At 48.7% G+C, this 72,089-nt stretch overlaps 1 long non-coding RNA gene across 1 annotated transcript; it reads right to left on the bottom strand.

Moving 5' to 3' along the window:
• Nucleotides 1-29,841: 29,841 nt before the first annotated feature.
• On the bottom strand, nucleotides 29,842-58,439 carry LOC109280988 (uncharacterized). The gene is made up of 2 exons (XR_002087498.2): nucleotides 50,294-58,439; nucleotides 29,842-29,999 (listed from the first exon to the last, which is right to left on the bottom strand). It is a non-coding gene; the product is annotated as an uncharacterized LOC109280988 (long non-coding RNA).
• Between the last annotated feature and the right edge of the window lie 13,650 nt (nucleotides 58,440-72,089).

Below are 72,089 nucleotides of genomic sequence, written 5' to 3'. Positions count from 1 at the left end.
TCTATTACTTTTGCTTACCCGCCTGATTGGCAATTGGGTGGCTGCTGAGTAAAGGCAGAGAACCCCCCACCCGCTCTAGGAGAAGCCATGCTCCAAGGTTTTCTTCTTGTAAGCCTGTTTCTCCTTCTTCTGATAGGTATTGCCTGCCGGTAGTGCTGGGATTAGGTGTGGAGGGAGCTTAGCATTCTCACTTTCCTTCACAAGTCCCAGAATATCCACAGCCTTTGTGCTCTGGGAAATGAAGAATTGCTCCCTGCGGCTCACTGTGCCCCAGCGGGGATAGCAAAGCGGCAGGACTAACTATACGTCTCCTATGCTCTGGTTGCATTACACACATCCTCTGCACATCCATGTGGTCTGGCTTTCTAGTGCAGATCCATGCTCATCCTTACAACCCACTGCACTTCAGCTGTGCAACCCAGCCATTTAATGTTGGGTTCATTAGGCTGGGAGAGAGATGACCACAGTGGGCACTTAACAATCTTAACAAAGCCTCACAGATTGAGAACAAAGGACTTTGCTATCAGGGAATCATTTAACAGTCTCTGACTCAATGCTGTGGAAACCATGACCCTGGGATGTGGCTCAGAGTAATTGTCCAGATCAGCTCAGCTAATTTTTGTTCGGGACAAGGGAGACTGTAAAACACTGCATGAAAAGAAAAAAAGCCTATTCCTGATAGATGCCACAAAGCATGAGGCAGACGGATCCTGGCTGAACAACTGCAGCTTGCCTGAGAAGCAGAACGTTAAAGCACCACGACCTTGTTAAGCTGAAATAGAATAAAAGTGTGTGTTAGTCGCAAGAGAGCATTTTGTTCTGAACAGTACATGTTCCCTCCCTTGCATCAACGATTTTATTTCCGTCCAGATATAGTTTCCCTGGCTCCAGATCTCCAGAATCAAATTGCCTCTGATCAATCTCAGGTCGATCATTTGCAGGCTCATATTAAGGGACAAATTCTAAGAATCCCAGCGCGGGTCAGGATTGAATGGGAAGTGGACTGAAGCCCCAGGCCTTTGGTTCTGTATGGAGGTGATCTAAGGGGGTAAGCTGTGCCTGACTAATGTGAGACCTGGCAAACATGGACATCTCGTGTCATTATCACTGTCCTCTTTGGGCACAGGCAGGCAAAGTCCAGCCTGCGGACCAGATCAGGCCTGTGGCAGACTCCATTTCCCAGAAGCCCCAGCCCATGTCACTGCAGCCAGTTTCCATGGAGACCCCCAGGAGCAGCAGCACCAGGACAGCGCTGGGCCAGGGTTTCCATAGAGATCAGCCCCAGCAGCACCAGCAAGGTGCGCAGCTGGGCAGGGAGCTGCTCCGGGGCTGGGACCTTGCGGCAGTGACAGCATGGTCCGGAGCCAGGGCAGAGCTGAGATCTATTCCCTGCATGCATCGGGCACGGGCCAGTCTCCATGGAAACCCTGATGGTCTGCTGCTGGGGCCAGTTTCCATGGAAACCCTGGTCCTGTGCTGTCATGGTACCACCACAACTTGGGTCTCCAGGGAAACTGGCCACAGGGATGCAGGCAGGGACTGCTCGGAAATGGCCACTGGCCAGATCCACCATTTTGCCCACCCCTGTCTTCGGGTATTATTGATATGTTGTCAGTGTTGAAGTCTCAAGGACTGCCGTGCTGGCAAAAAGTTGGAGCCAGGAGGTCTCAACTCCAGTGCTGTCTTAAAGCTGAGCCTTTACCAGTTCGGTGGTAAAGGCTCAGCTAGGTTTTTTGTCTACAAAGCATGGACCGAACACACTTGTGATCTGACAAACAAGGCCCATGACAAGGGACTGGCACAACACCAGGAAGCCTCCCCTGGGCCAGTCACAGTTCCCATAATTACCAGTTCTTCTTTCTGTGTGAGCAATGTGACAGATCTTGTAACATGAAAAGTTTTGTAAGAGTCCAGCTGCTAGATTAATTTGTGCACTAAGGACGGGTACACAGCTGCCCTACGTATCCTTATTCAGATGGACTTTAAGGCAATCATTAGGTGATTTATTAGCTGCAAACATAATTGTGGGTCAGTAGCTGGGGGCTTTTTGGCGCACTGCTACCTGTGGGAAAAAGAAAAAAATCAAGTATTTTCCAGTCAGAGATTTTCTGGGTGCGTTGGGTAAGGAGGGGAAGAGCATTAGCAGTCTGGAGTAGCCAGGGAGCATATATCAGCAACAGTGCCGAATTCATCTCAAAACACTTTTGTACTGTAACCCAGTTTCCATTGCCAGATCATAAGCAGTAAATCTGGAGCAACTCAAGTGGCTTTGTTGGAGCGGCTGTGAATTTCTACTATGATGGGGTATCCATGGTGTAAAGATCACTCTGCATGCAGTAAGGAGGTAAAGGGCTTATTACTGCTTGGTACCAATTCTGCCCTGCTCTTTGTTGTTCCAGGAAGGGTCAGAGGTGAACTCCAGGCTGCCACTTCCCAGTGTACAAAAGCGTGGTATCTCTATGCTTCCATGAGGACATGGCACTTTTTAAAAGGCTTTTCACAGAACAGCTAATCTGGTAACACTAGTACTAGAGTGTCAGATAGATAAGATACTCTTATTGTACCCAGAGTTGCAGTTTGAATCATAATTACTGCTTCATGCTGATTGAGTGCACATGCTCAGTGCAGCAACCCCACTTGGCGCCAGCTGAAGATCTGGCCTGTTGCTGCTCTGATGTGATGGCAGTGTGTTGATTTCCAAGGGATCCCCACACGCTTTGATTAATTCTGGTGAGTAATTTAAAACAACAGTCAACGGAGACAGTGCTATTGATATTGTTTCCATATGGTCATCTATACCTCTGCAATGCTAAACCTATGACAGCATTCAAGTGACCATTTTTTTCCAACAGGGTTTGCTATTTCTTTATCCATCCCCACTTGTCCTTTTTCGTATACCTTTCAAAACATTAACTGTGCCCAACTAATTTAAAACAAATATTTTCCTTTTTCCATCTGGCTCCTCCCTTTCCAAGACTGTCAGACCCTCTGCTCTTCACTAGTTTGCTCCGTTTTAATGTCATTGCTTTCTTTAACATTAGCACAACTATAATGTTATCATCCTCGGAAACGCTGATTAATGTGTTAAGAATCAACTGTATTTCACTGGCCTGGAAATCCAACACAAGATCTGAAAACAGCAATATTTAGTTGATAAGTATCAAGTGCTTTGAAGATATCAAACACTATGTAATCTAAACCTCAAACATCCATTTAAAGCAGGGGAGTATTATTATTTCAGCTGGGAAAATAAAGATACATAGAGGTTATGCAGGCTGTGGACAGATGAAACAATTTAGCAGATGATGGTTTGTCAGCTGATCCATTGTAAAAATGTTGTATATCCGTTCCAACCTCAAAGTAATTGAAGCTAAATTGAAGCTATACTTGAATGAAACTACTGCTAAACTACTGCAGTTTTGTTTCCACTTACTGTGAAATAGAGGGGACACCTCAAACAATTATAATGAAATACTAAATCCCCTTAGTATTTCATCAGTATGCCTGTTTAGTTTGCTCATACCTATAACTTCCTCATGGCCACACATTATAAGTGCTGGATTAGATATCAGAAGATCTAGGTTCTCACCGAGTGTGTCTACATGAGATGCTTTACTGCACAGTAGACTATTCTATGGCACAGTAAAGCATCACTGTCTACATGTGCATGCATTTACTGTGCAGTAAATTAGTCTACTGTGCAGTTAGTTACTACCCGTAAATACAGATAGTAAACTACCTGCACAATAGCTCGTGTGTAGATGCTGACTAGGAGCAAGTTTGCTCTCAATCAGCCCCTACACTAGGGGGCCACAGGGGATGGGGAACTCCCCCTGGTCCTGGTGCTGCTCAGCTCCCAGCTCCCTCCCCAGGAGCTGGAAGCCAAGCAGCACTGGGATGGGGTAGCTCTCTGCCGCACCCCTGTCCTAGTACTGCTCAGCTTCCAACTCCCCATAGGAGCTAGGAGCTGAGCAGCAATGGGACTCAGTAATTCCCTGCTTCCCCACCCAGCCTGGAGCTGACTGGGAACTGTCCTGTTCTGGGGCAGGTCCCAACCAGCTCCAGGTTGTCCCCAGAACAGGACAGTTCCCAGCCAGCCCCAGGCTGTGCGAGGAACTTCTTACATAGCCTAGAGCTAGCTGGGACCTTCCCCAGAATGGGACACTTCCTAGCCAGGGGACTTCTTGTGCAGCCTGGAGCTGGCTGGGACCTGTCCCAGATTAAGACAATTCCCAGCTGGCCCCAGGCTGTGCAGGGAACTCCTCATGCAGCCCAGAGCTGGCTGGGACCTGCCCTAGAACGGGACAGTTACTAGCCAGCCCTGGGCTTTGCAGGGAAGCCCCTCTGGGCATAGGGCTTGTTCCCATGTGCATGGGGCAGAAGAGCTCTGCAGTTGCAGCTGTCTTCCAGCTCCAAGCACATCAGGACCCCTCCTGATGTGTACAGGGCAAGGAGACAGCTGCTGCTGAAGCTGGCAGAGCTCTCCTGGGCCTGTGCACATGGGGACTGGCCCCATGCTCCCTGCGAGCCCCCAGCAGGGAACTGCTGCAGGTAGGTAGAGCAGGTTGGGAGCAAATCTGCTCCCAAGAGGGAGCATGTGTAGACGTGTGCCTGGGTAGGCTTATTGAGCAGTATTTTTACTGTGCAGTAAGCCTACTTTGAAGTAACACCATGTGTAGATGCACCTACTATATACAATTATGCACTCTATAAACAAACAGCATGCATGCAATTGTCAAAACAACCCATGATCCCTCTTTAGCTCTGTGAACTTCTTGCCTTCCTCCTCTGTCCATTTCCAGCTCTCTCATAAAAGAGGTCATCAACGCCTCAGTCCTAGGCCTTCTCCAGCTCTCTCCCTGTCCCCTGCCTAGTCCGGATATGTTTTTTTAGCTCAACATTAGTGCCTTGCTTTCTTTCTAGCACAGTGGTTCTCTATCAGAGGAGTGCATTGGGAGCTTGGTGAACAACTGTTCACTAGGGCATCCCTAGGGACAACCACGACCAATGGATATAAACTCCTGGAAGGTCGCTTCAGGCTTAATACTAGGAAAAACTCCTTCACAGTCAGGGTGGAATAAACTCTCTCCAGAGGTGGTGCAGTCACCTACCCTGGAGGTTTTCAAGAGGAGACTGGACAGTCACCTCACTGGGGTTGCTTGACCCCAGTTGTCATCCTGCCTAGAGCAGGGGGCTGGACCTGATGATCTGCAAGGTCCCTTCCAGCCCCTTACACTCAATGAATCTATGAATCTACCACTTTTGGACTCTAGGCACCCCTTCATAATTTTAACCGCATCCATTTAAAAAACTAATTTCACTTGTTTTTTGACTTTGGAAAAATAATCAAGCAATTCTTCTGTTGCAAAAAACTCAGACAGAGCACAGCAGGTCAGAATGTTTTTAACACTATGGATTTCTATTTGAAATTTCTGGGTTTATCTTGCGAAGCGTACCAGCGTTTGCACACCAAACAGTACTACCTCCGTTCCTTTACTACATTTTCACGCTGCCTCCTAGATTTAAGTCCTGGACTCTCTTAGCCACCAGCCCAGAATGCAGTCTCTTCTCTTTTGTGTATCAATATCTAAAACATTGACTCTTTTCTGTCTCGTCTCGTCTGGTCTCTTTTTCCAAGCCTGGAAATTTTGAGAGCTTTGGCTGGGATGGTTTAATCAGGGATGATCTTGCCCTGAGCAGGGGGTTGGACTAGATGACCTCATGAGTTCCCTTCCAACTGCACTTTCTTATGATCCTATGGTTTCCACTTCTGCACACCTGCTTCTGCAGATTCCTAATCTCTTATCATTTAACGACTGCTTGATCTGCTGCTCAATCCCATAGAGAAACCATAATACTTCATTTAGACTGTATATCTCTTGCTACAAAAAAAATTCCCCTTGATGAAATTTCAAATCAAGTGCAGGGCTGAGGTGAACTCAAGCCATGAAAGAGAAATCACTTGATTGTTCAAAAATAGTTCATTACTGACCAATGAGACATATCAATAAAACATGCTTGACAGAACAGGGTTCAACTGGATACATTATTTAACTGAACAGGAAACTCTGAAGTCCCTGTTGTGTGTCAGAATCTGCCCAGCCCTACTCCCATCCCTCTCTGCTCCTCATTCATTGGTAAGGTCATGATTTTGTCACAGCAGTCACAGAAAGCACGCATTTGAAGAAACTTTGACTCTCAAGTCAGAGGATGAAATACATAGGACTGTAGCCCGGGTGTACGTGGGTTTGTACTCCCCTCTCCAGTTGAGGGAATTATTGGCAGGGCAGTGTGTTGTGGAGAGAGACAGCAGCCCAGCAGCCACCTCTGTCCCCTATAGAGTCAGTCCCAGTCAATCAATTACTTAACTATATACACATTTATTATTACAACAAAACCATTAAAGGGTAAGGACATAGATTATATAAATGTACACATTTACAAAACAATAAACCCTATACCGTAGATCTCCAATTATTATTCAAAAATACAAGTGAACGACAGAACCCAGAACAAAGGATATTGATCAGGCAACCTTATACAAACTACGACTTCAGCTTATTCACATAAACTATAAGGCACAGTCTACAAATATAACAAGCAATCCTTAGACTACTTGGGTGCCCTCCAGGGCAGGGGCCTCACTTCCAAGGTACCACTACAGGAAAGGAGGTGGTGGGAAAGAAAAGAAGAGGGAGACCCAAAAGACCCCTAAGTCCCCCCACTATCACCCAGGAGTGGCCCATGTGGTGCCCCTTCACAACCCTGGGGGTCCCTTCCCTGTGGGGACCCTCTCTCCAGGGTTACTTACTACTCCACAGTCCTGGAGGGTGGCCTCCCATTCTCCAGGTCAAGCTCTGTTCCCCACCGGGCTTTCCTGCCGCCTGACTCTGCTGCCGCCAGCCCGGCTTAGGGCCACATGCACCACTGTGTGTAGCGGGTGCTTTGCCTTGTGCTAGAGGTTGGAGGCCCGGGCAGCTTTGTGCAACACTGGGGCTCAGTCTGCTCCCAGATCCTCTGTGCAGCGTCGTCTGCACTGAGCTGCTGCCCCGTGCCAGCAGCTGTAGATCTGAGACATCTCAAGTGGCTCCCAAGGTCTCTCACCCTCCATGCAGCGCCTCCTGCACTGAGCTCCTGGCCTCGTACAGAGGTTGGGGACCTGAATCGCCAAAGCGGCTCCAAAGATCCTGCTCCATGCACCGGCCTGTGCACTGTGTCTCTGGCCACATGCTAAGGTTGCAGACTGAGCCACCTCACACAGCTCCCAGGGTCCAGGCACCGTGCGCTGTGCTGCGCACTAAGAGCCTAACCGCTGGAGCCATCCGCCAATGGAAGTCTTCAGGGGCGCTTCCAGGCTACGGCTGAGCCACTCTCCTCAGCTCTTCTAAGCCCCTCTCTTCTCCATCCCTGATGCATCTCCCTCGTGCTGGGCACGCAGCTCCTTTTATGCCCTCCAGGGCTCCACCCCTGAAGTCTTCCAGACCTGACAGCGTTGCAGTCTACAATCAGGTCCGGGGGAGCTCTTCTCCCCCTGCCCTCAGAAAAAGGGTGTGACTTCACTTCTTTTGCTGCCTCCTGATTGGTGGATGGGCTCCACCAATCAAAACAGCAGAATCTCAAGCCTGGGACTCAACCCAAGCTCCAAATGGTAAGGCTGCTGCAGGACCATAGGGGATGTGGTTCAGTCAGCGACTGGCCTGGAAGAAAGAACACCACACTACAGGTCTCATGAGGCAATGCACCATTGCAGGGATGGAGGTGATGGGTTAATTCTTCCCAGGATTATTGCTTTTCTTTTCCCACATCTCTGCCATGAAATTTGCTAAAATTCGCCATGACAGAATTGTAGCCTTACCCATTACCACTGCATGTAGATTTATGGGACAGACAGAGATAGGCAAGCTTTTTCTCCTTGCAGAAATCCCTCTCTAGCCATTATAAATGATTGGCTCAGGGTCCTCTTTCCTTTTAAATCTTTTAAAGTTTTTAATGAAACATTTTCATCAACAAAAGAACAACCTGACAGCTGACTTCCCAGGTACTTATCTACTATTCATCTAAGTTGGTCTAATAAAAGATATCAGATTCACCCAAAGAACCTTGTCTGCCTATGTCCTTAGACCAACACGGCTACAACCTACACCCCTGTAACCTTTTGGACCAGGATTTGTATCAGAGCAGATTTATTCTCACTGTCAACATCCTCTTGTTAAGCTGTTTATTAACAACAAGTTCTACATTTTAAAACTAAAGCAAGGGGGCAATGAATGTATCTGAGAAACTTTAATCATTCAGAAACATAAAAAGAATTTTCTATCCATTAAAAAGGACCAAAACTTTCATTCTGCTGCCCACTGTGTAACTCCAAAGCAAGTGGGCAGCTGGAGTCCTCAAAGCTGAAGTGCAAGGCACAGGCTTCTGCAGCATTCTCAACACTTTGCTTGCGAATGGTTGCATCTATAAGTAGACAAGGGTCTGTCTCCATGGCACTGCCTTATGCAGTATAGTCATACCCCTTAGGTATGCTCCTCTGTAGGCTTCTTCGCCATTACACATCCTACTAGGCAGCAGGGCTCCCATCACAGACCTAATGCTGGTCTCCATCACCCCTACAATAAACAAGACAAAACTGCACTGAAGTCAATGCACTCGGGTGAAACAGAATCTGGCCCCTGACTGTTTTATTTCTATTGGTCCTTTTGATGTATAAGAGCCATTATTCCTTACAGAGGGGGACAGAATCCTAACAGAAGCATGCGTCCGAGTTCTGACCGACTGAGGCAGTGACATGGTCAGTACCCAAAGCCATGTGTAGACAAAACAAGGGACAGGTGTGCACGATACGTTAAAGCAGGCTAAATGCTTTTGCACCGCTTTAATGGTGTTGGTGTTTGCATGCTTTGGCGGCATATTGTGCATTAATTCCAGCCGCTGTAGGAAAGTCAGTGGTATAATGCGCCTTAAATGACTTGGGGCGCAGCAAACTAAAACTCCTCCTAGGAGTTTTAGTTTGCTGCCCTTACAGCCGCAGAGCGAAGCACCAGGCTCCGTGCAGCTCCACGGCTCTGCAGGAAGCCCTGCAGGCAGCCTGGCAGCAGCCCGGGAAAGCAGCTCAGCCCAAGAAAAGCGGCAAGCCTGATCTTTCCCCCCACCTGGAGCCTAACAGCCTGGGTTGCACAGGGGCGTGGTGCTTCCCTCCACAGCTGCAGTGCCCCCCAGGACTGCCCAAGCCAGGTGCCTGTGGGCAGGTGCAGCCTTGGGGGGGGACACTGCCGCTGCCAGGGAGGGAAGCACCAGCTCCCACAGCCCACAGACTCCACCACCCGCTGGCAGCTTGCCCTCCCCTCCCCGCCAGAGAGGCAGGTAAATCAGCGGGGGGTGTGCACAACACAGGGATTTAATCGGTCCTAAATTGAAGCAGTATTTTTTAAAATCCACCGCTTCAATTTAGGGCCCCTGTTTTGTCTACACCCCCCCAATATAACAAACAATGGACCATTTCAGTTCAGCAGAGGAGATAAGAGCTAACAACCCACTGCTCCTTGAAGTGAACAAGCTCCCCCACCCAACTTCCAAAACACCTGGGAGAAAAGACCAGGCTTGCAGAGTGATCTGGAGGCTGACGGACCGGGGCACCCAGCCAAGGGATGATGCAAGTCTAGAAATTCTCACAGGGATGCAGAGAAATCCTGCCAGCCTCTGCTTCACACCGCATCTAATCTGAGGAAAGACTTGCACTGACTTCAGCAATCCCAGATTGCAGGCATTAGGGAGGAACCTCGACAAGGATTGGATGAAGGATTGTGTCCCCCTGCTCATCACTGTTCCCCTGATTCCCAACACTGGACATAACCAAGTCCAATGGTAATAAATCAGAAACAGTGTGGTCAAGTGGAAAGAGGCTTAGACAGGAGGCAAGGAGCCCTGTACTCTGTTCTCAGCTGTTTGACCTTTGATGACTTTGGGTACTCGCTTCATCTGTTCCCTTCCCATCCTTTGTCCATCTTGACTATTTGGCTTGGATTTTTATGTTTTCTTCGTGCAACTTCCTGGAACTTGGATGCCTAAAACCTTAGTTCCTTTGAAAGGTCCCAGTGCCAGGTTATACATGTTCTAGGATAGGGATGGTCTCTTATTCAGTGTTTGTACAGCACCTAGCATAAAGGAAACCCATTTCAGGTATGGCCTTGCAATGCCATCACAATACATATCCACAATAATAATGAGCACGTCATCAAGCAGGAATGCAAGAACTGTAGTACTTGAGGGCTAAAGTTGCTTCTTTTCTTAAATGAATGGGAATATTTTTAGCTAGGTCAGTACCAAAATATCCAAAGAACCAATCTCATTAAAATATTCAAACCATCAAGAGGTGCACAACTTGATGTACCAAACTTATCAGTGTGTCACCCCTTCCCCCTCACATTGCCTGCTACACTCACTGCATCCTGGCTTTAGCGACTAAACCATTCAGTGCAGAGATGTCATCTTGCTATGCACGTGCTTTGCACCCAGCACAATATGCTCTTATTTGATCCTGACCGAGAGTCTTGCATATTACTGCAATATAAATAATGACTGTGGTATTACAGACAGCACTGCTTCTCCCAAAATCAATGTCCCCCCTTAATCTATGACCTCTTTCTCCTGTACAGCTAGAATAGCTTCACAAAAGCTCAGGAATCATTTGGAGAAAGAATGGCTGTATTATCAATCCGGTTTTTAAACCATTTAAACAGGGTCCAAATAAAGTACCACAGTGGTGGACCCTTAATTAATGTATGGCAGTGATGACATCCTCTTAGCACTGCACCGAGGAAGCTACACTCCTCTTTTTGAAAACAGCAAACTTAGCAATGTAAACCAAAATTAGAAGAGCAAAAAGCGGTAGTAAGACACTCAAGCCTCGTTGCAGTGTTATTTTGGTCATCATCAGAACGATGCTTTCATGGGTGTCTGCTTCACTATGAACAACTGTGTGTTCAGACTACCTGTCAAAATAAGTATGAGAAACATCAAGGAAGGGAACCCTAGTGGGAAATGCCAAAAGGTTTCATTTGTTAGAAAGTGAAGAAAGCTGTGGCTCATTTCTTCTTTATGAATAAGGGAGAATTTAGAATAAATTGAGCTAGAAATATCCTGAGTGTCACTCAGTTGCACAATATTCGCATTTAGTGGAATCTGTTAATATTTCTGAATGCAACAAACTGTAGCATTCCTTCTTCTTTGATTTGTTTCCTGATATGCTAATGCCCCTTAGAGAAGCAGGCCAGTCAGTTTGCCTCTGCCTTGGGAATTTACAATTCTGATTCTACTAAGCCTTCCCCTAGAAGCCAGCAAATATATTTGGAATGCTTGAAAGATAAGCTCCAATAATATTTTCCCCTGTTGCCTCTGAATGCTTATCATTAAAATACCATCAGTCTTCTGTCAAATGGCTAAGGAAAGGCTTACAAAATAGGTCTCTCCTCATAAGGCTGTTTTTTGAAGAGACTAGGTCTATAAATAGGTTGCTTCTTTAAAAGAAAATTTGGTAGATACGTGGGATACATGGGAAGCACAGCTTAGTGATTACAGCCCAGGCCTGAGTAACGGCAGAACTGGGTTATATTCCCAGCTGTGCCAGAGATTTCCCATGTAACCTGAGGGAAGGTGTATTTTCAAACCTAGACTGTAATTTCTGGGTGACTGTTTGGGTGCCTACCTGGAACCTAATTTTGAGCACTGACAGCTCCTATTGGCTTCCAGGAAGCTGTGGTTGCCTATGATCCCTGAAGATTGAGCTCCAAGGATATATTAAGGCTAAAAATCCATAGTATTAAAAAAAAGGACATAGAGAAGTCATCTTCTTTACCCCTCCCCTACAAGGCAGGATGGCATATAACCTAAACTGTTCCTGAGGCTGCTGATAGACACTCAGTTAAGGTATGATAGGATCTTCACTTCCAACAATTGCACCTCCTGCCATGCCACAGATGCATGGCAGGAGGCATGATTCGGGAATCAGGGATCAGTGCCAATCATGCCATACTGCCAGTGCAGAGGGAGCCTGGGATCACCGGCAAGCAGCAAATCTCTACAAATAGATTGTCTGATTATTTTTCCAGGAGCTTTCTAGGAAATTAAGTTAGGCTGACTGGTTTGTAATTCAGGATCTATGCTGAATAGTCTTGAATATCATCTGGATACCCCTTTCCCTTATTTCTAAAAAAAGATCAGCCCTATGTGTGCCCTTTTTCAGTCTTCTGAAACCTCATCTGTCCTCCCTGAGTTCTCTACTATAATTGATCACAGGGGCAGAAGCTCCCAGGGACCATCAGCTAGCTCTCTGAGGATGCTAGGGTAAAGTTCATCAGGCTCAGCTGCCTTGAAAACTTTTCTTAAGTGTCTCTAACTTGTTCCTTCCCTGTCCAAGTCTGAATTTTCACTCCCCCTTAGCACTGGTACTAATCATATATATATACCATCTGATAAAAGCTCACATTGGCAGTGAAGATCAAAGCAAAAAAGTATTTGAAATCATCAGGGGCCAATTCTATATATTTAATGCATTAGATACTGAGACATTTTCTGTGCACAAGTAGTTTTATTGGTCCTATGAAAGCCAGGATCCATGCTGCATGTTCTTGAGTGCCATCTATTGGCTCCATACCCACTATATGCACACATCTGTTTTACAGAGCGTTCGTGCAACATCCATCTTCTTATAAAGGAAACAGAATATTTTCAGTTAACTGCAATGGTTTTGAAATGACCTGAAAGCCTTCCTGCTTTCTGTGTCTTTTCTAGGCCCAATGGGGCTAGAACAGCTATACCTGTACAAAGACAGGGAAGGACTCAAACAGCAGAGTAATGGCAGAACATGGTCAGAGTTTACTTAGAGAACCTAGATGCTTTTAACTCAGCAGAAACAGATGAGAGACACCCTAGGGCAGGGGTGCTCAACCTCTGGCCTGCAGACCAAATGCAACTAGTGGAGCCACAGCATCTGGCCCCTGGGGCTCCCAAGGGTCTAGAAATTTGGCAGCAGGGAAGCTGTGGTCATTAATATACCACCCTCGTCCTTGCCAAATTCCCAAACTCCAAACCCCATATGGCTGGTTAGAGCCAGGACGTATCCCCTTCCTGCATGAGGCTGGGCCACAACCCTTTCCCTCTATGCGTTGGGACCAGGCCATGCCCCTCCCACCCCCAATGGGCCAGGGTGGGATTGGGCCACACCATGCCCTACCCCCGCATGGGCTTGGCGGCTAGACCACGCCTCCCCATGAAGACAAATTGGGGCCAGGCCATGCCTCCTTCCTTTGTGGGGCCATGATGGGGCCTGGCCAAGTCCCCTTCCCTCATGAGGCCAGGTTGGGGCTGGGTCCCCATATGGCCCAGTTAGGTATCTTTCCCTTGTGGGGCTGTGTTGGGCTGGCCTGCCCGCTCCATATGGCCAGATGGTGCCGCCTGGCCTGCCCTGGGTGCCAGGTGATTGGAAAAGGGCAAATATAGTATCTATCTTTAAGAAAGGAAAGAAGTAGGATCTAAGGAATTACAGACCAGTCAGCCTTACTTTGATACCTGGAAAGATCATGGAACAAGTGCCCAAGGAGATCAGGAACAAGGTGATCAGGGGACAGCCAGTCTGGATTCACCAAGAGTAGGTATTCCTGACTAACCAGATTTCCCTCTATTATAAGGTGACAGACTCTATGGATGGGGAGAGCACAGTGGATGTGATATACCTTGACTTTAGTGAGGCTGTTGACACTCTCTTGCACAATATTATCATTAAGAAGCTAAGGAAATACGGACTAAAGCACTGTATGGTGGTCACATAACTGATTAGATCATCATACCCAATGAGTAGTCCTCAATGTCTAGATAGGAGGAGGTCCTAAGCTGGGTTCCCAGGGATCTGTCCTAAGTCTGTTACTGTTTAACATCTTCATTAATACTTTGGATGATGGATTTGTGTGCATACTGTGGCGGTCGAGTGGTAGGCCGGGCTGTGGCCAGTAGCCCGAAATGGCAGGTGGGTATTCTTCCGCGATGGAGCAGAATTAGGCACAGAAGCGTATTGGTTAAACTAAAATTACTTTACTTATACTGTTGATGGATACAGCGTAGGCAGAAAGTTAACTTCAGTTACAGCTGCAAACCGAACGAGAGCTCTAGAAACCGAGGTGAGATGTCCGTGAACAATTCAATGAGCATGCAGGGCACGGGGTATGTCGGGAAGGTCAATGACGGGGAGTCGTTGGTGGGGGATCAGTCTGCCAAGTTCACTCCGAGATGGGCACGGAGTTGTCCGACTTGGGCGGAAACTGCTCTAACTTTTATACGGCTAGCGAGCCAATTGCTAGTCGCCATGTAGGAATAATTTAGAACCGGCCAATAATGGTGTGCGTATTTGCATAAGGATGGCGGGAACTTTTCTGCACCAGGGTTTTCCACCGTAGCGGAAAATTCCACCGTGCCGAGAAACTTCATTGTGCTGGAAAATTCCACTGTGCCGAGGCACTTAACTACTGGGTTCTGACACGCCCCCTTGCCGACGGCACAGCTGGAATTGGAGCACATGCACGTCATTTAAGTCGTCATCATCTCTCTCAGGGGGTTCATATGGTAAACGGGTATATACAAAAGCATACAGCGAAAAAAGTTCGTCCTCAATGGATCGAATTAAATAATAACCAATGCAAACACAAATACACGTAAGTATATTAGTTACAAAAAGTTCAATCATGAGGACTTCAGTAGGTGTCATGGTGAAGTCACACGTCAGGCCTCTGCGTCTCTGGTGATGTTCTTCTTCTCTATCTCTTTCCTTCTCTCTCTCTCTCAGGACTTCCCTCCGCCATGCACTTTGGGTTTCAGGCAAAAAAACTGTAAAGAAAAATTCCTTAAAACAGTTAATTAACTTATATTACAGTGTTTGTATGAAACCGCGCGCGTGACGGGACAGCCAATTAGATTTTCCGCTGCTTTCCGCTTTCTTTAAAGCACACGATACAGGTGCTTGGACACAGTTCCGCTCTGGACGATTCTCTCTCGCATGCTTGCGGATGCAACCGACGCGGAAATGGGATGATGATCCACACAAGCTCACTTGGCGTGAACTTCGGGCACCGCGTGGTTTTGTCCGCGCTCAGCAAGGTGAGAACATCGTGGACTCGTCATCTGGCTCTTTTGGATATTGGAAGCCTACTTCATATGCTAGTTGCCATTGGCCCGCATCTCCCAGGATTCGTAGCTGCCTTTTAGTGAGCCTAGAATGGTGTAGGAGGAATCCAAACTTGATCCTCTCCTCTGGCATTCTTTGTGGCAACGGTTGCAATGGTCGTCGAAGGTCAGATTTGCAATGTCTTGCGCTCTGAGCCTCGATCAGGCATGCAGTGGGTCGACGCTCTAAGTCGCTAGAAGTTCCTGTGTCCGACCTTATAAGGGCCTGTAATCGCGGGAGTTGACGTAAAAGGTTACCCGCAGGTTGGCCAGCTAGTGGGTTGAGGAGAATCCGAAGGATGATGGCATTCCTTCCTCCATAAACTTCAATGCAGGCTTCCATGCCGTTGAGAGTCACCAGAACAATTCCAGGGTTTCGCAGGTGGCGGTGAGGCCACGGTCCTCGCTGCTGGGGCAGTGTCAGTCCCAATGCATGTGCTCTGGATTTCCAGGAACAGTATGAGATTCCTATTATTGCTAGTAGAATTTGTTCTGCATTGGCCTTCGATGGGCGGCCATCGTGCCATGCATGGGATTTGTGGCCGACTTGGCCTGCAACAAGCGCCGGAAGTGGGATGGGCCAGTGAACGTTGCACGTCACTATGTCTATGTCGGTGGCGTGCCCCCCACTCCATGAGGCTTGCCGGGTCAGGAAGCTTGCCTCCTCTAAGTCTAGCAAGTCGGATCCAAACTCCACGACCAGGCGTCCTAGCCGCACGGCTAGAGTTTCTTCAGGCTTTATTTTTGATTCCTTGCATAACTCCTGTAACTCAGTCCAAGTACGAGCGCGATAGGTGGTGGTGCGGACTGCACCCTGCGCATTGATTACTCGATTGATTATCACTACAGGATGAGCTGCTGTCAAAGCTGTATCTGGTGGGAGGAGCGGATGCAATCCTCCGCTCGATGCCCCCTCCCTGTGGTAAGGAGGTGGGGCCGCAGGGAGCAACGTCACCTCAGTGGGCGGGGCAGCTGGGCGGATTCCCGCCCGGTTTTCTGAAACTCCGCCCTTCTTTTCTGGGTTCTCCGGGCGGCTCACTCCTTCCCCAGTGCCATCTTGGAATGGCGTCGACTCGGGGCTTTCTTTTACTGCCGCTTCTTTAGCCGCCTGAACGGCTGTGAGCAGTTGGGCTTCCAGATTCTCATTCTCCCACAGCAAAGTTGTTATGGTGCAGAACATTACATTCAACATTCTCCCCTTGTCGCACTTCGGACCTGCCCTCTCAGTTGTGGCGCGTCCTACTGCCTCTAGCTTTTCACGGAGCTCAGAAAGAAGATCCCGGCCCCTCAATCCAGACGCCAGGGCTGGGGGACTGAACCGGTCAATCAGCATCAGTTCTCCACCCTCCCGCACAAGTCGCATACAGCGGGTGTACTCTTGGCTAAGAGTCGGGTTTACTGCGCCCGCCGGTTTGACTCTGGTGAGGGACGCGGTGCCTACTTCCTCTCGGGGCTTAAATAGGACCCGCTCACTACTCATCACACACCCGAACGCCCTGGGGTGAAGATGTACTTCCCATTCTTTTGAAGCTCCCTCTTCCCCCTTCAGCGAAAGGTAGCTGCTGACGAGCCTTTCACCCGTTCCACCCGCCTGGTAATAGGAGATGTGTGTCCCTAGTTCCATGGCGTTCATCACGTGGCTCCTTTCACTGAGCCAGGGGCAGTTTATAACTAATTCTAACTCCATCGTGTCTTCCCTGGATCCTGTTTGTGACGCCATGTGGCGGTCGAGTGGTAGGCCGGGCTGTGGCCAGTAGCCCGAAACGGCAGGTGGGTATTTTTCTGCGATGGAGCAGAATTAGGCACAGAACCGTATTGGTTAAACTAAAATTACTTTACTTACACTGTCGATGGATACAGCATAGGCAGAAAGTTAACTTCAGTTACAGTTGCAAACCGAACAAGAGCTCTAGAAACCCAGGTGAGATGTCCGTGAACAATTCAACGAGCATGCAGGGCACGGGGTACGTCGGGAAGGTTGATGACGGGGAGTCGTTGGTGGGTGATCAGTCTGTCAAGTTCACTCCGAGATGGGCACGGAGTTCTCCGACTTGGGTGGAAACTGCTCTAACTTTTATACGGCTAGCGAGCCAATTGCTAGTCACCATGTAGGAATAATTTAGAACTGGCCAATAATGGTGTGCGTATTTGCATAAGGATGGCGGGAACTTTTCTGCACCGGGGTTCTCCACCGCAGCGGAAAATTCCACCATGCTGAGAAACTTCATTGTGCTGGAAAATTCCACTGTGCCGAGGCACTTAACTACTGGATTCTGACACATACTTAGCAAATTTGTGGATGAGACCAAGTTGGGTGGATTTGCAGCCACTCTGGAGCTTGGGGTTAGGTTACAAAATTACCCGGACAAACTAGAAAAATGGTCTGCAATCAACAAAGTGAAATTCAACAAGGACAAGTGGAAAGTCCTACACTTCGGATAGAATAATTAAATACCTGAATGCAGGCTGGGGAATGTCTGGCTAGGCTGCAGTACAGCAGAGAAGGACCTGGGGTTTATAGTGAAGCTGAATATACTGAATATGAACTGACAGTGTTCTCTTGTTGTAAGAAGGACAATAGTATAATGAGTTGTATTAACAGGAGTGTCACTTGCAAATCAAGGGAAGAGAGGAAGAGACTAAAAAGGATTAATCAAATGATTACTATATTGGAAGCCAGGGAAGCCTTATGAGGAAAAGCTGAAAGAACTAGGGTCATTAGTATAGAGAAGAGAAAACTGAGTGAAGATTTAATAACAGTCTCCAAATGCCTGAAGGGTCATTATAGAAAATGGCTTTTCTCTGTGGCTATAGGAGATGGGACTAGGAGTAATAGCCTCAAGCTGCAGCACAGGAAATGTAGGTTGGCGATTCGGTTGAAATGTCTAACTAAGAGGGTCGTTAAGCACTGGAACAGGCTGCCTAGGGAAGCTGTGGAACCTCCATCTTTGGGACTTCTCAAGGGCAGGTTGGACAGACACTTGGCTGGGATGGTTTAGCCAGGGATGATCCTCCCCTGAACAAGGGGATGGACTAGATGACCTCATGAGGTCCCTTCCAGCCCTCCTCGCCTATGATCCTATGAACTCCTGAGGGTCATTAATAGCTGAACCCCTTTCAGTGGCATTGCCAGTTTGCCCTGGAAGACCATCCACGTGGAGGGACTCAGCTGGCTAATCCCATAACATCAGCTCTTTCTTAGTTCATTCTTACCCCATAGGGTCACTTCCTTCTCAGCAGTAGGCTGGAGGAGAAGGAATGGGAGGAAGGGGGTGGGAATGTGCAGTTGTTCACAGAGGGGCTGTATAGAGAGGGAAAGGGAGGGTGGGGGAGAGATTCATATCTGCTTGAGGGACCTAAAATAAGCCCCCAGTCCTGCTCTTGCAGCAAGTCTGCCCACCCTAATGCAGGGTAGGGAGGCTGGGAGCTGTGGGGCAGCCACCCCTGCAGAGTATGTCACCGCTCCCAAACCCCCATTTTTGAAATCCTATATCTGCCCATGGGCAGCAGTGCACCTTTTAGATTCTCCCCTTGTACTCGGCCTTGGTGAGGCCACAGCTGGAGTACTGCATCCAGTTTTGGGCCCCACAATTAAAAAAGGATGTGGAGAAGCTTGAGAGAGCCCAGAAAAGAGCCACAAGCATGATCAGAGGTCAGGAAAACAGACCTTATGACAAGAGGCTGAGAGCCATGGGACTCTTCAGTCTGGAAAAGCGCAGGCTCAGGGGCGATCTGATGGCCACCTATAAGTTTATCAGGGGTGACCACCACTATCTGGGGGAACGTTTGTTCATCAGAGCGCCCCAAGGGATGGCAAGGTCAAATGGTTATAAACTACTGCAAGACCGTTTCAGGCTGAATTTCTTTACTGTCCAAGCCCCCAAGGTCTGGAATAGCCTGCCATCGGAGGTGGTTCAAGCACCTACATTGAACATCTTCAAGAGAAATTTGGATGCTTATCTTGCTGGGATCCTATGACCCCTGCTGACTTCCTGCCCCTGGGGCAGGGGGCTGGACTCGATGATCTTCTGAGGTCCCTTCCAGCCCTAATGTCTATGAAATCTATGAAATACCTTAAAACCTTTTAAAAGGTTAAATTTTACCTCTGTCCATAAGCTTAGTCACTTTCCAAGAGTTGACCAAGCTGTGCATGGGAGGGAAGGGAAGATTATATCAGGCTCTCTGATTCAGTTACTGGCTGATGCATGACTGACCTGTCTGTTGTAAGGTTGACATCCATGGGCACATCTAGGATTTTAAAGAGGGGGGGTGCAGAGGGTGTGTTACATCATCACACATAACACAATGCATATTTTTATCAAGGTAAAAAGAAACTAGAAGCTTTACTAATAATCTAGTGACTTAGAGCTGCAGTTATCAGTTTAAGATCATAGTAGAAACAAATACAATTGTAATGTGCATTAATTTGCTATATTGTATATTATGCATAAAAACATAACAAATTAGGCAAAGATAATCAAAATATGTTGTTTCATTAGTCCTGCAGTCAGATTTAAATGAACATCTCTTTTTCAGTTTCATAAAACAAAATCTAGCTTTATTGAACACCTTGACAGTGCATCCAGTGCCCCGCTAAAAATTATTTCCACACCTGAATTAATGTTTGTAGCTAGAGTTAAAAAGAAGCTGTGAAATAGGAGCTAAATTACCAGGAGCAACTAATAGTAGAATTGCAGAAGAAAGGCTAGTCTGATAAGCTGAACACCAAGACCATTAAAAAGGAAAGAGGGTCATTAATAGCTGAAGAATGAAGAGTTTAGAAGGAATCAGGTAGATTACAATGAGCCACAAAATCAAGTAACTCCCTTATGGCTGCCTGAATAGAAGTGCTGATGCCACTGCCACCCAGTTGGTTTTAAACTTTGGGCGGAGGAAGAATCAAATGGGGGTGCAACTGCACCCTCCCTGGATCCGCTCATCCTACATCCCAATGCATGTACCACCTTAAACAGTGGTTACTGATTTGTTTTCACCCCCAAGGGAGGAGGCTGGCCCATGAATAACCCCAGGGCTGGACTAACACTAACTGTGGAGACTCCAGGCTGACCATTTGCTTGAGAGGATTCAGAAGTATTGGAAGGAACCGAGATGTTGTCCTTCTCCAACTCTGACCAGTCCCTGCGACAAACACACCAAATCATAGTTATACTGCAAAGAGTGCTAAATTGTTTCTGAATGAAGATCTAAGAGAAATGTGTATACGAGAGCCTTTCAGTGAAATGACTATAACAACAGCAACGGTGGAAGGACAGTGTTAGAAGCTATGGGTGAAGTGCTATGTACTGTTTTATGATACCTATAGCACGTCACTAAGGAAGTATGTGGTACACTGTCTTAGAAAGCTGATTGGGAATTATTAACACCAACTTATCAGGGTTTTACATACAACAACCCTCAGGTTTAACTGCATAATGCTTTCTGAAGACTCCTAAGGCAGCACTTTCTCTTGAAACCCAAATGCTTGAGGATAGCAAAGAAAACTGGGGAAGCGCTTCAGCAAGGAATAACTCTGAGGTGCAGGAGGGGAGTGTAATAATCAGGAATCCTGGTTTTCCCAGATAAAAAATTGCCAATTCTCTAGTAAAAAGTCACAAATTCTCTGATAACCTCCCCCCCACAAATCCATGATCAAAATGAAAGGTCCCCCACACCCTGCTGGTGCCACTCACCCCCCACCCCCACACCCCTCTGACCCTGCTGGTGCCCCTTGCCCCCCCACCCACAGCCCTTGCCCCCCCAGCCCTGCCGGAAGGGGTCCCTCGCTACCAGGGCTACGGGGCCAGGGGCCCAGGTCCACAGCCCCCTGGCCCTGGTGGGAGGTGGTGCCTGCTGAAGTGGAGTGGAGCCCAGATCCCCACCCTGCTGCAGCCTCAGGCTGGGGAGGGGGGGGTAAGGGGGGGTGGCTCCATGCTGCTGCGCGCACTCCCAGGGGGGAGGGGGAATCCGTGCACTCCCAATCTGTGCGTAGTGTGGAAGCAGGTGTGTGCTGCCTGCTGCCCTCCCCCAAAGCCTCCACAGTCTAGCAGGTGTGACCTGGCACTGCAGGGCAGAGCAGGGCCGTGTGAGGATCTCCTTGCCTCTGTGAGCTCTGCACTGCCCTGGCAATGCGTCTCCTGCATGCGCTGCAGCAGTGAAGGGCACAACCTCACACTGCCGCTGCTGCTGCTGCTGCGTGCACAGAGGATGCATAGCCAGGGCAGCGCAGAGCTTGCATTGGCAAGGAGATCCCTGCATGGCTCCACTCTGCCCTGCAGCACCTGGTCGCACCCGCTGGGCTGTGGAGGCTCTGGGGGAGAGAAGCAGAGTGAGAGCCTGAGCCCACTGTGTGCAGCGTGCAACCGCTCCATGCACAGATCTGGGGGGCTTGGGTCCCCCTCCCCCACAGGAGTGTGTGTAGCAAAGGGAGCTGGCCCCACCCCCTGCCCCCCAGACAGCCCACCTGTGCAGTCTTGTCCCACTCCCCGCCAGGTTCTGCGGCTGCACATTGCGCCCCGGGCCCAAGCCCCATGTACCACGGGGCTGGGCAGCAGCCCCAGCCCCAACCCTGCCCAATTCCCTCCCTCTCTATGGGGGCCTCAATCCCCCCCGCCACGTACCTGCAGGAGCTGCTCTCCAGGCTGCCTAGTGGTCGCACATGACGCCCCTGCCTGACCGCCCTCCTCCCGCTCCCTCCCAGCCCCTTGCATGCTGAAATTCTGCCACCCTGCAGAGAGCTCTTTGCAAAACTGCAAAATCTGCAGGTTTCTCTGCTAAAACGAGAAATCTATGTTTTCCTCCAGTAAATGGGGAAATCCACGTTTTACTCCATTTTCCCATGGGAAACAGAAAACCCAGATCCCTGGTAATAATAATTATACATAACAGTGTCTCTGCCTCATAATATATGCATGTCCTTTCTGGGCATCTTCGTCATTAGGTAGACTGGACTCTTGCCAGCTATCCTAACTGGAGTTCAGGGAGCAGTCTGAGGGCACAGACAGAAGAGCAGCTCCCCAGTGCTACTCACAGCGCTTTGCAGGAACTGCTCTGAGTTGCAACAATCCCCCGGACCCAAGAGAAATTCGCTGCTGGCTCCCAGAGTTGGAGATCCCAGCTGCTTGTTGCCAGCCTGCAGCCTGGTCTCTATAGCAATGTCACTCCCCCCCAGTGCTGTTTTCCGAATGGGAGCAGGGAAAGGGAGCAGAGGCAGCTCATTCTTGGGGTTCCCCAGCTAGTGCTGGAGGGTGAGGTGGGTGGATTGGTGCCAATGCACCCTCTGCACCCTCCAGCACCAGCTGAAAAAACCCAGACCAAACTGCCTCCATTCCCTTTCCCTGCTCCCATTCTGAAAACAGTGACAGGCTGGGAGCTCTGCAGACACAAGTTATAGAAGAACATGCTCTGTTTTGGAGTGTGTTTATCTGAACCCTCATGAAATGAGAGTTCAAATTTTCATGGTTATCAGGCCCTTTTAAAGTGGTCTGCATCTGTTTGGTCAGGGCTGTAGACTGCTTTCTGTGGCTAGATCAGGTGAAAATTGTTATTTCTGTCTATGCCCAGAGACCCTGTCATTGGATTACTTGTTCTGCCACTGCTAGTTCTTAATTGGTGTCCTCACTAACGCTGTTTCCTCTGTTCCTAAAGTTTATTTACTGAAGTTAGTAGAGTCTTTGTGCAGCAAAACACGAGGCACTCTACAGAGAGGTTGCCCATGACCCCTTGGTTTACTTCTTTCATTTTCTCAGATATACTCCTGTATTTGCATCACAACTGGAAGTGAAACATTGCTCCCAGCCATTGCTGAAGTGACTCAACGCCCCTGAAGCAGTAAAAATTCATTCCAAAATGATCTCAAGAGCTGGTGTAAGAGCTACAACGCAAGAAGCCAGTTGCCAAGGTTTGATCCTCATACAAAACTGTGCTGCATGTTCTGGAGCACCATCTAAAGGCTCCTTATTTGCTATTTATACATGACAGATGAGGTGGAAAGCACTGCCTCTTGTGAAGGTTGCCTAACACTTTCCACTACAAGACTGTTGTCAGTTGTATGGCGTCTTTCCGAAGTTTAACCATGTGGCCTGAAATTGTCCATGTTGGGAATTTGCCTTTGACTGAATTTATGGGAGGCAGGGGGAAGGAAGGAAGGAAAGGCCAAACAGTCTAGCTGTGTCCAAGAATTGTTCTACCATGTTAAAAAATGTGCGTGACCTTTCTTGAGAAGCTCTAAAGCTCCCATATTGTAGAGCAGGCTGCGACTAGCATGCATCAAACAAGGTCTAAACCCCACGCTTAACAATGGGGGAAAAGAAAATATCGAAGAGCTGCTCAAGAAGGCAGCTCTCTCGATTATGTCCAGTGGATGGAGCAGGGGCCCTGAGAACAAGATTGTGTGCGGCCATCTAAAGGCAAGGATTTCTTAGGATGGTATCTTTTATTGGACCAACTATGTAGTTAGAAAAAAGGCCGTCTCATCATGCACGCACACAATGGGGCCAAATTGATATACCCAAATTATTAAGTTTTTGACTGCAGCTACTCTTAATCTGTATGCCATATTTCTCCCTTACAGCAAGATCTCCCTGTTATAGAGCATTCCTGTAACAACTGTCTTGCACCTTCAGGTAGTAATCTCTACCAGGACATAGTGCACACAAAGTAGCTATCCAACGTTTCCTTCAACTTTACTTTAATATCATTTCATGTTCACTTTACCCTGGTACAAATGACAGCACATGGTGCTTTGCAGCACCTAACGTTGCTTATCCAGAATTTGGAGGTGTCCAGAAGCAGAGGCCAAACTTGAAAATTTGAGCTGTAACCTCTCTGTGCCTTCATTTTCCCAGTTAATACCAGGGTACAATCAGTGTTTACAGACCTCATTTATGCTTAAGTAAAACCCTTTGAGAACTTTGGAAACATTTGATTATACATATTTTCAGTTCAGGATCCAATCCTGCTGTCCTCACTCAGGCAAAATTACCATTGACCCAATCTTTACATGTCCCTGCAGTGAATGCAGCTCTCCATGCACACATGCACAGTATGCTGAATAGAAAAGCATAATTCTAGGCAAGAAGAATTGCTGATTTTCTGCTAATGCCAAGATATGAGGGAGGAGGGAGGGACATGAATGCACCAGGGTCAGGTATTAAGCAATTTAATTTGTACCCATCAGCTGAAAAAATGCATTAGAGGAAGAACAAGAGTAAAAGTGAAAAGGTGAAAGGCAGGAACCCAAGGAAGGAAGAGATCATTGCACAGTGATTGGCAGTCCACAGATCTCCAGGAATGACTAGAAGAACTCTTCAGAAGGCTTCTGCGATTCAAAACAATCATCTGTTACCTTGTCTCCTATAAATAAGCCTCCCAGGAGGGCACAGTTTGCATTTTGAGAGCCATCCACTCACCATTAAACAAACAATCTTGCAATGTATTTCTCAGCTACTTGCACTTGTTCCTCTCCAGGGTCAGGCCTATTTGTCACACTTTTAATCACATGGGCCCAACCCACCAAGTTTCTCATTGGCCTCGTTCAGGTGGGGAGGCTACAGGAAAAAGAGACAACATATTCCTTGGGACAAATAATAAAAAAACAGGCATGGGAGTGCTGGTCAAAGGTTCAAAATAAGAGTGTCAACAGGGGACACTGAGTAGAGCACAGCGGACAGTACCCACTGGCCCTCAAATGAGTCCAAGGAGCCATCAGACTCTGCTCAGAGATGGGAGTGAAGACGGGTGAGGAAAGTGGCTTCTGGACCCTGGGGACTCTTCTCTCTCCAGGGTCAGGAGACTGTGAACTTCAGTAGCTGGGAATAACCCCTTAGATCACATCCACACAAGTGAGCATGTGTCTGTTGTGGCATCTCAAAGCAATTTGAAACACCACAGGTGGCATGTCACGAATGAAAAATGTTTCCCGCACTGCGGCACAGACTCTAAGCTTGATACCAGGGAATCCCAGTATCAAAAGAAAACTCACCAGGAAAAATCAGTGCAGGGCGCACTCCTAGAGGGTGCCCCAAAGGAATTGGAGGCTGGGTCCTCCAACAAGATGCTCTAGCACCTGGCCAAAATGTCTCTATGCCTGCTGCATGCCCCTGCTGCTCCAACATGCTGCCTCAGTGTGCTGGAGGGACTAGCGGGGCATGGCTGGCAGCAGTGGCTCAGAGCTGACTGGGACCCAGGCTCTCTCCCCAGTAAGCAGGGACATGGGGGGTGGGGGCACTGTGTGAAGGTAAGAGGACTGTGGGGGAGGGGTGGGTCCCCTGCCAGCCCCTCCTTCGCCTCCCCCCCATACACAGCTCCCACTGGCAGCAGCAGCAGCTAGCAACAAAACTTTGGGGTGCTCATGGCCCACTGCAGGCAGAGCCCCTTGGTATGCAGTGCTGCCTGAGACCCAGGGGCTACACATGGTGCACAGTGCCAGCCCAGTCTGCTGGCACACACCTTCACACAGGACTGGGCCAGCTCCTGCTTCCACCCAAGGCTCCTGGCACTGCAGGCAGGAACCACATGCCAGTGGGCCGAGCCAGCTCCTGCCTCCATGTATCAGGCACATGGAGGCAGGAGCTAGCCCTGCCCAATGGCATTCGGCTCCTGCATGCAGTGCTGGGAGCCCCAGGTGGGGCCAGGAGCCAGCCTGGTCCTGCCCAAAGGCGTAAAGCAGTGGACTGGGATGGCTCCATGTGCCATATATAGCCCCTGGGTCTCAGGTGACGCCGTATGCTCTCGGGGAGATCTGCCTGCAGTGGGTCATGACTGCCTTGAGGACCTGCTGCTGGCTGCTGCTGCTGCTGCCAGCAGCAGAGGCTCTGTGCCACGGTGGGAGACAGGCAGGCAGGCATATGGTGCCCTATCACAAACCTCCACCCCCACAAACCCCTCACAATTCACCCACAAACCCCATACCCCCACCCACAAACTCTACACCCCCAGAACCCCCACAATCCACCCACAAAATTGGCCCCCTCACCCACAAACCCCACACCAACAAACCACCCCACAAACCTCCCACCCACATACTCACCCACAAACCCCACAACTCCCCTCACATGTTGCACACCCACAAACCCTGCACCCACCCCTAAATTTTTCCCCCACAAACCCCACACCCACCCCACCACCCCACATCCCCTCCCCACAAATCTCACATCCTACATGCCCAGACATCAGACAGGACAGGACCTGCTGGTGGGAGCTGCAGCTACAGGAGGAACTGCCACACTGCATCCCTTGTCCTGTGCCCATGTCAATGCTGGGACATGTGGCCTTGGCCTGGGGGGGACTCCTGGTCCCAGGAATCACTTGGGGAGGTATGATGGGCTGGGGGGAGGGGTGGAGGTAGCAGCAGGGCTGGGTGATGGCAGGGGTGGGATTGAGGTGGCATCAGGGTCTATGGGTGTATGTGATGGGCCAGAGGTAGTGTGTGTGACAAAGAGAGAAAGAGACAGGGGTGGGAGACAGGGGAGCGCTCCAGGTAGGAGAGCCCACCAGAGCCAGGCTTGGAGTCCCCCTGCCTCCCTAGAGCAGCCTGTGCAGGGGGAGGCCGGCCTGGAAGGGAAGGGGCTTGCCCAGCCCAGTCCCTGAGCCTCAGTCGAGGGCTTCCCAGGAACAGCATGGGGATTGCTGGGGCCTGGGCACAGGTGCAGGGAGCAGAACAGAAAGGGCTGGCACTGCACAGAGCCACAAAACTGTGGGTGGGACAGCTGCAGCTGGACTCATGTCCTGGTGCTGGGACAGAGCTGCTACCAGGAGGGAGTGAGTGGGGGGCAGGCAGGGGCTGTGGATCAGAAGTGAGGGGCACTGGCAGGACTGTGGGTTGGGAGTGAGGGGCAAGGGCAGTGGTAGGGGCTGGGGCAGGGCATCAGCATATCAGTGCTGCTCAGCATCACAAACCAGTTGTGGGTCCAGCTGAAGCTGTCCCCACATCCTGGTGAGCGAAGGTGGCAGGGGCAGCTCTGATTTTTCTACGATAAAAAAACCAAAAGCAAACGCCAAAGTATATAGATATTTAGAATATATTTTATGATGATAGAGGCAGTGGTAGGCTTCCAAATTACTTTAAAATTGTAAATATATCAATAAAACATTGCTCAACTGATCTCTCTCTCTCTCTCTCTCTCTCTGTATATAGTAGCATTTAATTTTAATTGCAGAAGAATGCAGATTTGAGGTATTTTAATGAGACAATTTGGGTTTTTTAATCAGAGAATTTGCAGTTTTTGAAACAGAGAACACCAGGATCCCTGCTAGTGAGGCAAGTGGTGGGATCTGGGCAGAGAAGCCTGCCCAGGGCCAGCACCAGGGACCCATCTGGATGGCAGATGAGGTGACCTGGCCATTTGGGGCAGTACCGTGGCGCCAGGGACAAAGCCTGCAGCAGCAACCCATCCTTTCTCCACACACAGATCTGGGGGGCACACCCCCATGCATGCTTGCCTGGGAGTACGCACAGCTGTAGGAGCCACCTATCCTCTGTCTCTGTGCCCTCCCCACCCCCCAAAACAAGCCGCTCGTGGCTGTCCCACACCCTGCCTTGGCTGGGCAGCACCTGTTGGTGCCCTATTGCTTTCACGCCTCAGGTGGTCACCACACTCACCCTGCCCTTGCTACAGCACTGATTTGGGGCCAGGAGGATATGATTCAACAGTTCAAAGTGGGCCACTGACTGCAACAAGCATATCTTCTGGGCTATAGCAGGGGCACCAGAAGACATGACAGCAGTGCTACATGAAGGCCAACTCTCTAGCCATGCCCCATTGGCAGGCGGCCCAGAGGTGCAGGCAGCTCTGCTATATACCACAGCCCAAGTGTCCGTGAGGTCCCTGTCTGAGTCTGGCAGGCGCACAGCCATGGGGCCGCAGGTCCAAGGGGGCGGATGCTGTTGCAGGTGGCACCAGGTCACAGGCAGGCAGCAGCCCCCACTGCCAGACTGCTGCGGTGGGCAAAGGGTGCAAGGGACACTCTAGGTTGGGGCTGCTTCAGCAGTCCAGCTGGCACAAGAGGCTAATATCTCCAGTTACCAATTGGCTGGGTCTCAGGAGCTCCTGAGGGGAAGTAGCCCTGAGCTGCTCACCAGAGCAGCTTTTTATACCACTGGGGGCACCACAGGTGCTGGCCGCAGGCTCTAGCCCCCCCTGGCTAAAGATCCAGGAGGAGCTGGGCAGGGTCAATTTGCCCTATATGGCACAATTTGCCCCACACCAAAGTGCATGTTCAGGCACATGTGCTAAGGCACAAATCTCTGACACAAATTTGTGCTGCTGCTATTTGAGCTGCTGCAAGCGCACATGTCTACATCTGTGGATGCACTTTTAGAGTCCTGCATCCAAGCATGTTTGCCTTCCTCATCCAGCACAGCACTACATTGCAAGGACTTTGGCTGCAGTTATCCAGTTCCCAGTATTCCCTCTCAAAAGCTCATCAAAGCTTAACCAACTCCTGCAGTCTAGATAGATCTCTTTCTCTTCCAGCCATGCCTTGACTGACAGCACACTCAGCAGAAATGTTAGGGGTTCCAGATTCTGGCCCCTGGTAATGGGCCCACATCCTGCTGGGCTGCAGCATCTCAGGCTCTCAGCGGTCTGTTCAATATACTGGGAGCCTAACAATGCTAATAGTGGAAACTCTCCAGCTGAGAGCACTGTCTCCCCCTCAGCACAGAAAAATTATGACTGTGCTTTCTTTTACAGCTCCTTCCTGCTTGGGCAGCATGAGGTGCCATAAAAATGTAAATAGTTTGAAATTTCACCAAAGGTAAGAAATCATTAAAGTCAGCTTCCAGGGACAACTTTCCAAGGTGAAGTGCTGTACTCCCTACTGGCCTCTGGTGGCAGAAGTGTATAATTGCATTTTCTCGTCACAGCCCGAAATCCAGAGGAACAGGAGGGGGTGGAATCGTGGTGTAGACATGGGCTCCGACTACAAACACTGAACCTGGATTTTGAAGCACACAGTGGCCGTCCTGGCCCTTTATCAAGGGACGAGCCATTTGTAAAGTCAGGCTGACTTAGGTCTCCCTCTGAACCCCCACCAACGCACACAAAATTGGTGACTATCCAAGCCTCCTGTTCGGGGTCTGTTTAGGTTTTTTCTTATGTGGTTGTTTAATGCAGCAAAAATGTAATTATTTGCATAGCTGACAAAGGAGGAGATGAGAAGGAGGATTCAGGCAGAGGGCTAAGGAAGAGGATACAACAGGGTGGACAAAGCCATTCTCAGCAAACACTCATGTGAGCTACTCTTGCTTGTGCCTTTCCAGGATGCGGCAATGCCTGGTTACCCAGACTCCTCAGTGCCTGTTCTCATAAAGTTCTTTCTCCTTCACAGAAGAGAAACACTGTAGCCCTTTCTGCTCCATAAGATAGGAGCTAACTATATTATCTTTTAAATCCCTGGCTGCATTGATACCACTTTGGAATATTAACAGCCCAGCCGGTTTGACATCCCTAGTGCTGTTTGTTTACCGCGAGCATTTCCATCAGTTTGGGTGACAAACACGGGCCAAGCACTTCCACTTTGGCTCAAGGTCACTTCCACTTTTTGCTGGAGGAGCGAGGCAGGGTTTGCCTTACACATGACAAAGGGGAGGGGAGACAGATTAGGGTTTTCAGCAAATAAGTCTTCCCCCACTGAGCCTTCCACCCATTCTTTAGTTTATTTCTTGCAAGAGTCATGATTTTAAGGAGGGATTTGAAAGAGCAAAAGGACCCTTGAAGACTTGTTCTGAGATAGCCAGCCACAGGTAGACCCAATCCAGTAGTGGGGATGCCATGATCTGCCAACTGTAGCTGCGGGAGAAGGGAAAGAAACCAGTAAGAGAAGCCACAAAACACAAAAAACACTATCATATTCAGAGAGGCAGTTCAAGAGATTGCATAATAGTTCCCATTCAATGACCTACCTCTCATATTGAGGGATATTTTCCTTGCTTTTCCCTCCATCCCCTCATTTCACTTATGCACCTAACTCAGCCTTCACTTGGAACCACACTGCTGAATTCCAACAGGTCCCAGTAGCAAGCATGTGAGCAAGTGTGGTAGGACCATGCTTCCCAATGGCCTCTGCCACATTGTCAGCACCCACCTACTACAAATATCAGCTACCATCTACAGAGAACTGTTCAACCACAGATTACAACATGCTCTACACAAATGGAGCAGACACTAATAGCCCTGTGTTGCAGATGGGAAAACAAAGGCACAACGCTGATGGGTCCAAAGTAAGGCACTGAGTCTGTGGCAGACATGAGATCACATGCATTTCCTTATTGATTCTCATTCTGGTGTCATATGCACTGACCCACACAACTCCCATGTCTAGATTAAATGAAAAGGCCTTCCCTTGGAAGTGGTAGGTTGAAAGGCCAAAATAATAGAATAAGAGCTGGACACGTGCAGAGCAGCAGTCACCACATGAGAAAGGTCATGATTTATGGAACAGGGAGATAAACAGGAAACAAATTTAATGTTACAGATAAAGGCGGGGGGAAATAAAAGCTATCTGGGTCCACAGATTAGAGACTATGAAGATATGATAGCACTAAGTGAAGATGGGGCATGTGGGAATAATAGACTCATTTGAGAGATTCATAAGGAAAGGCTCATGGTTATGATGCAAGGGCAAGAATACATTCCTCTCCTGATGATAGAAATTCAGGCAGCTTTTAGATTCTGGTGAAGAGGGTGCAGGAGTTATTCTAAACACATGGACCCAGAGTGCCCTGCAGTGTGTATCCTTCCTGTAAATGTTCCAAGCAAAATGAAAAATTACATGCAAGCCCACTTGAGAACAGGAAAATTGGAAGCATGCAGGTGAGGTTGCCTCCCACCAATTTTTCCTTCACATGGGGATTTGTCAAGATAATTGGGATGCTGTGTACTTCATGTATGCACTTCCCAGGACTGACTCCTACTTGGACTGCGTCACCAAAGTGATAATTTCATCTTTTGGGAACGATTGTGTGTTCCAGTGCAAACGCATAAAGTGTGTTCCTAGGGCCCTTTCTAGTGTGCAAACAATGAGTATTTGAGACTGTCGGGTAGTCACCATATACGGGCGTGTATGCCTATGTCCAGTTGGCATTCACTGGCCCCTCAGGGTAGCTATGTCCCTTGTGGTCGATCTGGGTGGGGTCTGGTACCTTTTCTTTTCCCGCCTGCCACGACTTTGATGATAAGAAGAGATTTTACGAAAAGGGAGTTGGTGACTACCTGTCCCACACCCAGATCGATCGTCAGGGCTGCCTCAGAGCCTGGAGTCCCAACAATGGATGCACAGAAAGAACCCACATAAACCAGTCTCTTTACTTTTGTTCTCTTTATTTCTTTCAAGTTTACTGAATTCTTACGACCTTTGTCCTGCTTATCTTCTGGACATCATCAAGGTCAGATTCCTGCCCCTTGGGGCAGTTATACCCCCTTCCAAGGGTCTTCAGTGACTCACTTTCCCCGCTCTGGGCTGCTCTCAGATTCTTTATAGCAGATCCGTGCCAGCTTAAATGACGGCGCACCAGGCTTAATTGACAGCACCTGCCGCTTAACAAGAAGGGGAATCCCTGCTGGGTCGATCAGCTGGAGAGGGTGTGGTCCTCACAGCTCAGGTTCTCTGCCCGTTCCTGGTCATCTGTGGGGATCCTCTCTGTGAGGGACTGCCTAGCCCTGATCTGGGCTCCCTAGCTGGCAGGAGAGGCAGCAAGGAGAGCGAGAGCGAGAAGGAAAAAAGAGACTCCCCCATGGACAGTTCGGGTGGATCCGCCGCTTGTGCCCTCCTAAGGTCTTTCCTCGTCAGCCTTCCACCACCTTGCCTCTTCCACCCTCCTTTTTACTCCCACGGCGAGGGTGCCACCACGTCTTTGGGGTCCGACCATGGGCTTACCCAGTCTTCCCCGGCTTCACCCCGCGGGTTCCACTCTCCAGCCTCTCCCTCCTGCACTTCCTTTGTCCTTCTCCACCCTCCTCTGGTTCTACTCCCGGCCTCCGGATATTGCCCTCGCTGCGGATTGGCACCAATCCGCTTCACCTGGCGAGGGGGTAAAGCCAAGCAGGTGTGGATGGGGAGCTCCCGTCACAGCGTGGACGTCTTGACGTGTCATGGTTCACACCCCTGGTTGGGGATGCACCCAAGGTGAGTGCCCCCCGGACTCTCACAGAGGCCAGAACCAGACCTAGACAAAAGGTATTAGCAGGACTTTATACCCAGGGCAAACTGGGATGTAGCATGCATGAATTTGACTGTTATTTCAGTCTCCTTTGTACCAGTTGTATCCATTTATGGACATCACTAGAGTGTTTACCTTGTGCTAGTGGAAATGAAGGCAGAAATAGGGCCTCCATTTTGGTGAAAGAAAGAGAGCGGGCAAGAATGTATTTAAGGGGTTGAATGTATTTAAGTCAACAGGTCCTGATGATCTCCATCCTAGGGTACTTAGGGAATTAGCTGGTGTCAGAGCAGAGACACTGGCACAACTGTTTGAGCACTTGTGGTGCTCAGGACAGGTCCCAGAGGATTGGAAAAGTGCTAATGTGGTCCCTATTTTCAAGAAAGGGAGGAAGGAGGAACCAGGTAACTATAGGCTGGTTAGTCTCACCTCTATCCTTGGCAAGACCTTTGAGAAAATTGTTAAGGATCACATTTGTGGGGGACCAGCAGGTAAAATAATGCTAAGAGGCAATCAGCATGGGTTCATAGCAGGCAGATCCTTCCTGACTAACCTGGTCTCATTTTATGACCGGGTCGCAAAATGCTTGGATGAAGGAATAGAGGTAGACGTGATTTACTTAGATTTCAAGAAGGCCTTCGACACAGTGTCACACCCAATTCTTATAAATAAACTAAACAGTTGCAATGTAGATTATTACACAGTCCGGTGCGTATAAAATTGGCTTAGGGGACGCACCCAGAGAGTGGTGGTGGACGGGTCAGTTTCTACCTGGAGAGATGTGGGCAGTGGAGTCCCCCAGTGCTCTGTCTGGGACCGGTACTATTCAATAACTTCATTAATGACTTGGATGAGAGAGTAGAAAGCACCCTGTCCAAGTTTGCTGATGACACCAAGCTATGGGGAGAGGTACACAAACCAGATGGCAGGGAGCGAATCCAGGTTGATTTGGACAGGCTGGGGAAATGGGCCGAACAGAATAGGATGCAGTTTAACCAGGACAAACAAGTGTTATGTGTTGCACCTGGGGAGGAAGAATCATCAACACTCCTATAGCCTGGGAGGGACCATTTTAAGTAGCACAACTATGGAAAGGGATCTTGGAGTCGTAGTCAACTCCAAAATGAGCATGAGTCACCAGTGTGATGAGGTAATAAATAAAGCTAACCGCAACTTTCTTGCGTAAGTAGGGGCATCACAAACAGGCCTAGGGAGGTGATACTTCCCCTCTATGCAGCATTGGTCAGGCCACAGCTGGAGTACTACACCCAGTTTTGGGCACTGCACTTCAGGAGGGATGTGGATGGCCTGGAGAGGGTTCAGAGGAGGGCCACTCCTCTGGTTAAAGGCCTACAGAATAAACCCTATGTGGACCGATTGGGAGACCTGAACCTCTTCAGCCTCCACAAGAGGAGGCTGAGAGGTGATCTCATGGCTGCCTACAAACTCATCAGGAGGGGACAACAAGAAATAGGGGATACAATGTTTACCCAGGCGCCTGTCAAGGTAACTAGAAACAATGGCCACAAACTGGAAGAGAACAAATTTAGATTAGACATCAAGAAAAAAATTCGTTACAGTGAGGGGCGCTAAAATATGGAATAGGCTTCCAAGGGAGGTGGTGCTGTCCCCTTCCTTGGAGATGTTTAAAAGGAGATTGGACAAACACCTGCCTGGGGTCATCTGACCCCAGCACTCTTTCCTCCCCAGGGCGGGGGGTCAGACTTGATGATCTAATAGGTCCCTTCCAACCCTAACAACTATGAAACTATGAATCATCGAAATCTGACTAGGTGATCTTTCTCAGTGACACAAGCCAAAAGGTAATGTTAAGAGCTAGCACAGGTAGCAAATATCATAATAGTACACACATCATCATCCCTATGAACCACAGAACCTTGACATCATGGAAAAGTAGGGCTGGAAGGGACTTCAGGTTATCTAGTCCAACCTCTGCTCAAGGCAAGATCTGTCCAAACCATCCCAGACAAGTGTTTGTCTAGCCTGTTCTTAAAAACTTTAGGAACACCCCTCACACGCAGCTACTAGGCATAGTATCCAGGATATCAAAAATACCTTTTAACTTGCCACAGATAGGGCTGGGGGATGAGTAGTGTGTTAAAATATGCTTGCAATGATATCAGACCATCAGCAAAGCAGGATTATTCCATATCAGGCTGTCCTCCAGTGCTTGGTTCAGCCTTATCTGGAAAGACACACACCAATGGTTAGAGGGATGGGGCACATGACTTTTGAAGAGAGGCTGAGGGAACTGGGCTTATTTAGTCCGATGAAGAGAAGACTGAGACATTATTTAAATAGCAGGTTTCAACTCCCTAAAGGGTGGCTCCGAAAAGGATGGAGCTAGACTGTTCTCAGAGGTGGCAGATGACAGAACAAGGAGCAATGGTCTCAAGTTGCAGCATGGGAAGTTTAGATTAAATATTAGGAAAAACTCTCTCACGAGGAGGTAGTAAAACACTGGAACAGATTACCCAGAGAGGTTGCAGAATCTCTGTGCTTGGAGGTTTTTAAGACTCAGCTGGACAAAGCTTTGGTTGGGATAATCTAGTTGGGGCTGGTACTGCTTTGAGCAGGGGGTTGAACTAGATGACCTCCTGAGGTCCCTTCCAACCCTCATTTTCTATGATTCTATGCCCCGCTTTCACCAGACAGGTTAGTCACTAGCACAGTCCACTGAACAGGGAATGTCTTGGCATTATTTCACCCTAAATGTACTTTTGCTCCTTTTGACTGCACTGCAGGGGAGTTTGCTAGGGAAGCTCTGCTTGGAGAGAGGTGCAGGAAGAGAGAGGCAGTGGATTAAGAGAACAAGAGAAATGGCTGGAGGATGTCACAATGCCAGAGCCACTGCCAGCTTTTCCTCTACTTGCACCTCTGAGATATCTGTCCAGCCAGGACCACTCACCATTGAGGCTTCCACCCAAGGCCTGGTTTGGTGCTGTGGAGACTGCAGCTTGCAGGTTCCTTTCGGTGATAGACAGGTGGGAAAATGCCTGTGATGTGAACATGCTTCCTGGTGGTGTCCCTCAGGGAGCAGGCAAGAGAGCAACAGGAGGAGGTAGTAAGGCTCTGAAGCATCCTCTGTCAGGAGAAGTTCATTGATTCAGTGCTGGAGGAGACCACTAGGACTGCGGAGGGCAGACTGCCAAAGCCAGCATGAGAGAAGGAAGAAGCTGGAGGCTTGTGACCTCTGGCAGCAAGCACAGTTCTTCCTCTCCACCTGCAGCATTTTGCCTGGAGAACAGATATGGAGCCCTAGGAACAGAGGAGGAGGAGCATGTGCCCCTGGTAGAAAGGACCAGATCAGGCGCCCTCAAGGTTGGGAAGATTGAGACCACTGCCATCAAGAAGAAGTGATGGGTGGTGGTGGTCAGAGACTCCCTTCTGTGGGGCACACAGGCATCCATGTGATGACCTAACCTTTTGTCTCAGGAAGTCTGTTGCTTGCCCAGAGCCCGGATCTGAAATGTGACAGAAGGATTACCAAGGCTCACCTGGCCCTCTGAGTACTACCCCATGCTGCTCATCTCTGAGGGCACCAATGATACTGCCAGGGGTGGCCCTAAACAAATCAAAAGTGACTACAGGGGGAGTAGATTAGGGAGAGTAGGTTTAGACTGGACATTAGAAAAAAGTTCTTCATGGTCAGGGTTGCCAGGATCTGAAATGGGCTTCCAAGGGAGGTGGTGCTCGCCCCATCCTTGGGGGGTCTTCAAGAGGAGACTGGACAAACACCTGGTTGGAGTCACATTATCCCAGGTTTGGTGACCCTTTTCTTGCCTGCCAGGGGCAGGGGGTCAGACTAGATGGCCCACTGAAGTCTCTTTCAACCTTAGAATCTATGAATCTACAGGGCTCTGGGTGCAAGGGTGGAGGGCACAGGGGTGCAGGTGGTGTTCTCCTCGATCCTTCCAGTCAAGAGGAAGGGCCTGGGTAGAAGCAAGTGCATCCTGCACATCAACGCATGGCTGTACAAATGGTGCCACCAACAGAGCTTTGGCTTCTTCAACCATGGGATGTTGTTCCAAGAAGGATTGTTAGAAAGAGATGGGACCCACCTGACAAAGAGAGGGAAGAGCATCTTTACAGACAGGCTCATTAACCTCGTGAGGAAGGCTTTAAACTAGGATTGCCGGGCAATAAGGACCAAAACTGGATGAGTGATCTAGATGTGCACTTCTACCAGGAGATGGCAGGGACAGATGGGTGTACAAGGTGTAGGAAAGTCCAGTCCCAGGATGATAAGGGTGGAACGGGAACACCCAAATCAGAACGTGATGCAAACCCATGGTACAGGACGACTTAAAATATTCTCATCCTGGAGTAACATAATATGTAATTTGTTTTGACTACTGTATAAAAGGAGAATTGGAAATTATGGGAACTTGGTGTTAGCCTAGGGGAGCCCATATGGTGTACCAATACCTTGTCACGAGCATACATACATTAACACCTTGTTTGTCAGATCACAGGTGCATTAGGGCCATGCCTTGTAGATAATGAGCCAGGCTGAGCCATTGGCACCAGACCAAGCCGGTGGTCATTCTTTAAGACAAGACTGGTGTTGGGATCTCCTGGCTGCAACTTTTTGCTGGCACTGATGTCCCCAAGACTTCAACACTGACACCACATCAATTAAACCCAAAGACAGCAATGACAGGTGCCACCCTGCCCTAGGTTTTAATAACATGATCAGCAGGAGAGGATGAAAATGAAGGCATCCATGAGCATTACAGCCAATACTCTACTCATATACATGCTGGTTCTTACCACTCTCAAGGTGCTGGCAGATTCAGACATTTCCCTACACTACAAAAGGCTTGTCAGTTCAGTTTGGTAGCACCAGTGTCTGTGCTGGAGTTCGCACAGGCAATGTAATAAGCAGTTTCCCAAATGCTATAAGCTTTGCCAGCAAATGAAGTCTTATGCTGATATAACTGTGCCTGGATTGGGGCTTTTGTTGTGAAATAGCTATTCTGGCATAAGATTCTTTGAAACCAGTTGAATTTCAGCCACAGGAAGAGACTGTACTGCTAAGACCAGTTGAAGCAGGACAGATACTGTGCCTAGACAAGGCTTTGCATTCTTTTCATGGTTGGAAGATTTTATTCACAACCTTAACGATTCAAACTTTTATCTCCTTTTCTTTTCTTTTCATGAAAGCTTGGATCTGAGAGGAGAGTTTCTGCAGCTGCAGAACTGTGCTATAAATGGGGACCTTGAGCAACAGAAATTTTTCTTGCTGTGTGTCAGACAAAACTGTATCTGAGAAATAATTTTCCGTTCAAATTGGCTTCTCTCATCTTCATGGCTCCCAGCCACCAGCATTTACTCTGTGAGGGGATTTAAGCAGGTGCTTTTCAAGCTTCTTCATTGCTCACCCAAGCCTCTGTGGTGTTCCTAAGTCTGCCACTGTCACTGGGATCGGGCCAGTCGGGGCATTTCAGTACATTCTGTTGGCAAAGTCCTGTGGAGATGAGGCTGCTCGTGAGCTGGAGCCAGAGATTAATTCTGGAAATGCAAGAGGTGCTTCCTTTTCCACAGCAGTCCCTCAACACAGAAATGATCTCATGGAGAAAAAGTCTTATGGGTAAGCCATCAGCCATACAGCAGGCACAACCAGAAACATTCTTAACTCACTCCAGCAAACTTAAATGCATTTTTCCCAAGCCCGTGTGACAGTGTAAGCAGAACACTAAGTCTCCTGTTAATACTGATCCTTAACACTGCTGTGAACCCTGTGATGGAGATGAGGTTGGACCTCCCAGCCTTGGGCTGCCTTTGCCCAGCTCCTAGTGGTGATTTACAGTATGGCAGCTGCTGGGTCAGAACTGTGAATTCTGGTTGACTGGGAATAGCAGACTCCTCCTATTCCTCTTTCCAACTTTGCTCCCTCCTTCAAGGCCCTACCCTCACCCCAGCCATGGAAGAGATGTGGCTGAGGAGAGCACCTTATGCTGCTCAGTCATGCCAGTCTTGGGCTGACCAGAGGTTTGGGCTACAGACAATAAAGCTAGGTCAGTTTATGCCAGCTGAGAATCTGGCCCATCACAAGAGTCAGCTCCTTCCCCTCCGCCCATGTTTTTATATGTTTAGTGGCTAACATTAGTTGCCAATGTCTTACCCTGTGATACCATTGGTTTGAAGGAACAAGGCAGAAGTGGTCTTTTTAATTCACTCGATTCTAGCCATACTTTGGATTCCAGAAGTGGGGAGAAGTGCATCACTCCTGGTGACCCATCACGGAGCCATAGGCAACGAGTAGGGGGGGAATGGGGGGCATGTGCCCCCCCTGATTTCTGTGCCAGTGGTGGGGTGTGGGGCTGCAACCCAGCCAGAGCCAGCACCTGGTAGCAGCAGGGACGGTAGCAGCAGCAGAGTTGTGCCCCCCGACTGTCAACACTTATGCATCGTCTATGCACAGAGCTATGCCAAGCACAACCAGAGCAGACAAGGAGAATGAGGCCAATACGCCTGGAATAAGTAAGAACAGGGAGGAAATACTTCAGAGAGAGAAAACTAGAAGAACCTTTGGGGTGAGTGGATTTTGCTTCAGTACCAGACCTGTTGCCAAGCTGATGTTTAAGTGCAGCATGTGACAGGACTGACTGCAGATAGACAGCTTTAAGGATGACACAATGGGAAAGAGTCTGCTAGCAGAGGCAGAACTTGGCTTCCTGCCCCAAAATGTATGCAAATATCAAGGATTTTCCCTCACAGCTTTCCCTGCTTTGTGCTGTCTCACCATGTCCTACAGGCTGGGGGTAGAGTCTGAACGCTGGCCCACCAATTGTACAGATTTGTCGAGTCCGTTTAAAGAGTTCTGGCTCCCAAAGCCATGAGACCTGCAGCCTTCCTTCTCCCCCACCCCCTTACAAATATACAGAGGAAGTTGAAGCCCCTCTCTCTGACTGCTTTCCACTTGGAAGGAAAAGCAGGGAAAGAAATTAGAGATCAATAAGTTGTACAGCAGGGAGTAAAGAGACCAGGAAGAGGGTATGAGGGGATGGTACAGGTACCTAGGTCCTTCTATGCATGCACCCCATCCTACTATAGCTGAGACTGGAAAAGCCCCTACACATGGCTTCCTTTAAGCTGCTGTCCTTCCCAGAGATCCTTCAGCATGCCTGTGCTCCAGCCAGCTATGGGAGCCAACGAAGCAGCTACTCTCCTTTGCTCCTCATAGCAGGAGTGGGTAAAAAAAAAAAAAAAAAAAAAAAAAAAAGGCATTGAGAAACACATTGCCCACTCACCCACAGGATCAATGGGCGATGTGGGCTTTGCCCAGCGAAGTAGGTTAGCTGTGCCAGGACACGTTGAGGCACAGTTGGTTCATTTCAGTTGAGGATGTCTGTTTCTATCCCGAGTTGTTATAAGCCAGTTTTAGCTCCTTGCCTGCCTGCCCCACTCCCACAGAGGGAGGGGAACGTGTGTCCACATGCACCCAAAGATACTTTGAGGCCAGGAGAGGTGCATCTCCAGCTACTAAATCTGAATGTGCCCTTGGGAATGAGGCTATTTCTTTCCAAATCAGTGTGTCCATGTGGTGCCTGGGAGCAATGCCAAGAAGCCTGCCTTGCCCCACTCAGCATGTGCCATACCCCAGAAGAGGCAGTCAAGCCAGAGGTAGAGCAGCCCCAAGCATGTAATCCCATGCTGCTCTGCTTCCTGGCAGGGCTGCTCTAGGCTGGCTATCCTACCTCATTTCTCCAACGTGCTGAACGCCGAGGGCAGGACGTGCATCTCGGCCATGGTGACAACACTGACATAGCAGCAGTGACAGATCCAGAGCGCCCCCTCCGAAAGCCAGTAGGGCCACTCTGCATTCATCAGTGGAGTGGCACCTGCTCATGCCAGTCTGAATGGCTTCTCCTGACCTTGATTTAGTTTGCTTGCAATCCCAAGACATTTCCTTAAGACAATAACCCTACAACCAGTTCTGAAGGGGCCAAAAGGGAAGAGGAGAATGGGTGCATTTCTTCAGCATTTTGCTGGATAGGGGGTGTGCCATGTTTCAGAGGGAGGAATTGATCTGAAGTCATAAAGCACCGACTGACTTTGCTTTATCCAAGTCCCCATGCAGCTAAATTGAAACACTTCCAAAAAGAAAAGGTTATTTAATGTTGGCTGATGAAAGGAATGTAGAACGTACTTCAGATGATTAAGGATACACTAAATGCAGAGAAAGGCAAACATCAGCTTTACAAAGAGAAAACTTTGAACCAGTAGACAGAGCACAGCAGTGAACTTTCAGAGAGCTAAACAAAATCCCCACAAAAAGTTTTCCAAAAGAATTAAAAATGAAGATAAGTTTTCCAAGCCATTGAAGCCAAGGCAAATCCCCACACCGTAGAGCAGGGGTGGGCAAAATGGCCAGGCTCCATCTCCTGCAGCCCCTGCCTGCATCGCTCCAGCAGGTCTCCTTGGAGCCCCCAGGAGCAGCAGAGCCGTGACAGCGCAGGGCCCGCGTCTCAATAATGATCAGTTGGAAAGGTGCGCGGGCAGGGCACGCGGCTGGGTGGGGAGCTGCTCCAGGCCGGGACCGGGATCTTGCAGCGGTGACAGCCTAGTCCAGAGCCGAAGCAGAGCCACAATCCACTGCATGCATGCCCCTGGGGCAGCGGATCACAGCTCTTCCCCAGCTCTGGTCCACACTGTCACTACCGCAAGATCTCAGCCCTGGCCCCAGCCCCGGAGCAACTCCCTGCCCAGCCGCATGCCCTGCCAGCGTTGCTCAGGCTGGTCTCCATGGAGACGCTAGCCCCATGCTGTCACATCCCTGCCACTCCTGGGGTCTCCATGGAAACCAACTGGAGTGATGCAGGCAGGGGCTGCTGGGAAATGGAGTCCTCCACGGGCCCAATTCAGCCCGTGGCCCGGACTTTGCCCACCCCTGCTCTAGAGCAGAGTTGTCCTATAAGGGACAGAGTAGTGGGAGAAAGTAGTGACTAACGTTTTGCACAAGCACATCACAAAATAAAAACCAACCCAAAAACAGGTTCTATACTAAATAGGAAGAAGAAAACACACAACGGATTTCAAGGGGAAAAAATAATTGGGCCAAATTCTAAAATGGCTGGGGTGGAAGTTGAGTACTGCTTAGATGAAGCAGCTTTCAAGCCATATAATCATATTCTAGCAAAACACAAAGGTTGGAACTATACAGACTCTTCCAGAAATACTGCCCAATCCATCATTTCAGGACATCGTTTAGAGCCACCAGTTTATTTCACTGCAGAATACAGTAAAAGGTGTCAGACTTCATTGCAATTCTTCTTTACTTCAAATGCTGAAGGAGTCTCCTCAGAAGGAAAGTCTTAGCTCTTTCTTTAGTATATCCCACCCATTTGCACCTCCTCCTTCTCTGAGTTCTGCCTACATCTTGGCTGTTCCTTAGCTGGCTCAAGTTGCCTACATAGTGTATGTGATGCATACTCTGTGCATGCTGCTTGTTGCATATACTACACTCACACCAACTGCTGGAAGTGTGGCAACCAGAAAAAAACAACTGGGCCAAACCACAGTTAATCCAGAATAAAACAAGGCATGTCAACCAATGCTGGCCAGGCCCTATGAATTCCATCCCCAGTAGAACAGACTCAGCGGATGTAAAACTGAGCAGTTTTGCAAGAAAGAAGTTACTGTAGTCAGCTGCACTGTCTTTTGCATTGGCTTCTGGAGAATGGCAGGATGTTTTTACAACCAAACTGAGCATGCTCAATGAGTGAGCTTGGCACCAGGAAGAAAAAGAAAGTGTCCCCCTGCCAGAAGTTGCAGCAAATTAATATTTCACTCAAGAAGAGCTGTTTTCAGTTAAATAAAATCCAATGTTTATAAAAGATAAGCCCAATAAAGGTGAATTTGTAAAAATGATGACTGTTGCCTGGTATTTCTGATTCATGCCCTGCATATTGGCTATAATTCACAATATGAACTGGCCTGCCATGTCTTAAAGACATGGGCAGGCCAGAACAGCTCTACCAACTACTGGAGGTAGCCCAGACAGCCTCCTGGAATAACATTGCACAAACTAACTTACTAACCATCTGCATGAATTGAAAGGTGATAAGCAGGAAGACATCCTCACCTTCATAGATCTGCCAACCATGAGTATTATTAATGTGAATCCAAGTTACTGATTAAATCATTAACTCTTTGATTCAATCAAATAACCACATATCTATTTATGGAGCCAGGAAGACACATAGCACTAGATTTTCAGCTAGCAGCCATGAGTATAGCTCTATTGGTTTTGATGCAACTACGCCAGTTTACACCAGTTGAAGATCTGGTCCATGCCAGAATCGTCAGACTGGCTCAGACCTACTAAGTTAGTGGATTCCAGCCTTAACAACATCATAAGGGCCATTACCGGATGCCTTATGCCAACTTCAGTTGATTGCTTACCAGTCCTCTGAGGCATTCTTTCCCCCCACCCCCACAAGATGCTATTCTGGCCCTTGACAAGCTGCTACTCTGGCCCTAGGCTTCAAAACCCCAAATCAAGACCATTCTTTGCACTCCAGCCTAGTAGCCACAAGCCAGAAAACCAACTACTGCCCGAAATTGCAGAACCCGTTCTCCACTCGGGACAAGAAGCTCATCGAATCTGCAGATGGCATGTCACTTACAGCATGGACCTCCCATCAGTGGAGCAGGCAATACGCCGCACAAGAACTGCAGCTAAAGAACTTCATCCCCAATACCAGCTTCCACCCCTCAGGATGGCAGCTGCCCCGTAGGGCCTGGACTGTTCTGGACTGATGGTTCTCTCACAACAGGTATTGGTCAGCTTACGGCATGCACTCTTGGGACCTCTCCAATGACGCTGGCTGCAGCTGTCATGCTCAAGCTCAGACAGCCAATCACATCATCTATGAATGCCTGTATGGCTCTCCTTCAGGTGCCCAAGTTATTATTGACATTGACCAGTCTAGCTGTTGCTGGCTTTCTGGCCTTCAGGCTTCCAGCATCTGAGTATGGCAATACTTGTTTCATCATCAGACCAATGATCCTGTCTCCAGTAGAAGCCAACACCAAAAGCTTTGAAGAAAGTTGCAGTAAACTGTATCCCAGCCCAGTATGGATGTGTTGTCCTAACCAGTAGGTAGATTGGTTTTAGTCCCTGAATCATGTGTTTATGTCCCTTCCATTGCTCTCTTTTACTTAATGCAGTGATGCTCAAGCTTTTAGCTCCATGGATTAGAGAAGAGGCAAGAGCTTTTAGCCCCATGGATCAGACAATGGAAGCTGGGGACAGGCCCCAGGAGGATTATATAACAAGGGCTCATACTTGTAGGGAACAAATTAGAAAGGCTAAGGCAGCGACTGAACTTAGATTAGCAACGGGAATCAAGGACAACAAAACATTCTTCAGGTACATAGGGAACAAGAGGAAAACAAATGGGAGTGTGGGGCCATTGCTCAACAACTCAGGACAGTTGTTTACCAACACTCTGGAGAAAACTGAACTCCTGAATGACTACTTTGCCTTGGTATTTTACCAGGCCATGGGGAAAATCATGCTGGATAGGGTACAGAATGAGCAAGGCAGAAATTACTCCCTCCCTACTGTTGCCGTAGAACTGGTGTGTGATCGATTAAAGACATTAGACATATATAAGTCAGCAGGACCGGATGAAGGAGCTGGCCGAGATCGTCGTGGAGCCCCTGGTGAAACTGTTCCAAAACTCATGGCAATCTGAAGAAGTCCCTGAGGACTGGAAGAGGGCCAATGTTGTGCCCATCTTCAAGAAGGGGAGGAGGGAGGACCCAGGTAACTATAGCCTAACTTCTATCCCAGGGAAAATCCTGGAAAAATTCATAATTTCATTAATTCATTCATTCACATTCATTCTATGTGCAATAGGCTTGCAGAAGGTAGGATTTTGAAAGACAGCCAGCATGGCTTTGTTGTGGGCAGGTCTTGTCTTACCAACCTCATCTCCTTCTATGATCAGGTAACTCACCACCTGGATAAGGGAGAAGTGGTGGATATTGTATACCTTGACTTCCAAGAAGCCTTTGGTCTGGTATCCCATGATGTTCTCATGAGAAAACTGAAGATAGAGGGCTTAACTGCGAGACAGTTAGGTGGGTATGAAGCTGGCTTCAGGGTAGGACCCAGAGAGTCCTAATGAATGGATCTGTGTCATCTTGGTGAGAAGTGGGCAGCAGTGTCCCACAGGGGTCAGTGCTTAGTCCTGTACTTTTCAACATCTTCACCAATGATTTGGATGAGGGGGTGAAGAGCTCACTGGCCGACTTTGCAGATGACGTCAAGTTATGGGGAAGCGTGGTCACACTTGAAGACAGGCTACAAATACCGGCAGATCTAGACAGGCTAGCAAGTTAGGCGAGTCATAACCAGATGAAGTTCAACATTGAGAACTTCAATGTGCTGCACCTGAGAATGGACGCTCCTCTGCACACCTTCAGGCTTAGCAATGCCAACCTGACCAGCACTACAAATGAAAGAGACCTGGGGTTATAATAGACCACAGCATGAATATGAGCTGGCAGTGCGACACTGTTGCCAGCAAGGCAAATAATTGACTCTGGCATGCATCAATTGATGCATCTTCAGCAAGAGCAAGGAGGTGATTCTTCCACTCTGTTCACCACTGGTGAGACCCCAACTGGAGTACTGCATCCAGTTCTGGGTGCCATACTTTAACAAGGATGTGGTAAAACTTGAGAGAGTCCAGAAAAGGCACTCGTTTGATTAGAGGCTTGCATGGCAAGCCATACAAGGAAAGGCTGAGGGACCTGGGACACTTCAGCCTAAAAAAAGATATGGCTGAGAGAGGACTTGGTAGCAGCTTACCACTACATCAGGGAAGCACATCAGGGCTCGGTGAACAACTGTTTACCAAGACGCCCTTGGGGAGAACTGAGAGTAATGGCTACAAACTCCTGGAAGACCATTTCAGGCTCAACATTATGAAAAATTTCTTCACAGTTATAGTGTCCAGACTGTGGAATAAGCTCCCTCCAGAGGCGGTGCAATTGCCTATCCTGCAAATCTTCAGGAGAAGACTGGATAGTCATCTTGCTGGGGTTGCCTAACCCCAACTGTCATTTTCTGCCTCGTGCAGGGGGCTGGACCCAATGATCTTCCAAGGTCCCTTCCAGCCCCAAACAATCTACGAATCTGTAGGGCCAGTCTACAGGTTGGATTAGACCCCATACATCAGGATCAGGCCCCAAGACCCCAAACCTCCTCCACCTGGCCCCACCCTGCTACATTCTTGGCTTCAGTAAATGAATGAGCATGAATACAGACAAGCATTACAAAGAAACTTGCCCTAAGAGTCTGGCCCATGCAAAGCAGTAATTTACTTTGTGGTTACAAAGTATTAAATAGAACATCTAGGCTCATTTTTATTACTACTTTGAGCATTTCAGCAAACACAGTCCTAGTTCTGACATATCAGTATCAGCAGAAACACTTACTGGACTCCTCTGTCTGACCCAACCCAGGAATCTTTGCAGGAGACATGACATTTCATCAAAGGCTTTTCATGCGGATCACAGTCTGACTAGACTTTGTTCTCATGGCTTGACAGCGCTGATGCTTGTTGAAGGTCCCCATTAAACTGTCCCTTTCTCCCTTGGGTTATTTCAGTGCTGTAAAGTAATTGTTCTTTCTAGAGGCAAAACTTTCTTAAAGAGAGAATCTACTTTGTGCCACTGCACTTTTGTTATAGTGGCTTCCAGAGGGCTAAGCGCACCTCCACACAGTACATTTATGCAGTGATTATGATTAATGTGTTCATCATGGCATAAACAGCAAGGGCTCTAAGATGTTCACCCAATAAAATGGTGAACCAGGCATAAAAATATTCCACATATAATGTAGAATGTTTTCATGGCTGTTTTGTATGTGCCGTAAATTGAACATGTGACACATCAAAACACCAGGGCTCTAGGAAGCTGTTGCCTGACAATCAATTGGTTTCTGGAATCAGCCTTGGACAGCCCTTGTGTGCAGCTTGTATGCCAACAATATTGTTGGCACCAGCCTTGGGTGGCTCTAGTTCTCCAGCTAGGCCCAAGGCTACCATGGAAGGTGGGGGAGGGGGTGCAGAAATCAGATGCTTCTGGTCAGAGAAGGGTGGAGTTGAAGGGCTTTCCCTGCTGGGGACGTTAAACTTCCCTGCCTGTAAGCTTTGGCAGGGCTGTGGGATGCAGGGATCAGAGGCTTTGATTAAAGGGATTAGCAATAGGATTCAAAGGACTTCCCCCAATGGAACTTTAAACCCCATGCCTGGGTTTAAAGGTAGCCACATCCTTAGTTAAAAGATAAGACATTGAGGAGGACTGATAAGCTCAGATATGTAACTATGGATGGCTTCTTTCAGGAATAGAGACACTATTCCTTTATATAACAGGAGTGGGTAAAGCAAAGATGGAAATCATTTGTGTACAGGAGCTGTCTTTTGATTGAAGAGTATAAACTAGGTCTAACACAAACTACAGAAGGACACATTGAAAGAGAGCCTGAGGTCTATGTTTTTATAAATACATGTGCAAATGTGTTTAGATATTTAAATACTTGTTTTCGCTCTCAGCTATAATAATTGTACACACACATAAATGTAACTGAATAGAAGCACAGGTATCTTTGTGCATGGACTGTAGATGTATTCATAAAAAGACTCTTAAAACTTATCTGATCCTAAGTATCTACCTAACCTGTCACATCACTAAGGAAATGGGGATAGCATGGTACATTAAGAAGGAAAATTTGCCTATTAAAGTTGCTATCTGAAAAAGGACTGGTTAAAATGAATGTCAGCATGAGATACTGTATTACGCTCTAGACTACAAATAACTCAAAGTTTGAGAGTTTTAGGATCCAGGGGTCTGATTTTGAACCAATTCTAGCTGAAACAAGCAAATGAAGATAGATCTGACTTCATTTGCTCTGTGAAGTAAGCTCTGAAGAGATGCCTCTGCTTGATCTGAATAATACTAGTAAACAAGGAAAGCCCTGTATAAACCATTTGGCAAAGGGCTTTCATCTGATAAAAGGAAAACCAGAAACATGAATGTTAATTTCCAGTTAAGAATTCTGAATTTAAAGCTTGATCCAAGATCCAGTAAAGTGAATTCAAACACTCCCATTTGCAGTGCTATAGTGGGCTTTGAACCTGGTCCTTGGTATCTCCTCTCCTCTCTTTGTAAGAAGCATGATGACAGACATCAATTAGCACAGGGCTGATCTGCTGAAAACCAGGGCAGTAAAGGGATAGACAGAAGTGCAGCTTCCAGGTCTAACTCATGGCATTTCACAGGAAGGGCCACGAATTAGACTGATCCACCTGACCCAACACACACTAGCTTTTGGATCAGGAGGGTGGGAGATCAAGCTTCAATTTGGAGCCCATCTGGGGAGAGAGGCTTTGTCTCTGCAGCCTCTTCCCCTAGCTCTGCCTCCCTCTGCCAGGTCCTGTGCTGACTCAGGATGGGAGGAAGACAAGACAGAGGAGGGAGGTCTGTTCTGGTGTTTCCTCAGTCTGTGCTGGAGTGAGGGGAGGGGGTGGATTGGAGCTCCCCACCTTGGCGGGGCTCCAATCCACCTGCCCCACCCTCCAGCGCAGGTTGGGCAACCCTCAGAATGAGCTCCCCCCATTCCCTTCCCTGCCTCCCGTTCTGAAAACAGCACCGGGAACAGTGCTGGACTGCATCAGCTGAGCCCTGCTCCCGGCAAGCACGGACAGAAGTTACTGAGGGCACTCTGCTTTGAGCACCTTCATCTGAACCCTTATGTAATGAGGGTTCAGATTGTTCCAAGATCAGGCTGTGGCAGGGCACTGTTGGTGCCTGCCACTTTAAGACTGGGGCCAAGCAGCCAGCAGGTGCTTATTTGCAGTGGCCATTTTAGAGCTCTGGCCGCCCATATAAACAGGGCAGTTTGCTGCTGGCAGCCCAGGCTGCAACATCATCTGGATGTGAGGCTCCATAACATCCTAGAGATACGGGCAGGAGCTGTAGGGGATGGATTGGAGGCTCCTGGTCCTGGGCATGTCCTAAAACTGCACCCTGCCAGGAGTGGGTGGCTTGGTGGGGCTCTCAGCGGCACAGGAGCCCCCAGGAAATGCCAGACCAGTTACCACCCCGGTGAAAGGCTGGTAGGGGCACCTTAACCCTAGCCCACACCTTCAGGTGGGTTAAGCAACACTGGAGGTAGTTGGGGCCAGGCATGAAATTCTCTTTTCCTTCCTCTCCAGTCTAGTTTGTTGTAACCTCTGACTGCCTCATGTCTTGTATTCAAAGTGTGAGCTCCTTGAGGCAAGTGATACAATCCAACCCTGCTCTGGGGTTGTGACTGCACCTGCTCTAGCAATAATACCTTCTTAAAACAGAAGTAGGAGGACTTTGCTTACATGGTACCATTCTGTCATGCACAACCTCATGGAGTCCAAGTCTGAGACTTGGCCCTGGTCTTGCTCTTCCCAAAGCAAACCAGTTTTGTTTAAATAGATGATGCTGGCCCAACCTTGCAACTGTGTTCCCCTGGGAAGTGCTGAGCACTCTTATCTGCTATTGAAGTCAGAGGTACCCGAGGGCAGCCACTTCCAGAAGATCAGAGGGGCAGAATGTGGCAGGAGTGTATCCTGGCAGATAATAAGTATCTGACCTGTAACAGAGCAGCCTAGAAATCAAGAGAATCAAATCTGGGTTTAGTATTCTGCTTATTGGATTATACAGTAATCTGTAATAGGGGAGCAAACCAAAGGGAAAATCATACATAAATTACATCATGAGGTGGTTATTTTGTTTTGGAGAGAAGCTATTTTTTCTTTCCCAATAGCTTGCAATACTCCTGACTGCCCCACATGCTTTCTGTGACAAAGAGAAGAACTGTCGGTCTGGCATAGTGGAAATTTAAATTCATGAGAGAGTGGAGCAGAGGAAAACACCCAACCATCAGGCCTCTAGTTAAAGGCATGCTGACTTTCCAGTCACATGTCCTAGCGTCCCCTCCTGGAGCAACCGAGCAAACATCTTTCCCAAGCTCTTTCCTTTCCCTTGTTCTGACACATGCAGGAGCTTGAACAACGTTCGCTCCTGTTATAGCTGCCTGCTCAGACATAAACACCGACACACAGGCACACAAATGAGACTGTGCCAAGGCAACTGCCCTTCACGATGGTGACAGTAAAAGCCTGAAAGCACTAATTAAAAATAGATCAAACCCAGAAGGACTTGGCAAGCTTAAGGAAGCATCATACTGTCTAAAATGAAGACTTTGGACTCTGACGGAAAGCGCCTACTAAGCAATTCGGTACACATTTGTAGTGACTTTCAGTAAAACAAATGCTACTGCCAAGAAAGAGAGGGACAGATTGATTTTTAGGTCTGATTAAGCTGAACTGCAGTAAAACAGGCTTGGAAATGAAAAACACTCAGGGTCTGGTAATTACCACTTTATCATTTCTGTTTGCAAGGGCATTCTCCACAATAGGAGTGAAATCCTGGCTGCGTTGAGGTCAGGGCCAAAACACTCATTGCTATCAATAAGATCAGAAATGTTAAGCATATGGTGCATAAATAAAACTTTACTCAGCTCAAAGTCAAGGGGCGGCCTTCACACATGCCTCGGTGGAAGGAAGAATGCAGCCCACCACTGCCAACGGGTCGATTGCAATGTTGATTTCAATGTGTCACAATCTCTGCTGCCACAAGGTGGCAGTGCTTCAAAACGTTACTGTTAGGAGCAGTAGCTCATTTTTATTTACCTATTATCAGAAATAATTTATGCTATTGCAGTATGACATGCAGAAGGACACCACGGACTTAAAGACTAGTGCAGAGAACAAACATATCCCTTAATACCCCATCAGATTATTAGGAGCACAAGAATTTTTAAACTTCAGTTCCCCTGCCACTTACATAGCTGGCCTTGCCTTCATGTGGGTGGCCTGTTGGAGTAGGTGATCTCTTTAAGTCTCTTCCAGCCCTGCATCTCTCTGATTCAGTCCTGGCGTTCAGCTCCAGTGAGGATGGTGGGTGTATAAATACATAGATTGATTGAGAAGAAAACAAAACCAATTAAGCCAGTTTCAATTTCAGAGATTCTTCAGGGAAGGAGATTGAACACTGCAGTAGGGCATTCATTTAAAAAAGCAAGTATTTTCATTGTATTTTTCATTGCAGACTCACTTCCATTGTAACTGTCTATAACAAGGTTGGGGTCCCATGGGTGGCTGTGATGCCCCTTGGTGGCTCTGCAACCATGCCCCGCTCTGCCCCTAGGGTGCCTTCCCATCTCACTCATCATGCCTTGATGGTGTAACGATTAATAGGGAATAGGGAAGTTGCCAATGGGCCTTTGCATGGCCCCAGTTCCACTGCAGCCCTGCTAGGGTTTCTCAGCAACCTACTGGTCCTCTCACTGGATCTCTATAGTCAACTGTACCTGGCAGGGCACCCAAAGCCTTAAGGGTTGATTGCATGGCTCCAAATCCTTCCCTACACCATGCCCCATGCCTCACGGATATTACTATAATGTTGTTCCTTCTGTTACAGCTTCAAACTCCTCAGCCTCCACCCCTTTAATCTAGCTAGGCCTTCCAACCTAGGCCCTCTGTGTCAGACCTGGGTTTGAGGCACTAACTTCAATCTATCCCCTCTGGTCACCAGGCCCCTGGCCCCTGTACGGCTTTGCTCCTCTGAAGCACTGGGCCCCCTGGTCTCTATCTTGCTGTGACCCTCTTGGGCACCAGGCCCCTGGCCCCAGTGTGACTGCACTTTTCTTGAGTGCCAGGCCTCTGGCCCCTATCTTGTTATGCCCCCCCTTGGGTACTGGGCCCCTGGCCCCTGTGTGACTGCACTCGTTTTCAGCACCAGGTCCCTGGCCCCTGTCTTGCTGTGCCGTTGCACCCTGCCCCTCTCTGGGCTCAACAATAGCTTGGGCCTTGAGCCTGTCCCTGGCATGGCTCAAGGCAGTCATGTGCCACTTGGGCACCACCACTTTAAACACAATGTAAACATAAGCCCCCAGGCTATAACATAATATAAAGGGATAACAGCCCACTGTCCCTTTAAGAGAGAGTGCAAACCTTCACTCCCTAGCACAACCTGCCTCCTAGCCTGGGCTCCTGGGGAGCTCCCTGAGCCTCACTGTTCCTGCAAGCAACAAAGCAGTCCCAGGTATAGCATCCCCAGGTGGCCCTCCTGGGCAGGAGGAGCCCCTTCCTCTGCAGCTGCCAAGAAGAGATTCCCTGGCCAGCCCCATTCTTGGGCTTATATGCTCCCAGAGCCCTGCCTACCTCTGATCAGCTGACCACCTGCAGGTGTCTGCTAATTGCTCCATTAGTCTATTGCCCTGGGGACCTGCAGCTGCTGGGTCCTGCCTAGCCTGCAGTGCTCCCTGGCTGAGCTGCTTTTATCTTAAAGTAACAGGGAGCCCCAGGCTCTCCGTTATACCCTCCCTCAAAAATTAATGAAACCTGCCAGACAGCAAAGAAAGTCCTCACTAGAAATGTAACAAGTAGCAGTAAATAATCCAAAACAGTCCCAGACAGTGTCTCCGTAAGAGGGAACGCAGAAGCAGCAGCAGAGCGGTTGGTGGTCTAGAGCTGCCAGCCAAATTAAATCGAACTCTAAGCCAGTGGTTCTAAACCTGTATAGGCTGCAGGCCCCTCCATAATTTCTCTGAATTTAGTGGCACTCTGTAAAGTCCCTCCTTTTCCCTGTGCAAGGGAGGTATGCTCAACTTCATCCCTCCACCAAGTTTGCCTTGATGCACTAATCCAGGGACCCCTGGTTGAGAATCCCTGTTCGGGGTGCTCCTGTTTTTGCAGGGTTCAGCTGAGACACTTGAAAAGGGACCTGATTTACCAGAGGCGCTGAGCTCCAGCTCTCTGAAGATCAGGACCCATGTCTTCAAGTAGGGATGGTCCTGCCTAAATCATTGCCTCCCTGCCCTACAGGCTCCATCTCTTTCCCCCTTGCTCACTCTCCAGCAGATCCCAGCCTCAGTTTGCAGCTGCATTTCTTAAATTAAATAATACATAAAAGCAGGCAGGTGCAGCAGATTGGACAGGAGTTTTTCCTGGAGCTGCCTTCTGCCCTAGGTGCTCCTGCCCTTTTGGAGTCCTTAGTCCCTTCCTGGGCTTTGACTGGTGAACCGGGAGGCTCCTGTGAGAGGGACCCTTTGCTGCTGTCCAGATGATAGGCGTTTTTCCCTGTGCTTGGTGCTAGTCAGGGCAGCAGCATTTAAGGTTAAACTGTCCCCTTCAGGGCTGATTCCTCTCCCCATGACCCATGCCTGGGAATCAGCCTCTTCAGATCACCAAGAGGCTGTGGCTTCTCCTGCAAGGACCCACCTGTCTCCTCCAGCTGCCTGCTCTCCTGAATATCCTGCTCCCAATAGCCAGCTGGATCCAGGGACCAGGCACCTGGGAGCAGGGGGAGAGCCAGAGCCACTGCTCCACAAACAGGTGTCCTGCTCCCCCTACTAAAGCAGGAATATTTGAGTATAATGGGTCCATTGCTCTTTGGAGAGCCACACCGCCCACAAGGGTGCACAGGCTCTGTGGCACGCAACCTTCCCAGTCCAGCCCCACCCCACAATCCTCCTGGAAAGAGGTGCACAAGACAGTTTCACCTGCCTGCGGTGTCTGTGTTTCCAGGAGATGCCATGTAGGGTCAGACTAGAAAGGCTTGTGGCAGGACCAGGGACTCTTGCCTGCTTTAGGGTTATCAAAGAACACTAGCGTAGGCAGAAGCGGGCACTGTGTTGCAGTCCTTCCTGGTCATGCCATGTAACCCCCAAAAGGGTTTTGCAACACCCCAGGGTGTCACAGGACCCCAGTTGAGAACTATTGTTCTAAGCAAGAAGTTCATTTGTAGTCACCGAGCCCCAAAAATGTATGAGAGGAAAAACCCTAGTCAGAATGTGCCAGGGCTTGCCATATTTTCCTCACACAATGCATCCCAGAATACAGGATGCACCTTGTTTTTGAAAGGCAGAATGAAGGGGGGGGGAAAAAGATTTTTCCAGAGTTCTGGCTGCATACAGCAGGGGCAGGACCTAGTCTTCAGGTGACTCACCCTCCCTTTCTTGCTTAACTACAGGTGAATCCCTAGCTGCTGCTAAAGACTTATCTGCATGGGTGGATCTATGATTTTGAAAAGAGCTAAAGGATCTGTGTTGAAAGGATAAAGAGTCTGAGCTAAAGAGTCTGTGAAATAGGGGGAGATACTAGGAGCAGCTAGCAGACAGCAAAATTGCCCTAAGAAAGGTTAGCTTGATTAGTGGGACATCAAGATGATTAAAAAGGAGAGACAATAGTTAACACCTCTGGAGTGGGGAACAAAGAGCCATTAAGTTAACTGTCTCCCTCAGCAGACATCTAAATAGCAATGCCACCGCTGCTACACTGTGGAGCAGGAATCAAACCAGGATGCTTCTAGCTCAGGCAAAAAATCAGCTTCTCCACTTAATACGTGAACCCCAGTTCAGGGGTGCGGGTGCTGATTTGGGGGGGAAAAGCTGCATGTTGTATGCAAGAAAATACTTCTCTTACAGTGAAGTGCCTCCACTCCCCAGAGTGCCTAGCAAGAGTAGGCAAAACACCTGCCTGTTGAGTGAGGAGCTTCCTGGAGTTGACCAATAGGAAATGCTAAATAGATATGATATAATAGCTTAGTGCATTCACCCAAGAAATAAGGCTTAGGGTCTTCTTCAGCCTGGATTCAAATCTCATGACATTTCCCAGGAGAGAGCCCTAGGGACCAGACAATACATTGGGTAGGCTAGGAGAGGTATCCACTTCCCTTTGAAGGAAGGCTAATGTACTGCTAAGGGCCCCAAGATTATAGGGATGGGTACAGAGCAAGCAAGAAGGAATGTGAATCTGTAACCTAGTGCAGTGGTTCTCAACCTTTTCTGTTCCAGGACCCATTTGTAAATGTTGATGTCCAGTCCTGGACCAGAAAATAGTTTAATAGAAGACAGCCCCCTCACTCCCAACCTGCTGCCCCTCACTCCCAGGCCCCAGCTATGCAGTGTGGGGCAGGGAGAGGATGTGGGGCAGAGGGTGGGTGTTTGTGGGGCAGGAGGGCCCCAAGCAGCCCCTTGCAGGCTGGAACTCTGCCAGCCCGCAAGGGAAAACCCACAGTTTCCCACTTCTTTCTCCTGCAAAGGAGAGTCCATTTTTAAAGTTCGTTGATCCATTTTTTAAGTTTGTTCGCGACCCTTTCATATGTTCTTGTGACCCACTTTTGGCTCGTGACCCACAGGTTGAGAAACTCTGACCTAGTGGTTTGGGCCCACCCACCGATGAAGGAAAAAGCTCTGCGTTTCAGTCCCTACCCCCAGTTTGTTTATGCATTTTGTGTTATACGGGCTGCATCTACACGAGACGCTGACTGCGCAGTAGCCTGATACTACTATGCAATAGTGTCACATGGCAACAACTGTGATGCAACACTACTACGCAGCAGTATTCAGCTACTGTGCAGGAGCATCACAAAAAAGTCATTTGTCGGTGCTACTGCAGTAACTCAGGTTACTGTGCAATCATTTAGTTCTTGTTTATACAAGTACTAAATGACTGCACAGTCAGTGTCTCATGTAGCCGCAGCCGCAGTCATTGGTTAGAACACAAACATAGTCCTGATAGACATCCTGACCTAGCAGGGGTAGGATGCTTACATTAACAGGATGGGTCACGCCAGGCATAGGGCGGGCATAAGTCTAACAGATGCCACATGCACAATGCATATACCTCATGCCATCCCTAGTCACAGGATGGACTCTGCGCCTGGTGCTGAGGCACTGTTGCACTTGTAAGGAGATATGTAACAAGAGACACAGCTACCAATGGCAGCACAAATAAACCCACCACGATCCTCCTCAGAAAACCACCAGCATCCAGGTCTATGCAGAGAAATAAAGGGCAATTACAGAAGCTGTGTCTAACAGGACCAAATGCCCTGGTGGTTTAACAGACACTTCTGGAGTCAACATGCTCTGTGATAAGACATATGCCGTTCTAATCAGCATGTGGGAATACCGATCTGTCTCCTACCAGCGTTCCTAAGGGTCTGTACTTTGTTGTGCATCAGTGGCTCAGAGGGAACCCAGCCCTGCTCAGATCTTCTGCTAGAAGCAATCAGTGTAGCATCGCCCTGGCCGCGATCTATCACATTGCACAAGCCAGTAGGAACCAGCATTACAGGATTTGCCTCCATTTGCCCAGATGAAAAAGTGTTTAAGATGGTCCTGAAAATAGGATTGTCACGGCGGGGTCCTCACGGAGGGCCGTGATCTCCTTGAGGCCCTCTCACCACGCTACTCCGGCCCGAGGGCACCCTCCATTCTCGCCCACCACATCTTGATGTAATAGGGAGGCTGCCTTGTGTTTCCTCGGGCCTGTCAGCTCCTGGACCCTTCGTGGGTCTCCCCGTACAATGGGCGCTACCCAAGCGCCCTAGCCTTATGGGCTATGCGTGGCTCCTACCAGCCCCTAATACCATGCCCCAAGCCTCGCAGATGTAAAGGACGTTGTCCGGTCTGTCTCTACTGTGGCCCACCCTGGGCTCCCTCTCTCATGCCCAGCCTCTTGCTGGGACTCTTGTCTGGCCCACTCTGGGCCTCCCCTGCCGGTGTGGTTCCGCTCCAGGACTCTCCAGCGGGCCTCTGGTCCTATGGGCCAACCGCACGGATACCCTCCCTGACTCTGGCTCCCCGCGCTGCTACTCCCTGTCTTCTCAGGGGCAACCGCAGCGCCCTGCCTTGGTCTGAGGGGGATTGCTGCACTAGCCTGCGGCTGGGCTCGATATGCCCGTGCGCCCACACTGGGCTACTCAACAAAGCACAATGGCGTTCCCCCTCTCTGGGGCTCGCCACACCCACACTGGGCTGCTCAATAATACACAATGGCATTCCCCCTCTCTGGGGCTCACTGCGCCCACACTGGGCTACTCCGTAATACCACCCCTTTCCTGGGGTCAGGGGGCTATGTTCCCCCACACGCTATCAGGGGTCTCGGTCCCCGCCCGCAACCTACGGGTTGCGCCCGTGACCCACTGGCTGCGCTCCTCGCCGCCAGCTGCTCACACACTGGCGTGCAAGTAATTGAGGCCTCCTCCAACCCCTACAGCCTCGCCCAAGCCTCCGGGTGTAATAACACAACACAAAACCACAAGCCCCTAGGCTGTAACACAAATGCAAGCTGTATGGCTAAACTCTAGTGCCCATCCTCTCAGGGCTATCATGAGCTGTACTTGCCACATCCTCACTCTCAGAGCTCCTGCCTCCCAGGCTACTGGCAGAGAACTGACAGCCTGGCCTCAGCCCTGAGCTTTATAAGGGCCAGGCCCTGCCCCCTACAGGCAGCTGGCTCCACTTGGTTGCTCCGGCAACCCGCAGCTGCGCTCATTACCTGAGCAAGCCTCAGCTGGGCTCGTTATGTCAGGCCAGGGTGCGGTCACTCGCTCCCTGGCAGTTTCTCCTCTATAGGAGCAGGGGCACCGAGGTGCCCTGCAACAAGGATGCTATGCCATGTGGAGCTTTTGGGAAATGAAATGTCATGACCTGGGTGAGCGGGTTGTAGGAGCCATGCACAGGCATTATATAAGAGCAGTTGCTAAAAAACCCCAAAACCAAACCAGAAGGTGCTAAACCCAGCCATTACCTTCTATTGAAGGGCTTACTCAGAAGGCACTTATTGCTTCTCTAAACTTTTAAGTTAGATTTAAAATTGCCACCCCCTGGTGACATATTTATCTGGATTTGTGTGACACACAGCATACACATTATACATTTTATGATGGAGCCGCTGGTTAGCTTCCTAATTTTGCCAATGCATCTTCCTCTGACTTTTCTAAGAGAATTGGCCCATCAGCAACAGCCTCATACTCTTTGGAGCACTGGCAGCGACTCCCAGGCCTAAACTAACTATACAGTGGGCAAGGTTCCAGTTCCCCCAAACATTTTCTAAGCACTTGGTTCCCCAAAAGAGGAGACTGAATATGAAAATCAGAATGCGGTCGAGTTCGTCACTTTGGAATCACTGCTGTCAGAGGAATATTTGCGGGCTGTAAACATTTTTGTTGAAAGCTGCAAGTCTCTTGGAGAACGTGAAGATTTGTGCAGTTTGCCTTTTGCCAATGCTGCCTAAAATGATGAAAAATCGATTCTCCTGAACACTGTTTGTGTTAAAGGGAACTGGCTGGTAGCGCAAACCCAGAATATTACCTGTCTTGTAATTGCTCCCTCCTGGGTAGAGAATGCCCTTGGGAGTCTAAATCCTTGGCTGGGAAGCTCCTTCCTCTCCTCCTACACATTGCAGAGCAGGCAGGGAGGGGGTGGGAATCAAGCTGCAAGGAGGACTTCAGTGGACTGCGGCAAGAGAGTCCGTCTAGAGCATCTGTTTGGAGCATCTCTGACCTTCCTGAGTGCCTGCCTTCGGAGCTGAGCCAGCAGGGTGCTAGGTCTCCCCTCTGCCTGGGGTTAGGCGTGGGGCATTGCAGAGGTCAAACATACCCTGCCCCCCACCATACCACCTCATCTCTTTGCCCCATATGCTCACAGTTCCTAGACCGCAAGGAGAATTTGGCCAAAGAGAAACATATAATTACCTTTATAATAATAATAATTACACATTATTATTAAATCTGCTTTCTGCTCCAATTTGCAGCAAGCACATAGCTAACTGATTCAGCAGTGTGACGAAGCCATCAGAAAAGCCAACGGCACTTTATCATGCATCAGCAGATGCATGATGAATAGATCCAAGGAGGTGATACTTCCCCTCTATCAGGCACTGGTCAGACCGCAGTTGGAGTACTGCGTGCAATTCTGGGTGCCGCAATTCAAGAGGGATGCGGATAACCTGGAGAGGGTCCAGAGAAGGGCCACTCATATGGTTAAGGGCCTGCAGACCAAGCCCTACGATGAGAGACTAGAGAAACTGGACCTCTTCAGCCTCCGCAAGAGAAGGCTAAGAGGCGACCTTGTGGCTGCCTATAAGCTCATCACGGGGGCACAGAAGGGAATTGGTGAGGTTTTATTCACCAAGGCGTCCCTGGGGGTTACAAGAAATAATGGCCACAAGCTAGCAGAGAGCAGATTTAGACTGGACATTAGGAAGAACTTCTTCACAGTTCAAGTGGCCAAGGTCTGGAATGGGCTCCCAAGGGAGGTGGTGCTCTCCCCTACCCTGGGGGTCTTCAAGAGGAGGTTAGATAGGCATCTAGCTGGGGTCATCTAGACCCAGCACTGTTTCCTGCCTATGCAGGGGGTCGGACTCGATGATCTATTGAGGTCCCTTCCGACCCTAACATCTATGAATCTATGAATCTATGAACAGGCTGCAGAGGCACCCTCCAGAGTCACAGGGCACTAAGACAGGCAAAGTGAGGGGAAGCAGGGACAGCATGGCTACCTACTGTGCTCTGCTACCACAGTTGGAGAGGCCAGGGCAGCACAGGGATAGAAACCCTCCTGACAGCTGGACATAGCCCAGAAGCCAGTTCACTGAGGACTGTTAGACTCAGCTATGCCCTTACACGACATGCCCACCACACCCTCTGAAGCTCATCAGAAGGTGGAAGGCAGAAGAACAGCAACTGTTTGTGCAGGGTCTGTGTTCCCCCACATATGCACTGGGACAGCTCGAACTAAGGAGCGATCCAATGCAAACCCCAGTCTAGCTAGGTCTTTACACTGCAATATCAATGCGCCTGCCAGGTGGGCACTAAGCATGCTGTCTAACATCTGTCACGCATGCTTTGTTCACTCCATGGGAGAGAATTACCTGCAGTAAAGTGTCTTGTTTTCATGGGGTGCTTTTGTTTAATCCCCAGAACAGCACAGGGATTCTCACTGGTGAATATGGCATTCCCAGCTCTTCTGGAGATAGCAGCATCTGCCACTCAAACAGACAAGATGGTAGTGAGAGGAGTGTTGGCTTGGTCCCTGTCCCCTGTGGTACGAGTAGGAAATTTGCCACAGACACCAGCAGGAGCAAGTTGGAACATGGCAGTGAGAGAGAGAAGTAAAACAAGTCCTAGTGGAGTACAAGCTGGACAGTCTCTGAAGGTTTCAAGTGATTAAGCATGAAATCCCATGTGACCCAGATCTACTTTGAGGCTGGCAGTGTTAAAACATTACATCAGAACTGCTATTTGGGGGGCCTGGACACATGACACATTCACACAGGCATAATTTACACTGGACAGATGACCACCCAGCATACTGCTGTAGTGGGCACTCATGGCCAACAAGAGTCAGCTACCCCGAAACAGCTCTGCTTACAAAATGCTCACTCCAGTATAACATACCAGTGAAGGCTTACCTTGGATTCTTCCTAAGGCATACTAGATTCACAAATGTTAGATGGGTGCAGGCTTGCATGTTTAGTTTGCTCCTTGCTTATACCCTAATGAATGTGTTTTATGTCCAAGCCCTCATCCTATGAAAATCTGTAAAATATTTTTTTGGCAAAAAAAATCCCACTGTTCCCTAGGGAACAGCCTGTAAATGTCATTTAGATTCAAAGACACAAAATCTAAGAAACAATACTATCTTGTACATCTATTGCCTTTTCCACCCAAAGTTTTCAAAGCTCTGTGCAGGCCATAATGAAGCAGGACTCACAGAACACCTCCGTGTAGTAAACATGGACAGCCTCGTTTTACAGAAGCAATTAAGGCAGAGACCACATGACCTTCCTTAGGCCACACAAGCAGGGTTGACTTCATCCAGTACACTGCAATCCCAGAAACATTTGAGACGGACACTATAATTTTTTAGTCTACAAAAATATTTGGGAGTCTTACCAAGAATCTTATCTTGCAATAGGTTTCCTCTGAATAGAAGTTGGGTCTGGACAATGAGACTTGATTCTTAAGGCCCAGGAAATTATCCAGGGCTCCCCCAGGAATGCAAGTGAGAGGCTCAAACGCAGGACAGCAGGAGTTAGGCATGGGACAGGGAAAGCCATGTAGCGGGAGCTCCCAGGATGGCTCAAATACTCAAAAGGACAATCTGGCTGTGGAATCTGTCACCAGGGTTGATTCAGATAGAAAGTAGCTCCACATTGAGCTTGTTATCAGAGAAGCCAATACTAGGATAGATTTTCTTAGATTTCATAGACATTAGGGCTGGAAGGGACCTCGCAAGATCATCAAGTCCAGCCCCTGCCCAAAGGGCAGGAAGTCAGCTGGGGTCATAGATTCATAGATACTAGGGTCAGAAGGGACTTCAACAGATCATCAAGTGCTTAGGAGATTTGTTAGTGAGGTATTAAATCTCAAGAGCATTGACAAAATGGGGGCCCAGGAAGGGTTCCTCAAGGAAGTGATCCTTCAGGCACAGAAGGAGGCAATCCCACTGCATAGAAAACAGGCAAAGGGACCAAGAAGCCCTCTTGGATAAACAGGGAAATCTAGGAAAGACTAAGGGTGAAAAAAGGGGCATGCAGGCTATGGAAGCAGGGGGTAGCTACCAAGGAGGAGTATACCTCCTTGGCTCACACTTGCAGGGAGTCAGTTAGGAAGGCCAAAGCAGCATTAGAACTTGGGCTGGCGACAAAAATTAAGGACAACAAAAAGTCCTTCTTCAGGTATATCAGAAGCAAAAAGAAGGTGCAGGGCAGCACAGGACCACTACAGAATAGACAAGGGCAGTTGGTGACAGATAGGAGGGACAAAGCACAGCTCTTCAATGAGTTCTTTGCCTCTGTATTCTTGAACATGGATCTAGATAAATCTCCCAAATGCATTACTGACAGAAGCAGGAGGAACACCAGCCCACCAACTCTCAGCGCCAACCTAGTAAAGAGATACTTGGAGGGGCTGGATGTGTTTAAATCAGCAGGTCCGGGTGAGCTCCATACAAGGGTGCTGAAAGAATTAGCCAGTGTCATAGCAGAGCCACTGGCACAACTGTTTGAGCACTTGTGGTGCTCAGGTGAGGTCCCAGAGGACTGGAAAAGGGCCAATGTGGTCCCTATTTTCAGGAAGGAGAGAAAGGAGGATCCGGGTAATTATAAACTGGTTAGTCTCACCTCTTTCCTTGGGAAAACCCTTGAAAAAAATTATCAAGGATCACATTTGTAGGAGTCCAGTGGGTAATATAATGCTGAAGGACAACCAGCGTGGGTTCATAGCAGGTAGATCCTACCTGACTAACCTTGTTTCATTCTATGATCAGTCACTAAATACTTAGATGCAGGAGTTGAGGTAGATGTCATCTACTTCGACTTTAAGAAGGCCTTCAACACAGTATCCCATCCTAATTCTCATAAACAAATTGAACGGCTGCGCCATAGACAATTATACAGTCATGTGGGCGGCAAATTGGCTTAAGGGTCACACCCAGAGAGTGGTGGTGGACAGGTTGGTATTGACCTGGAAAGATGTGGGCTGTGGGGTCTCCTAAGGCTCGGTCCTTGGGCCAGTGTTGTTCAATATCTTCATCAGGGGGTCGGACTTGATGATCCATTGAAGTCCCTTCTGACCCTAGCATCTATATGAGTCTTTGAATCTATTCCCAAACCTTTTGTAGTCACCACCCCACTTAGCAACCTATAATATCTTGTGACTCCATAGCAGTAACTAGCCCTTTAGCTACAACTAAAGGCACAGACAGACATGCAGCTCCTTGGTCTAACTCATGGTGCTTCACAGAATGTGCTATGAGTTAGACCAATCCTCCTGACCCAACAGATGTTAGCTGTTGGGTCAGGAGGGTGGGAATTGAGGTCCAATTTGGAGCCAATCCAGGGAGAGAGGCTGTGTATCTGCAGCCTCTTCCCCTAGCCCTGTTCCCTCTCTCCTGGCCCCTGGTGCCATCTCAAGATGGGAGGGGGAGAAGGCAGGGGAGGGAGGTTCATTCTGGGGTCTCTCCAACCTGTGCTGGAGTGGCAGGGCTCCAATCTGCCCTCCAGCACTGGCTGAACAACTCCCCAAAATGAACTCCCTCCACTTCCTTCACCCCCTCCCATTCTTATGGCCATAAGCACCATGGTTTATGGCCCAGCTTAGCTCTCACTTCAGGACAGATGAGTCCTGGCAAATACTGACTTCATCCCTGCATGACCAAGCAATACTCTCCCTAGTTGTGTGGCCAAGTTTCTACTTCTTATAAGCTTCTTTTTTGTGATTTAGTGTACTGAAAAGTTCTCTTCTCTTCTGCCACATTTGCTAGTCTTTCTGCACATTGGGATGGTTTGTTCCTGTACTCTCAGTAAGGCTTCTCTGAAGTACAGCCAGCTCTCCTGGACTCCTCTCCCCCTCAGATTGGTTTCACAGGCGACCTTGCCCATGAGTTCCCAGAGCGAGTGGAAGTCTGCTTTTCTGAAGTCCAGGGTCCTTACTCTGCTTCTCTCCATCCTTCCCTTCTTCAGGATCCTGAACTCAGGATCTCATGGTCGCTGCTGCCCAAGTTGCCATCCACTACTACATTCTTCACCAATTCTTCCTTGTTTGTGAGCAATATCAGGTCAAGAAGAGCACGGTCTCTAGTTGGCCACTCCAGCCCTTGCACCAGGGAGTTGTCCCTAGTACTCTACAAAATCTTTCTGAATTGCCTGTACACTGCTGTATCACCCTCCCAGCCAATGTCAGGGTGTTTGAAGTCCCCCATGAGAACCAGAGCCTGTGATCAGGAAACTTCTACTACCTATTTGAAAAAAACCTCATCCGTCTTATCCTCCTGGTCTGGTGATCCATTGCAGACTCCCACCACAACATCACCCTTGTTGCTTTCCCCTCTGACCCTAACCCACAGACTCTCAACAAGCCTAGCTCTAGTTTCAAACTGGAGCTCTGAGCAATCATATGGCTCTTTTACATGAAGTGCAACCCCTTCTCTTCTCCCCTGCCTGTCCTTCCTGCACAGTTTGTGCCCATCCATGACAGTGCTCCAGTCATGCGAGCTGCTGCCATGTCTCTGTTATTCCAATCACATCATAGTGCTGTGACTATGCAAGGAATTCCAGTTCTTCCTGCTTGTTTCCCAGGCTCTGTGCATTTGTGTACAGATACCTGAGGTAACTAGTTGATTGCCCTGATTTCTCAGGAAGTATGAGAGCACCTGCCCTGTTGCTCCATCCTGCTTTCTCTTCTTCCAGGTCACCCACTTCCCCACTTACCTCAGGGCTTTGGTCTCCATCCCCCAGCAAACCTAGTTTAAAGCTCTCCTCACTAGGTTATCGAGCCTGTCTGCTCTTCCATCTCTTCATCAGGTGGATCCTATCTCTTCTCAGCAATCCTTCTTGGAACATCATCCCCTGGTTAAAGAAGCCAAAGGTCTGCTGGCAACACCACCTGTATGCAGCCAGGCATTGATTTGCAGGATGAGCCCACTCTTGCCCGGGCCCTTTCCCTTGACCAGAAGGATTGAAGAGAACACCACCTCAGCCCCCATCCCCTTCACCCTTGCACCCAGAGGCCTATAGTCACTTTGATCTACTCAGGATCTCTCCTGGCAGTATCATTGATACCCACATGGATGAGCAGCATGGGGTAGTAGTCAGAGGGCTGGATGAGTCTTGATAATCCCTCCATGACATCTTGGATCTGGCTCTGGGCAAGCAACAGACTTCTCAAGACAACAGGTCAGGTCAGCAGATGGATCCCTCCGTCCCCTGCAGAAGGGAGTCTCCAACCATCGCCACCCGTCACTTCTTGGTGGTGGTGGTGGTCTCAATCCTTCCCACTGTGGGGAGGCTTGTCCTGTCTTCCTCCACCAATGAAATGAGGGGAAGGAGGGCAGCAAACTGACCTATAAACTGTCCTGCAAAATGCCCGAAAACTGCTTGCCCTGTTTGTTGCTCCTGTTCGCTGGCTCCCTGGTCACTTGGGGAGTCTCCTTTTATACCCTGCTGGGTCTGGACTGGCTCTGCCCCCTCGTTAGGGCCTCTGTCAGGAACAGGCAACAATCACTCAACAATCAGCAATCACTCAGCTAGCAACAATCCCAGCTTCTCAGGGCACATACACCAAACACACAGCCCACCAAACAAACACTCAGCAAGCCAAAGGCACAGGCAGCTCTATATCACTTACCTTCCCAAAGCAGGATCTGGTGCCTAGCTTCTCTTCCCCTTCCTCCTCTTGCTCCCAGCAAACTGCCTGCAAACTGCATGCCTTGTCTGCTACCTCTGATCACCAAGTAGTAAAAACAGGTCTTCTGACCCCCTTCTAGTGGCTAAACTACAAGATTCTTCCCCTCTCAAGAGTAATGCAGTGATGAGGCTGAAGCACATAGAGCTCCACTTGTACGAGATTTGCACCTCTCTAGTTTACACTGAGATAGGAGAGACTTTGTAAGTGAGGCTCCTTACTGTGGGCCTGGAGAATTTTTTTGCAAGACCGATTTCTTAGCGCCTGTGCACATTCAAACACTGAGCTGCCACTGTGTTGTCTGTGTAAATTTTTAACTAACCTACACACCAAATGGACTGGTGAGACAGGAAGCTTGGAGAGGAAAGAAAAAGAGAAGATACATCCATAAGGAAAGAAAAATGCGTAGGTGCTCAGTTTACAAGCCAGTTAAGTAGATCCATGAACTAGAAAGCAGAATGAAGAAAATGTGTCTTGGCTTTCAAAAGGCCCCAAGCACTAAAAAAAAAAAAAAAAAAAGAAGAAGCCTGGAGCTAATGAGACTGAAAAATCTGCAGGTTAGCATGAAAACAGAATATTGCCAGGTGAGGTCTCATTAAAACAGTTATATTGAAGGCTTATGAGTTTAATTCTGGACATTGCTGAGTGAGAGACATTATGTATGCAAGCTGATTGATCCCAACCCCTCTTACATACTTGGAAAAGTCTGGAATTGGATACTGCCACCAGCTTTCTATTTTTGTCATTCATATAGGACTTCCATTTCTTGGAGGTCATGGTTTTGCCTCTAAATATCCTCCTCTACTCTACCACTTAGCCATGTTGGCTCTCTTTGGGCCTGCTTACTTATTTTATTTGATCTGTGATATGTACTTAATTTGTGCCTCCAATATGTTATTTTCAGAACAGGCCTCATGCTGCCTGCACATTTTTATCCTTCTTTTATGCTCCCTATTAATATCTTTAAGTAAAATGTTCATTTTTGTTTAGTTCCCTTTTTTAAAATTAAATATACTAGAGTTGTATTTCATAGATTTCATAGACATTTGGGCTGGAAGGAACCTCGGAGGATCATCGAGTCCAGCCCCCTGCCCCAGGGGCAGGAAGTCATCAGGGATCATAGGATCCCAGCAAGATAAGCATCCAAATGTGTCTTGAAGGCATTCAAAGTGGGTGCTTGAACCACCTCCAGCAGCAGTCTATTACAAACCTTGGGGGCTCAGACAGTAAAGAAGTTCTTCCTTATGTCCAGCCTGAATCAGTCACAGTGGAGTTTGTGACCGTTCGATCTTGTCATCCCTTGGGGGGCTCTGGTGAACAGATGCTCCCCCAGATCCTGATGAGCACCCCTGATAAACTGATAGGTGGCCACAAGATCACCCCTGAGCCTGCACTTTTTCAGGTTGAAGAGTCCCATGGCTCTCAGCCTCTCATCGTAAGGTCTGCTTTCCTGACCTCTGCTCATGCACGTGGCTCTCCTCTGCACCCTCTCAAGCTTCTCCACATCCTTTTTGAATTGTGGAGCCCAAAACTGGACGCAGTACTCCAGCTGTGGCCTCACCAAGGCTGAGTACAACGGGAGAATGACATCCTGGGATTTGCTTGAGAAGTATCTATGGATGCAAGCCAGCGTTTTGCTCACTTTACTAGCTGCAGTATCACACTGAAGGCTCATGTTCATCTTGTGGTCAACCATGACCTTCAAGTCCCTTTCATCTGTAGTGCTAACCAGTGTAGCACTGCTGAGCCTATAAGGATGCTGCAGGTTTTTTCTCCCAAGGTGGAAAACCTTGCATTTTTCGATGTTGAACACCATCAGATTCTCATCCGCCCATTTCATGAGTCTGTCCAGATCCTCCTGGATCACCCTCCTATCAGGTATGGATGCTTTACCCCAGAGTTTGGTGTCGTCGGCGAACTTGGCCAGTCCGCTTCTGACACCAATGTCCACATCATTAATGAAGATGTTAAATAGTTAGGCCCTAGGACAGAGCCTTGTGGGACCCCACTGGTCACAGCGCACCAAGACGCTTGACTCCCATCGACCACCACCCTCTGGGTCCTACCGTGGAGCCAGTTCCCCAGCCAGTGGATCGTGGTGCTGTCAAGGCCGCAGTTAGCCAGTTTAGCCAAGAGGTGATCATGGGAAACCAAATCGAAGGCTTTTTTAAAGTTGAGGTATACAACGTTGATCTCTTCCCCCTTGTACAGGTGATAGGTCACCTGGTCATAAAAGGAAATGAGATTGGTCAAGCAAGACCTACCTGCAACAAACCAACGCTGGGTCTCTCTCAGGATATTGCCTTCAGCTAGTCTGTTAAGGATGGCCTTCTTGATAATCTTTTCCAAGACCTTACCCAGGATAGAGGTCAGGCTGATGGGCCTGTAGTTTGCCGGATCTACTTTCCTCCCTTTCTTGAAGTTAGGCACAACATTGGCCCTCTTCCAATCATCGGGCATTTCACCAGAGCACCAGGAGCTCTCAAAGATCCGTGCCAGGAGCTGAGCTATGATGCTTGCCAGCTCCCTGAGTACCCTTGGGTGTAACCCATCAGGGCCGGCTGACTTGAAGGTATCCAGCCTGTCAAGGTGTTCCTTCACGAGGTCAGCTTCAATGAAGGGTAAGGAATCTCCCTCACCCGGGCCTCCCTGACCCACAGTGGGAAGGGGGGTCCCATGGGACTGGTGAAAAACAGACGCAAAATACCTGTTTAGCAAGTTCGCTTTTTCCTGGGTGTCAGTTGTCAGTTGCCCCATCTGGTTTAGCAGGGGCCCAATGTTGCCTTTGCTTTTCCTCTGGCTCCCCACATATTTGAAAAAGGACTTTTTATTGTCCTTGGTATTTGTAGCCATCGCAGCCTAGGCTTTCCTGATTTGCTCTCTGCAGGTCCAGACCAGAGCAGAGTATTCCTCCTTGGTGGTGGATCCAGTCCTTCATCCTTTGTACATCTTCCTTTTAAGCTGCAGGAGGTCCACCAGTTCCCTGGAGAGCCAAGGGGGCTGCTGTGCCCTGTTGCTGCCTTTCCTCTAAGATGGGATGGACTTTGCTTGCGCATCCAGGATTGCTCCCTTGAGGAGCAACCACTCATCCTGAATTCCCCTCCCCTTTGGGTTGTGGCCTTTTAGGGCCTCTCTGACAAGCCTCCTTAGCTTGTCAAAGTCAACTTTCCTGAAGTCGAGGACTTCTGTATTACTGACTGACTTGCCAGCTTTATGGCAGATGGTGAAGGTGATCAGTTCATGATCACTGTCATCCAGCTTCCCTTCGATCATTAGGTTGCTGATTAGGTCATCCCCTGTTGCCACTATGAGATCAAGCAGCACTTTACCTCTTGTTGGCCCGTAGACTTCCTGCGTCAGATAGAGGTAGTCCACACATGAGAGAAAGCATCCCACGAGATGTCTGGGTAGTTTCTTTGCTTTTCCCTGCTTCTGCATGGGCTTTTTGATGTAGTCCCACATAATCTTGTACATAAACTGAAGCAACGTGATCTAGGTAAAATTACTATGAGGGGGATACATAACTGGCTAAATAATTGCAAGCAAAGGGTAACTGCACAGTCAACCCTGAGACAACACAACACATAATACCCTAACCTGCCACAGGTAAAGCAGGGGGACCACAGTGGCCAACCTCCTGCTTCCATCAAGAGATCCCAGAAATAGGGCCATGCCTCCACTACAGAGGAAGGCAAAACCCCAAAGACCATACCAATCTGACCATGGGGTAAAATTCCTTCCTGACCCCAAATATGACAATCAGTCTAACCCTGAATGGAGCAGCAAGACCCTCTAGGTGGAGCACTAGCACACCCCAGTCAAAATCCCTGAACTTGGCTATAGCCAACACCCAGTGCCTTTGAGGAAGGCTTCTGGTGGATCACAGGCTCAATGCAAGTCAACTATGGGATGCAGTCACAAAACTAAACTGCAGTTTGGGGCTCAATTAACAAGAGTGTTAGGTGTAAGACATGGGAGGCAATAGGGTCATTCTACTAGGGTTCATCTAGGATTCTGCATGCATGTCTGGTGTCCACATTTTAAGAAGAATGTGGAGAAATTAAGTTTCAGAGGCAGGTGACAAAAAGGCTAGAGGAACTGACAGACAGAAGACTGTGTTCATGACCTGTTGCAGCTTTTACTTTACTTGGTGCTCCTGCTCCCCCAAGAGGAGGCAGGCTGCAGATGAAGCAGGTGGCAGGTGTGACAGGAGGCAATCAGAAGCCACATGACCCAGACGGGGGCTGCAGTATATAAGCCCAGAGCCTGAGGTAGACAGGCAATCTGGGCGTGGAGGCTGATATGAGAAGAGCTCCATTTACTAAGACAGTCCCTGCTTCAAACTGCTTCTGATCTAAATAGACAAGACAGACAATCACAGAAAAAGGAAGCCTGGGCTTCAATTTACAGACAAGGAACTCAGGTGCACAGAGGTTAAATGACATGCCCAACATCACACAAGAAGCCTGTGGCAGAGGCAGGAACAAAACCCTCTCACCCATCCTAACCCAGCCCTTAACCGTAAAATTGTCTGTCTTCTATAACAGAAGCAGCAAAATTGGACATTGCTGTTGGAACTTCAGCTTCTGCATTATGCAGGGGCAGGGTCCTGGAAGGGACCTCCTGGAGCATCAAATCTAGTACCATGTGCTCTCAGGCAACCAAAAGGGACAAGATCATCTGCTCTGTGCCCTCCTGCCACCAGAGCCAACACCCAATAAAAAACCTACAACGTGCCACAGGAGGAGAGCAAGAGAGACAAAGACACCAGCGTTGCATGGGTCATAGAGTGGCCTGGAATCTGTCAGGTAATGCATGCTCAAGTCATCATCTTTTTCTTGTGTCTCTACACCACATTTGACCATTGTGTTACACATGCTTGTGCTCCTTTATTGTACTTTGTGAGGTCTTCCATTGTACATTGTGAGGGGAAAAGAGCAAGGCAAGAGGAAAGGCCCGGGAAGCCAAATGAGAGACAATAACCCCAGGTGCAGTGGGAAGCTTGACTGGAGCAGGGACCATGCTGCCGTATTTCCACAGCATGTGCTACCTGCAGATTGGTGGATGGAGTGCATGAAAAGGTATTTCCAGCCCCAGAGAGGGGCAGTAAAGGGAAGACTGGCGCCAGTAGACTGAGGCACCACTGGAAGCCACCCCTGCCAACAGCAGCCAGTCACCAGCGGCAGGAGAGAAAAGCAGATCTTCTAGACAGAGTGGTTGAAGGACCACTGACAAGCTTCTAGACAGGCCGTTCCAGGAATCACTCGAAGATGGCCGGGTGAGGATTGAAGTGGTGGAGTCACCGAGAATCAGTCTGCGAGCTTTCAGGGGCACCGCCCCATTGCTTTGTTTATGTTCTTTTCTCTTCTGTTGTTTTTGGGGATTGTCCTCCCCACCCTTGGTGCCGGGCAAACCGGCTGGAGGGGGAGCTCCCCTCATGGAAGGTGCTCAGAGGTTCTGACCCCGAGGGGCCAAGCCAGGGGAAGATCCCAGCAGAATGGTTTGTCTTTTTTTTTTGATGGGCTGAGTCATCCTTAAAGGGGCTGACCCAAATTGATTGACCCAAGAACCTAGGAGGCATTGACTTCATTTGTCTTGAATTATCTGTTTAATTATTTGATTAGGGTCCTTAAAGGACTAAACTGAGCCAATTAACCCAGGAACAGGAGATCTCTTAAGTTCATTTTTATTACCCACTTGATTATTTGATTGGGTCCTTAAGGGACTGACCAACCCGAGGATCCAGGAGGAACTGACCTAAAGTCATTGGCCTGGTGAACTACAGATGGACTGATAGTTGATGGACCTATGAACCAAGGATTTAAAATGTGAGTGAATGGATCTTAACTCCTCAGCATTTGTGGTGTCCACCAGCGCTTAGCTGCCAGTGGCATTAGGGAGATACAAGCTTTGGGCCCCAGTGTGTGTCATCCAGGAAGTGGTAAGTTTGGGGTGTGAGGGAAGGTGGAGCTCCACAAAAACCCACCAGGATCTCCGCCAGCCCACACATCCAGCTCCCAATAGTTAAAGAATATCAAGAGGTGACAGACGAAAAAAAAACATGAGTGGTTGGTGGTGGTGGTACTGTCTGGTGCCCCAGCAGCATACTCTGATAATAGGCATGGACCACAGTCATACAGCACCTATCCCCAACATATATGTGCCTTCAAGCAGCAGGCATTGCAGCAGGTGTTGCATAGTCTGAAACTATGCTGCAGTCACAGGTGGTTGAACCAATGGTATAGCCCCACTTCTTCATTAGTTCCTTGGAGTCTCTAACTCCAGTACATAGGCAGTTGAGACATTGTCACCTTTGCCATGGTTCATCAGCCCCTGGTGGTAAGGACTTGGCTGCTGGAATGTCATTTTTCTGCTGTCAGGGATTTTTTCACCTGCTCAGATGATCCTGGGATAGGCAATGCCCCACGCTACAGGCGAAGGCAAAAATCTCCCAACTGTCCTTTCCAGGGATGTTCCATTCCAGGGACACGTAACTGGGGGAGGTTCCTTTTTGACCTTAAATCTGGGGAACAGTTTGACCCTGAACACATGAGCAACACCCAATATGCAGGCACCTGAGAGGTTTTTCAGTACTTGTGGACCATAAGCACTTACAAGCCAATCTCCCCCAACCCTCTCCCAGAACATGACTAATATTCAGTTTCTCAGAGGAACAGTAAAAAAACCCAACAAAACAACACAGACATGCACAAAAGAAACCCCCCAAAACCAAAATAAGACATTCAAAAGGGGGAAAATATTTCCTCCTCACCCCAGGAAGTGACCAACAGAAGTCCTGAAGCTCAGGTTCACCTGGAACCTTGCATAAGTATTAGTTGAGTTTTGGCAAGTTTTAGGACACATTTCAAATTATCCTGGCCTCCAATTTTGGTCCTCCAGTGGGCAAGAATATTTATTTTGAGGTAATATGATAATCAGGAAAGGATTTTAACCTGTCCTGTGCTCCCATCTAACAGAAACTCAGGCCTCTCCCCTGATTTAGGGTGAAAAATCCAATCAGAGAGGCAGCTGCTGGTCTTCATTGAGGAACCCATGAAGCTATAAACCCAAAGGCTGATCTCATAGGGTCTAATATGACTCCCTGTGGACCTGGCAGGAGAACTTTCAACAAGTTCAATGGTCATTAGACTGAGCACCGATATAGATGCATCAATGAAGGTAAGGCCCTTTGATGAAATACTTGTTCCACTGAAGTCAATGGAAGTTTACGATAGATTTCAGGGGGGTCAAGGGCTCCCATGTGCTCCTGAGGCTGGGAGCCCCAATCAGCCTGGACACATTTAAAGCATGAAGAGAACTAGCCACAAAGTTATTATACATGTTTTTGTGTGGCTTATTCCTTTTTTATAATGCCATTAATTGCATTAACATGCAGTCATGCTAATACTTAAGACATGATTAACTGGTTAATCACGTCTTAAGTGTAACATCTGCCAGGTGCCTTAGGGACAAGCTTGCAATGTTGGGTTTTCTTTTTCCTCTTCTTCCATTGCAAACTTAACCAGTTCTTGCTCATAATGATCACACCATTATGCACAGGGCTGCCCTTAGGACTGAGGGAACCTTGATGTGGAGCACTGCT

Source organism: Alligator mississippiensis, chromosome 2 (assembly GCF_030867095.1).
Source record: "Alligator mississippiensis isolate rAllMis1 chromosome 2, rAllMis1, whole genome shotgun sequence".
Lineage (NCBI taxonomy): Eukaryota > Metazoa > Chordata > Crocodylia > Alligatoridae > Alligator > Alligator mississippiensis.
The sequence above is the reverse complement of the archived record's forward strand: the minus strand, read 5'-3'. Positions and strand labels throughout refer to the sequence as shown.